The 56,266-nt window shown below is 35.8% G+C and overlaps 1 protein-coding gene, 1 long non-coding RNA gene and 2 pseudogenes across 3 annotated transcripts; 2 read left to right on the forward strand and 2 right to left on the reverse strand.

Annotated features, from left to right (window-relative positions):
- Window positions 1-18,466: 18,466 nt before the first annotated feature.
- Window positions 18,467-21,100, reverse strand: LOC122291443 (transcription initiation factor IIB-2-like). 2 transcript variants are annotated; one of them, XM_043099163.1, is made up of 2 exons: window positions 20,660-21,096; window positions 18,467-18,821 (listed from the first exon to the last, which is right to left on the reverse strand). In XM_043099163.1, the coding sequence occupies exons 1-2, from the start codon at window positions 21,010-21,012 to the stop codon at window positions 18,791-18,793; spliced, it is 384 nt and encodes a 127-aa protein (XP_042955097.1). In that variant the 5' UTR covers window positions 21,013-21,096; the 3' UTR covers window positions 18,467-18,790. The 2 variants fall into 2 exon arrangements, with proteins under 2 accessions (XP_042955097.1, XP_042955095.1); XM_043099161.1 differs by lacking the exon at window positions 18,467-18,821 and adding an exon at window positions 20,305-20,389 and having other exon boundaries at window positions 20,660-21,100.
- Window positions 21,101-30,999: 9,899 nt separating this feature from the next.
- On the forward strand, window positions 31,000-37,820 carry LOC122292277 (annotated as a pseudogene).
- A 1,047-nt stretch (window positions 37,821-38,867) lies between these two features.
- Window positions 38,868-39,787, forward strand: LOC122292712. The gene is made up of 2 exons (XR_006236995.1): window positions 38,868-39,226; window positions 39,325-39,787. It is a non-coding gene; the product is annotated as an uncharacterized LOC122292712 (long non-coding RNA).
- Window positions 39,788-49,404: 9,617 nt separating this feature from the next.
- LOC122291136 lies at window positions 49,405-53,067 on the reverse strand (annotated as a pseudogene).
- Between the last annotated feature and the right edge of the window lie 3,199 nt (window positions 53,068-56,266).

Below are 56,266 nucleotides of genomic sequence, written 5' to 3' on the forward strand. Positions count from 1 at the left end.
CGTTCCACCATACTTCGATGGGGAAAACTATGCTTTTGGAAAGTTCGTATGAGGACTTTTCTCAAGTCTTTGGATGAACGTGTATGGCATTTGGTTGAACGAGGATGGACTAAACCCGAGACATCTATAGATGTTTGGACAAAAGATGAAATCAGCAATTACAATTTGAATAGCAAAGGACTTAACGCTATTTTCATGGCGGTATTCTCTGAAGAATTTAAAAGAATCTCTATGTGTGAGATTGCTAAAGAAGCTTGGGATATTTTGGAGGTTACACATGAAGGCACAAGAATAGTAAAAAATTCGAAATTGCAAATGCTAACCTCAAAATTTGAAGAGATTAAAATGTTGGAAGACGAAAATTTTAATGATTTTTATGCTAAACTGAATGATATTGTGAATTCCAGATTTAATCTCGGCGAGAAGGTGGAGGATTCAAGGATCGTGAGGAAAATTCTAAGGTCTTTACTTGAAAGATTTCGACCCAAAATTACCGCTATTGAAGAAAGTAAAGATCTTGATGCAATAAGGGTAGAAGAACTGGTAGGTTCTTTACAAACGTATGAATCTTCACTTCCTCAAGCAAAAAAAGGTAAGTCTATTGCCTTAAAAACTATAGAAGAAAATCGAGATGATTTTTTTGATGAAGGAAATCTTAACAATGAGGATATAGATCTCATAGTAAGAAAGTTCAGAAAATTCATGTTTAATAAAAAATATAGTGAAAAGAAAAAAAGAGGTAAAAAATTTTCTGGAAAGAAAAATTATTTTGAAAAATGGAATAAAGAAAAATCTGATAAAATAAAATGTCATAAATGTTCTGGTTATGGTCATATAAGAATTGAATGTCCAAAGTTCAAGAAAAGTAAAGGAAAAGCATTGAATGTCACACTTAGTGATAGTTCAGAATCTGAAACTTCAAGTTCATCATCTGATTATGACAATACTTTTGTGGTTTTTTCTACTGTTGTTAATGATTTTTTTGATATTGAACTAACAAAATCTGAAAGTGATGATAACAATAGTGATTCAGAGGTTGCTCTAGTTGTGGATGATCATGAGTTGAGTTTACAAGAAGCTTACAATGATGTGTGTGAAGAAGTGATCAAATTAAAGAAACTCAACAAGAAGCTGTACAAGAAATTCACTAATATGGAGAGTGAGAAAAATAACTTGTCTGAGGCATTCAAAATTTCTGATATTGAAATAGCAAGATTAAGGGATCAAAATATTGCATTAGAAAAGGAATTGGAAAAGGTTCAAGAAAAAACAGCAACACAGAAACTAGAAGAGATGTTGAGTTTTCACAAATCTAGTTGTGATCGCACGGGTTTGGGGTATATGACTTCCCAAGGTATGGAACTTAGAGACCCATCATCCGCTGCCACCTCATCAAAAAATATCATTTTTGTTAAAGGAAGTCAAGATGAGGAAACTCCAAAGAAGGCCGTGTCTACAACTAATGTTCCAAGAGCCTCACATGATAGATCAATGACAAAGAAGTCCAACCAAGGTAAGTTTATTCCTACTTGTCATTATTGTGGTGTTATTGGTCATATAAGGCCAAATTGCTTTAACTTGAATAAAGTGAAGAAAAATAGATGTGAAAAAAATCCGAAAAGGAAAGGAAATAGTCTAGAGAATCAAGTTTGTGATATGAATTAACAGATAAACTTTTTAAGTCTCAAACTTGGTGAACTAGCAGATTTTTGCTTTCAAAATAAAAAAAAGATCATACAAAGTGGTGTTGATGAAAAGAATAGGCCAAAATTTAAAGTAAAATGGGTGGTTAAAAAAGATGTCATGTTACATTAATTAATAGGACTACTTGCATGTTCTTACTTTCTTTATATTATTGCATTAGTCTAGTACATGCATTTTATTTTTCTGTTTTGTTTTTATGTTTTTGTTTTTCAGTTTTAAATAAGAAAAATATAATATAAAAAAAAATTTGGTTTGGTTCAAAAAGTTTTTTTAAGGAAAGTGCATGCTTGATACGTCAAAGTTTGAGCATTTGTGTTCTAACTTAATAAATTCCTGAACCTATGCATCTCTCTACTTTGTGCAATTCACTTTGTGCATACTAACCCTATGGATTATCTTGGCAAAGTTCATTTTCAATGCACAGTGAGAAACTTATATGTTTGTTTTTTTATAATTAAAGTTCATATCATTTAATGAGATGCTCATCAAAGAGAGAGTCCATACATTGAATTGACTAATACTAATCGAACCTAGTACATAAATAAAAAGCTCTCCTCTTGCCAAATACAAAGAGTTGATCCATATAGAAAAGGTCGGTGTTAATTCATTGCGGAAAAAGACAAACACCCTACAGGATCTACCACCTTAAAGTTCTTATAGAAAAAATCGTTGCTCTAATTATTATGGAAAAAGATGAGCAACAAACATGAACACAAAAAGGGGGTGTACAAACTAGTGTTTAGAGGAGATGCTCATGTATCTAGGCCCTAGCATAAAGTTTGACTTTTAAGGTGAAGCAACAAACTCTTGTGAGCATCTATATGAAGCAATCATTCATGAATAAAGGTATCAAAAAAAAAAAAAGATATTGAAGAAAGGAGTTCATAAAAATGCTATGTTATAAGTATACTCACTCACACACTCGCATGAACTTTGACATTGATGATTTTATGAGAAGAGAACATCCATAGTGATTGTTGCAAATAAGAGGGTGTACTCTATTGAATTTGTTTTGTGAGTTACACTATGCTTGAATTAAGATACATCTAGGCATGTTACTTGCCCTTTTTTTTATATAAAAAAATTAAAAAATAAATTCAATTTTTTTTATTTCTTTCTAATCTCTATTTTTTTGGTTTATATAAAATAAATACAAAAATAAAAATATAAAGTTTTTTGTTATTTTTTTTTGGTCAAGATGGTGTATTGTGTTTTTTTTTTTTTTTTAAACAAAGTGTATAAGTCCCAGTGGGACTTTTTGGTCTAGCACGTGCACTGGAGAGTCAAGCCTTAAAGACTTAAAACCCATCTCTTGTCTCTTTCATTTGCTCCCAGCCCCTGTAACTAAGCACTTCTCTACACCCATTTTCACGGTCTCTTGGCTCCTTCATGCAAGACCCATTTCATGGTATCCATTTCATTTTCCTCTCTTCATTTTCCATCATCAAGGTAAGTATACTCGAATTCACTGATTTTTTTCTTGTTTCCAGTTTCATGTTCGGCATATGGATAGATGAAGTATGTGTGGATGGTTTTGATTTTAAGAAGCATTGGGCTGTTTTGTTGAGCGGAGTTGCCCGTAAATGGGTTATTTTTTGTTATATCTACTCTATGCATGTATTGAGAACGATTTTTGAGTGTGTTCTTGATCTTTGTCATTCGGTTTTCATGGTATGCCCACCAAGTGTTTGTTCTTTTTGTCTCAACCAAGTTGTCTCAATCACTTGTTCATTGTTTAACATACATTCATGCTCGCTCATACATCATGTGCATTTAATCTATAAAAAATTGAGACACATGGGAGTTGTTCATCATGTCTTTCTTAGTGTTTTCATCTTGGCACACATAAGTGATATTTATTCTATTTTGTGTCTTGTCAGATTAGTGACAAAAAGGGAGAGTATTGGAAGAGCAAATTGGAATATCTTGATATTGTGAAATTTATGAGGAGTTTCAGTAAGTGGGAGTTTAATGAATTTGCTGAAAATAAAAAAGGGGAGAACTATATACTTTAGGGGGAGCAGCAGAATATTGAGGGGGAGAACTAAGTATTGAACATGGTTATTGATGATGACTAGAACACTTTCGTTTTGTAGGTTTATATTACATCTAACCTTTGATTATTATTGAGACTAGTTTCAAGGAATGTTCTATGTCATTTCTTATCATTACAGTATTAAGATATTCTTCACGAGATCTTGGTTTGCTGGTTGTTTTTGTCTTAGGTACACACTACATTCATCAAGTTGGTTTTGTGACCGATCCGCCAAAGGGAAGATTGTATATGCAAGACATTCATCAAGTTGGTTTTGTCACCAATCCGCCAAAGGGGGAGATTGTAAAGGCAAAAATTGGCTAGGATTAGATGACTAAATGATAAGGTTTATCTTATCATTATTTGATTAAATTTGGATGAATGTAAAATAAGTTTTGATTTGTATCTAAACAATGTTGAGTCTATCTAGAAGTCTTAGGTGTTGTTTAGATAAGTCTTTGAGGTTAAAATCGAGTTCTGGAAGATTGGTATTTATCCAGAAGAAAGTTGAACAGAGTTTAGTCAAAAACAGAAGATGTTATCGCGAAATGTTAGCAGTCCATCGGAACACGTTTTCGTGACTGTTACTAACCGTCAGCAGAGTCCTACTCTGACTAGAACTCTTTCTAGACTTTCTATTTAAAGGGATTCGGTTTAATTTGTATCTTTTTAAGGACTTTGAGCCACGAATTTCAGAGAGGATATTCTTAGCATTTATGAGAGAAAATTCACTTGAGAATTTTCATGGAGTTTTTCATATCTTCTTGAGCGTGATCATGCTTTGAGTGTGAAGGAACATCGATTGGATTTCAGCCTCTGGAGTTCCAGAAAGGAAGTCAACATTTGAAGATCGCCAGAGATTCTGGCTGCTACTGCGGTAGAAGACAAACAGGTCGTTTGTCTAGGCAAGTAAGAGAGTCGAATTGCAAAGGTTTTGTAATTGATTATTACTTGTAATTGTTCTTCAAATAATAAGATTGACTTTCCTGAGTTTGGCTGCCCCGTAGGGTTTTACCTTTAAAGAGTTCTTTAAAGGGTTTCCCTTCGTAACCAATCGTTGTGTCTTGCAAGTTTGATTATTTATTTTAAAGTATTTGATTCGTTTCATAATCTTGATAATTGAGATCTAACTTATTTGTTCAAGGAAATTGGTAGACAATTTCGTGATTTTGCAGGGGTACGTTGGGAAATTCAAGAATAAACATCAGTTAGTTAGGCTTCACTCATGTTCTTGGCATTCAACTTCTATAAGTCTATGCAAAATCCACAACAGCTTTGGGAGAGGAAGTCAAGATAGATGAATTGTGCACAAAGGTCTTGGAGCACCTATGATAGGAGGCCGGCAAGAGAGTTCTTTATGCGAGGTTGCAACTGAGATTTGTATAACGGAATTCTTGATCTAGTGGATTGAGTCTCTTGATTGGCTAAAGGGGATGGTTTTACCTTTAAGAAATTCTTTAAAGCGTTTTCACCTCCTCCTCAAAATCTTGTGTTCAGTTACATGATGCTTAATTTGATTATTTTGGTCATTGTGTATGATTGCATTATTTTTTACTTAGGTTTTGCTTTTGCATAGGTGTGATATTACCACCTACCACATTCTATGTGTTATTTCTGAGATGCAATCTAGTTTTCTCATATCAATTCGGATGAGTCATCTTTTCTAATGACGTAGATCTTTTGTGGGCTGCTAATCAAGTGGATAGATAGTTACAAATTTTGAATTTGTTAGTGGGTTGGCGTTACGTTTGATATCTAGAGTGAGATCTTCGAGCATTTGACACTTTTCAACTTTTACGAATAAATCATATTTTTGGAGTTTTCTCTCTGTGTTGCATCTTTTCTCATTCTCAAATTTAAGTTTTTGTTGATTAACTAGATGCTAGAATAAATCTTATTCTGCACAGCGTCAAGTTCGCATAATTGTTTTATGCCTGCCATTAATTTCAATTTTTATAGGTTAAAGAATATGGCATAAAAAATCTAGGAAAACCACGCATGAAGGCTGTCATGATTTTTAAACAGAAGGGGGGTAGTGGTGGGCATTCATGATAATGTGTTTAGTTTTTGAATGTAAAGATTGGTGACAGATGTAATTAGAAGAGAGGTGTACAGTTTTTGTAGGGTTTTTTGGTAACTATATGTTTAGTTTTAAACATATAGTTCTCAAACAATAAAAACTTTTTAATATTAGAACTTATTACTTAAGTTATAAGCTACAAGTCCTAAAGCTATAAGCTATATTTCTCACCGCAATCTCAAACATGTGATTAGGAAAGAGGCTAACAGCAAGAAGTTCTAATACCCAGACTACTTGTTGCATGCAGTTGAATGGAGATGCTCCAGTTGTTTTGTGCGGTTGTGGTGATTAATGAATTACAGTTTTGTTGGCATTGATGCAGAGGACATGTGAGCAGAGTAATCAGGAGAGAGGGTTCCAAGCTGTGGAGTATAAACAGAAAACTGTTTAAATAACAACTTATAGTAATACTAACGCCGACGAAATTTCCGTAAGAGAAAAAAGATGAGGTACTGTCAAAATATTTATTTTCTCCCTATAACTACGGACTCATTTGAGAACTTTCGTGAAACATTTGTCTACCGACTGTCAACTGACTGATGGTTAGTACTCCGCTCACCATGCAACTTATTAAAAAAAATTAAAAATACATACATAGAAATATATAGTGAATCTAGAGTTTCAATTTTCTTTTTATATTTTCGAATTCCATTTTATTTTGAATATATTTTGATTTCTTTTTTAATAAGCCACATGATACTAATTAATGGTGCCACTAAGTCATATTTTCGGAACTGGGAAGGAGTGATGAATTTCTAGTGGGGTCGTGCGAGGGGTTCATCTCAGGCTGGCTGGATTTGAGGGGTCATTACAATTATTATTTCCTGGACTCTTTGGAGATTTCGATGTATAGCTAGGATGGAAAATATACACCATGACTGGAGGAGTATTATTTTGGTGGTGAAAGTAACGTTAATGGATATCACTAGTAGGTTGCGGCATTTCAGAAAAATGGAACCTCATGATTTACAAGTATGCAGGATTTAAATTGCTCCATTGTACCAGTTCGTGCGAAAGTGCTAAGGATGATAAAGTGGACGGTGCCAGATGTGGGTATGTTAAAGCTGAATGTGAATGGTTGGTCTTGTGGTAATCCAGGGATGTCGGGTGGTGGAGGTGTTATTCAAGATTCACAAGGAAAAGTCTTGGTTGGATTTGCTCATTTTTATGGCCAAGCAACAAATACAATTGTGGAGTGTCGTGCTTTACTGGATGGTTTACGACTTTCTTTCGCTTGGGTTGAGGGATTTATTGGTGGAGTATGATTCTACTGTAGTGGTTGGATGGATGGATGGATGGCTTAGGGTATTTGTAAATATTGGTTTTTATGGGATTTTTGGGAGGAAGTAAAGATGCTTGTCCATTTGCTTAAGGTTCGGGTTCGACATAATTTTAGAGAAGCTAATATAATTGCGGATTTTTTGGCTAAAGAAGGAGCGAAAAGGAGGATTGCGGATTTTATGGGAGAAGACTATGTGCAAGGAAAACTTTGAGGTTTAGTTCGCTTGGATAAATTGGAGATTCCTTATATTCGTTATTGTTGTAATTTTTTTCATGGTTGTTCATCCACCTTAGTGAGGGTATTTATAATAAGAGGATTAAACCTCACCTTTTTTGAAAAAAAAAAAAATGGTGCCACAGCAATGGAGCAAAATGATATTACTTTGATACTAATTGGGTTTTGTGTATCTTATAGATAATTAGTTTGATGATCAAGAAGTTGTTCAAAAGTTAAAATTTATCAAAGTCTGTGCCATAGAAATCATATCTTATAATCTCTATACATGATCTAGGCTAGCCACTGTCACGCCTCACTGGACTAAATCTCATCCTAGCTGCAGCTCTACCTTCATAAATATTCTGACCTGTGGTTGTTTAAAAATATAAAACAAACTAAAATGAGTCGATGACTCAGTAATAAACCCATCATAATGTAAACACACTTAATATAAGGTTTTTCAAAAATATTTCATGCTTAGAACTTAAAATTATGACTGTTCATACGTATGCTACGACATGCATGATTTATCTTGGCTTATCTAACTTATTTTATCATACTGTTAAATAAGTAACTTCCTCAAAGTCATATTCAATGGCCAGAAGATCCAAAAATATTTTCATATAAAAATTTGGATCTGATAGATAATTACTTTGATGTTCAAGAAGTTATTCAAATAGTTAGAGAATCTGTAACAATCCAGAAATAAAAGATTGCTGCAATGGGGAGGCATTGGCCGATCGTATTTGGTAAGAAATAGAAGGAAACAAGTACTTGATTTTGTTTGACAAACCTGGGATCAACAGTTATAGTTTCAATCTATCAAGTTTTTTTTTTTTAATTCCTTCTAACAAAATGTCAACATTATTTTTTAATTCTTTTACCATTTTATTATTTTAATTTATTTACCCATCTGCAATATCAAGAGATCACTAATTGCCAAAATATCATGGATTTCTTTTTTCGAAGTTGTCCAGAAGTTTCGGAAGAGGAAGCCAAGATAGATGAAATGGTCAAAGGTTTTGGAGCCTTATAACAATTAACAAGAGGCAAGTATGTTATTGTCTGATGTAGAAGAGAGTTCTTTATAGGAGGCTGGAAGTGGAATTTGTATAACTGAATTCTTCTAGTGGATTGTGTCTCTTGATTGGTTAAAGACGAATGGTTTTACCATTGATAAGTTCTTTAGAGGGTCACCAAAATCTAGTGTTCAATTATATACTTCTTTGATTATTTTTATCATTGTGTGTAGTTGCATTATTTTTTTATTCCGCATAGTTCCGATATTATCAACTATCATGTTCTGTGTTATTTTTTAGATGCAATGTAGTTTTCTCTTATCAGTTCAAACGATTAATTTTTTCTAATGACAGTAAATCTTTTGTAGCTTCGGCGCTTATGCACTCCACGACTGCAAACATCATTTCTCATTTCTATTACTATAAAATTCATAAATCAAGTAGTTTTTTTTTCTAATTTTTTACACTGCTTAAACATTTCGTGCAAGGGTACCTTTTGCGGCAACAACAAGTCACGATTTCAAAATTCCGCCTTCTATTTACTTTTATATTTATGAGATGCTGCATTGGGTATACCGTAGTTCTTCATTCTTTCGTTCTTAATTTCCTCTTTGTTGTATTCATTAGATGGAGATAATTAATTATATAAAAATCACAGCGGTGACAGTCCAAACTTCATTTGAAAATAAGTCTCTTCCATATTTCAGTTTTTTCCAAAGCTCGAAAAATTGGAATCAGGTTATTTAAACGAATTTATAAAAGAAAAATTATTAGCAGCATTTTTTTTTGGAAAATTGTTACTGGAGAATATATTTATCCCCTAACTTCGTATAATTTTAGCTTCTTGTCCTCTGATCCTTTTGATGATCTTGTACAACCAGTTATTGCTCTTTTTCATTCTTTCCTTTAAATCTTGCATTTGGTTTTAGCTTTATGTATTGTGGGTTTATTTTAGAAAAATACTGTGATAACAAACTATTCTGAAGCTAATTTTATTTGCTTAGGAATTATTACATATGTTAGCGATTTTTAACTTTGCTGTTCTTTAGCAAAATATTGGCTGTTGCTTTTTCATTTTATATGTTTGGATATTGAGAATTTAGTAATTCTTTTATAAAAGAATTGATGTTGAACTATCATTTCTAATGCTTCTTTTTCGCTTATTTTATTTTATTTTTTATTTATTTTTTATGTCCCGCTGGCTTAGGGCAATCATGGGAAGAATGGCTTTAGGGAAGGCCATCTTGCAGATTGTTAGAATTCTTTCATTTTGACGTTGATCACTTATTGGTGGCTGGTTCTTTATAAGATTTTCTTGCAGTCTATTACATATGATTGTTATTAATTTTCAGGTTTTGTAGTTTGAGAAGATTTCTCATAGGTGACATGCTTGTCGAGCTTAAGGAGATTGCGGGAAATAGGTAATTAATTACGAGGCAAATGGAAGAATAGCACTTCTAGTCTTGAGGAAGTTGCTTTGTTTATTGTGGTGACTAATGTCAGTTTGTGAAGTTCCTTTTGAATTGGAAGTAGCCTCTCAATATTGTTGGTTGACATTGTTTACTTTAAAAAATAATTTGATTCAAGTAGTATTCTTAATTTTGGTTGATGTGGATTTATTTTTGTGCATTCTTAACTGGTTGTAGGGGAGGAAAGTAGAAGACAATTTGGAGGTTTCCCCTAATCAAAAGATCTTTGGTGAGGGGTGTCTTGGTGGAATTATGAATGAGGTAGCACAAAATAATTTTTCACACTCTACTTCTTTCAACTAACTCAGTTATGTGCGGTGTTATGGTAGATAAAATGTTTTGCGAAGACTCTTCCTCCTTGTCTCTGACCTCTTCTGCTTATATATCTTTGATATAATAATATACCTGTATGCGATTGCTCATTTATCTTCTCTGAAGGCGGTGAGCACAGATGATTCATGATTTCATATCGGGAAATGGTTGGTTTAAGAAGTGTTATATATATATAAGCTTATAATTAAAATAGATATGATGTAATATTGTTAAGTCTGTCAGTATGTAAACTTCATTTTATAAAGACCTATATGTAAACTACTACTGATTTATATTGAGAGTCCTACATCCACCAACTAAATCTACCAAGGTTGGATCCCGACTGATGGCTTGCCACGTGGATTTATTTAAAAAAAAATCTAAATCGGAATGAGCTGAAGCATACCCAAAGCCATACCAATGCAGTAACCCCGATTTTCATTCCTGTTGCAGTGTATTGCCAGCAATCTTGCTGTAAAAATCAAACATCACAGAGAGATGGTTATGAGAGATTTTCCAGAAATGCTCGTTTACCCTGCCCAGTGCACTACTTTCACCACCAACAAATTTCATTCCTCGGTTAACCTGTATTACTAGAAGTCATGAATTGTTAGATTATGATGGAAGTATGTATCTCAAATTTCTTATCACATCTGATTTCAATTTGACCTTTCCAAAGTAACACCTTTTCTCTTCTTTTTAGCACCCTCTGTGGATTTCTCTGACTTTGCCGGCGGACTTGTTCTACATCACTCTTCATTCCTCTCTCTCTCTCTCTCTCTCTCTCTCTCTCTCTCTCTCTCTCTCTCTCTCTCTCTCTCTCTCTCTCTCTCTCTCTCTGTATTTCTCTTACCCCTTCCTAGCTAGTGTAAACCCTAAGAAATTTTATTTTAGGAATAATTCACCACACAGATGCTGGAACCTTTTAGAGATTGACTAATATCATCATCAATTATGTTCCTAACATTGACAAATGACTGAAAGTTCTTAAAATTAAAATCATCATATTTTCCCCTAGACTAGGAATCTTGATGTTTCCATTTCTTTCTTGTGATGATGGGTGATGCTTGAGATTTTCAAGATTGAAGAACTGCCTAACTTTCTTCTGTTCTGGTGCTTCGAATGCAGTTGTATCACTAGAATATGATGCTTTATTATTTTGCCTATGTGGCGTATGGAGTTCTTGAATTGATTTAGATCTCCTCTTCCTTTCATGTAGATTCTGCACTGTCACCTACCACCAGCAAACTTGGTGGCTTGAAAACATATATTCTGTTTTGATTGTGTACGTGCAACCTTATGTTTTGGCTTGATGTTAACTTGCATAAGTCATATTTTTAGTAGAGAACTTGAGATTAGGACTGTGTATAACGTGGCGGAAACGTACAAATATAGGAAAATTCAAGAAGAGCTGTGTCTTCTCAAACAATGATTCATAAGTTTATTGATAAAATCTGTAATGCTTATAATAATTCAGATCATCCCCCATTACATTATTCGGTTCCTTAATAAAGGAAACTTAGGCAACTTAGGAAATTAATTCAAAATGGAAAGTAGACTACTATAATGGTAACAACTAAGGTCACTTTGATAAGGTCACTTTTATTGGAATGGACTTAAAATCTACAAGAGTTTTTTTAGGAAAGAATAAAATTGCAATCATCCTTGATTTGTGCTTGAATCTTCTTATGGTCCCTCCATTCTTGGTGTCACGTCTGCTGCATCAGATTCTGCCCCACTTGGAAGGAAGCTCGACCTCGAGCTAATGTCAGGGTATAATGCTTCATCTGGAGGATGGTACTCAAATATGTCCTCAACATTGAAACTAGGGGAAACTAACATACGTTACATACCATCGGGAAGGTCAACCACATAGGCATTGTCATTGATTTTTTTCACAACTCGACTTGGTCCGAACTTCTTGTGCTTGAGCTTGTTGTATGTCCCTGTAGGAAAACGTTGCTTACGGAGGTGAACCATCACCAAGTCTCCCTCTTGAAAAATTTTTACTTGCCTATGCTTATTAGCTGCCTGCTTGTATCGCAAGTTGGAATTCTCCAAATTGAGACGGACATCGGAATGAACTTGCTAAATTTTTTCAGGCATATTTTCTGCTGCCGTGCTGAGTCCTGGAAGCCTTGGAAAAGGAATTAAGTCTAGAGTGTGTTTTGGGGGTCGAGTGTACACAATTTCGAAAGGAGTCTTCCCAGTTGATCGATTGATCATATTGTTGAAAGTGAACTCTGCTTGAGGAAGACATACATCCCATTGTTTCGGCTTGTCTCCTGAGATGCATCGAATCATATTGCCTAGTGTGCGGTTAGTCACTTCAGTTTGCCCATCCGTTTGCAGATGGCAAGTGCTGCTGTAGTTAAGGCCTGTATCAAATTTCTTCCAAAGAGTGATCCAAAAGTGGCTAAGAAATTTGACGTCCCTATCAGAAGTGATTGATTTTGGGATTCCATGAAGTTGCACGACTTCCTTTAAAAAGAGGTGAGCAATGTTCGAGGCATCGACTGTCTTTCGGCACGGAATGAAGTGGACCATCTTCGGGAATCAATCGATGACCACAAAGACGGAGTCCACTCCATGCTAAGTTCATGGGAGGCCAAGCACGAAGTCCATACTCACATCTTCCCAAATGTTCTCAAGCATGGGTAGAGGTGTGTGCAACCCGGTATTTTGCGAGTGACCCTTGCCCATTTGGCAAATTGGGCATTTATGGACAAACCTTCCCACGTCTCATCTTAGCTAAGTAGTAACATTTAGATACTTGGGCTATTGTCTTGTCATGCCCCAGATGTCCTCCCAGGCCACCCCCATTCAATTCACGTATTAGGTGTTCGTGCAGTGATGTCCGTGGTATGCACAATTGGTTGTCGTGAAATAAGTACCCATCTTGGACATGAAAATCAGCCACAGGTTGCCTAAGTTTGCAGTTCTTCCATGCCTCTCAGAAATCATCATCTTCCACGTAAAGATCCTTGAGTTGCTCAAACCCTGTGATCTCGGTTTGTAAGATCACCAAGAGCTCTCCTCTGCGGCTAAGGGCATCGGCCACCTTATTGTGCTTCCCTGACTTATGCTTAATGTGACGCCCCCAAATTCCGTTTGGGATCGGACGGATATTTGAAGTGTCGAGACATGCAACACAAGGTTACCTGCCCCCGTTCATGACATATAAGATGCAATGTTCCTAACATGCATCTAACATTATGCAATATTCGCAGCGGATAATTTTTTTTTTCTTTAGCAATACTATGCACCAAATTGAAAATATCCCAAATGCTTAAAACATACTTCATACATAAAGATCCATTGAATAACTAAGATCACAGCACTAGTCCAAAATAATTATGATCCAAAAGTGCTGGAGATGCAACTCCATCGTACAAGTAGTAATTTAACTACTTTATTAACATTAACGGCGCACCGTCGTTCAGTCGACTGTGTCTAGTTGGTCAGCTCCTGATCCTCCTTCAGGTCCTGTATCAAGATCTACCATTCGGGGGGAATGGTAGTTGGGACTACCACAGTGAGATTTGATTACAAATCTCAGCAAGTTAACAAAAAACTTCCACACAGACTAATGATGCATGGATGACAGTAAAAGCATAAATGCATAATCAAATTCATAAGTAGTTAAAACATAACTTAGCGTACAACATAGCATAATTGACATAACTTAAATTGAAACATGAACTGAGCTTGACTTGACATAAACTTGATCTGAAACTTGAATTAACATGAAAAATACATACTCCACAGTTGTTGTGGCCCCATGTATTCTATACAAACTTGACTTAACATGAAAAATACATACTCCACAGTTGTTGTGGCCCCATGTATTCTATGTGTAAATACATACTCCACAGTTGTTGTGGCCCCATGTATTCTACACATCACAATGCAGTTAAATACATACTCCACAGTTGTTGTGGCCCCATGTATTCTACATAAACTTGACTTAACATGAAAAATACATACTCCATAGTTGTTGTGGCCCCATGTATTCGACGCATCATAATGTAGTTAAATACATACTCCACAGTTGTTGTGGCCCCATGTATTCTACATAAACTGAATGTACTCAAGATGAAACGTGATTGGAATACAAAAGGATTGAAGCCCTAACGTAACATAACGTGACTTGAACATAATTTGAAATACATGACCAACTTGAGATAGAAACATTTCGTAACATGGCATAACATATAACAGACAACATATTTAACATGACATACTCGTAATGTACAGTAATACATGACAGAATATATTATGTAACAGATAAAAATTGATGACAAAATAATTTTTGTATAATAGACAATTACAGATAACTTGGCATGGCATGACATATATGATAACATACATACATACACTGTAGTTCTTTTACTTAGCACACATACACAGTAGACTGCTAGTAAGTTAAAAGCTAACTTACCTCGATCTCCGTGTTTCTTATAAAACCTCAAGCGCGATCACAAGGAACTGTAATTAGTGATTCTAAAAGTTAACACTAAATCACTAATAAATTGAAATATGGAAAATACTAACTTAAAGAGTAAAATTTCTATTTTACTCTCTGCATGTAGGAAAATGACCGTTTTATCCATAACTTAAGGATTTTGCATACTAACTCCAAAAGTCACCAAAATTTACATGCATCATGTAAATTTTATCCTCAATTCAAATATCGATTTAGAAAAATTTAAAACTAATCACAACTATTAAAACTCCATAGGGCCGAAATTCTCATATGCTATTTCTATTGATTTTTGTTTCCAACTTGTTTTGATCAACCTTTTGATCTATGACTTATAAATATGTGATCTTCAAACCAAGCCATCACATGGTTTAAAAAGATGTCTTAAAACATATATAAGCTTCTAATTCAAGATCACATGGTTAAAAATTAACCAAAACATAAATTTAGCCAAGAACATCCACACTTTGGCTTATCTGAATATCTCTTTACATAAAATTTCATATATTTGAAACTAACATCAAATATCTTCAAAATAATAATATAACATGTATATAAGATGCTTAGGATCCTCCAATAAAATTATCAAAGTCATTAGAATAGGTTTAGACCACCAAAGAGTTAAACTTTCTCAAAACAGAAACTGTTTTTCCTCTTCCAGTTTCTAAGTTTCTAAATCTAAGAAAATCTTTCATCAAAACCTTTAATCATGCAAAAATACTCAACCAATAGTCATATATACATGTTAACAATACTCCATAAAAATTTCAGACCAATATCTATCCATTAGCTTGGTCAAAAACTCCAAACTATAACATATTCTCCAGTTTATCTCCCAGAATGACCTTTCTATAGTTTACACAATATTTGACTGACCAAATGATCTTCAAATGGGGCAAATAAGATATCCATGTAAACTAGACTCAAAAAGGAACAACTTATATGAATGAGACTTTATGATAAAACACTTATAAAAGCTTCGAAATGGGCGTGCAAAAGAACTCATAAAAACTGTCCGAGAGAGAGTGTTTGATAATCTTTTATTGGAAGGTGTAATTGAAGATAAGTTCGTGGGTGCTGGCTGGAGACACTTATGGATGAGATAAGGGAGATGATAAGGCTGGAGTTGAGAGTTGAGTGTGGTTTTCTCCTACCCAAAATATCTATAAAAGATTATCTCAAAATATTCTATCCAATAATATCTATAAAAATCAGCTCAAGATATTTTTCAAATGTGGAGTAGACTTGGAAGAGTAAGGTTGCTAAAATATTTCCATGTGTCCAAATAAAATTTCACTAACCTAATTTGGACATTACACACTATGATTTTGAAAACACTGCGCTTAGTACGTTTACCGAGGTTACTATTCACTCCAAAAATAAACGTAATAAACTTAGTACTGAAAAATCTTAAATATTTAATTAAGCCTAGTGGTGTAGACTATAATGTATTCTGACACTTCTAACTATCTCAAATAATTAAAATCGCATTTCTGGCACCATAGTGAGTGATAACACTAACTATGTTGACAGGTTAAAACCTATGCGATTAGTCGATTCGTGTAAACTTACGGAGTTTTCACGAGATTCCTAAAATCAATAGAAATTCCTTAATTGAATTTCTAGCGGGCTGTTACACTTAAGGACCATAGTAAACTTTTGTATGAAAGCTACCCACTATGCATGCATCCAATTCATGTGGGTTTGCGTGTTTATGAACTTGAGAGCATGGTGATCACTGTAAAGCACGAATTCCCGTTGAACCAAATAGTGCTCCCAATGTTTCAAGGCCTTGACTATAGCATAGAATTCCAGCTCATAAACAGTCCACTTGCACCGTGCTTCATTTAATTTTTCACTAAAAAATTCAATGGGTCTGCCTTCTTGTAAAAGAACGGCTCCAATGCCAACGATGGATGCATTGTGCTCTACCTCAAACAATTTCTCGAAACTAGGCAAAGCGAGAACAGGGGCAGTAGACAATTTTTCTTTGATGATGGCAATGCATCTTGGTCATCACCCCCATGAAACCTCCCCTTCTTCATACACTCTGTAGTTGGTACAGCAAGTGTGCTGAAATTCTAGATGAACCTCCAGTAAAAGGTTGCTAACCCATGGAAGCTACAGACTTGAGTAATGGAGGATGGGCGGGGCCACTCTCAGATTGCTCGAACCTTTGCTTCATCAACCTGGACCCCTTCTGAGCCAATGACAAAGTTGAGGAAGAGCAAGCTGCTAGTGAGAAAAATTGCATTTATGCAAGTTGAGATAAAGCTTGTTCTCCCTTAAGACCGACAACACTTCCTTCAAGTGCGAGAGGTGCTGCTGCTCATCTTGACTGTATAGGAGAATATCGTCGAAATATACAACCATGAACTTGCCAATAAAAGGTTTGAGAGTTTGGTGCATCACTCTCATAAAAGTGCTAGGTGCGTTTGACAAGGCGAATGTCATGACCAGCCACTCGTAGAGTCCTTCCTTTGTTTTAAAAGCTGTTTTCCATTCATCGCCGGGCTGAACTCTTATTTGATGGTAGCCACTCCTCAAGTCAAGCTTGGAAAAAAATTTTAAGCCTGCAAGCATATCTAGCATGTCATTTAGTCGTGATATGGGAAATTTATATTTTATCGTGATTTTGTTGATGGCGTGACTTTCCACGCACATTTGCCAACTTCCATCCTTCTTGGGGGTGAGTAAGGCCGGAACAGCGCAATGACTCATGCTTTCTCGAATCAGCCCCTTGTAGATGAGGTCTTCAACTTTGTCTTGTAAGACTTTGTGTTCGTTGGGGCTCATTCAGTAATGCGGCAAATTGGGGAGACTAGCACTCGGCACCAAGTCAATGCAATGTTGTATATGGGAGGGAGTCCAGTTGGTAGCTCTTGTGGGGTGATGTTCGAAAATTCTTTAAGCAAGAGCTGCACGGTTGGTGGCAATTCAGTTATGGCCTCCTCTGTCCTTCCTTTCACGACTAGTGTCACAATCTCACCACATTCCTTTGCATCAATTAGGAATTGGTCTTCGCTCATAGTATATCATGTCTGGATATGGAGGAATTGCAGGATATACGGAGACCAACCTAGTCACAAACAAAACATCTTGAAAATCATCTCATAGGATCTAAACAATTTGGTAGCCTTTAAAAATGGTTTTAAGAGGTGAGTAAGGGGTGCTTCTTAGCGCCCCAGGAACTGAGATTCCGACCAACACTCTCTGTAGCAAAAGAGTCTTTGCAGATTTGTAGTTTATGTTAGGAGTGTTTGTTAAACTCTCTGCTATGTTGTTTTTTACCTTGTATTGCTAAAGATGCTATGTACTGAACTGTATTGCTATTGATGGAATGACTCGTTCACCCAAAAAATATGGAAGGTGAATCATTTGCAACTTGTAAGTTGCAGATTACACTTATGTTACATTCTCTCTCTTATGCAATCACACTGATGCCATACAAGTTCCCAATACTATCCTATACAACTGCACATCTGCAACAGAATTACAGCGCTAATTTTCAGGTCAAAAACTGTGACTGCCAACTGTACAAACATCTGTTTTCCAATAACTGCCTTTGCTGTGATTTAAAAATAAAAAGATGGATAGAATCGGATTACAAACAAAACCACATAAACAGGATAGTGTCCTTAACGAGAAACAAATTTACAATTTAATTTTTGCCGACATACCATTTAAGCAAGTATTATTTGATTCTGTTAACAATGAAATCTGAAAGTTTGAACATTTATGAATATTCAGGTTTCTGACCTTCATCAATAAGACAGTTTAGAACTCAAATCCTACTAGGAATTCAGATTCCATCTTAATCACTCTTGGTTGGCTGTGACTGAAATCAGAATATGTACAACACCATATAACGTACATGCTTTCTCCTGAAAGACACTCTTTCAACCATTCAACAGCTAGTGAAACGATTGTCTTTCAATAGCCCCATAACAACTGGGTCCTTACATCTCTAAATACACTCAAATGGATCATATGAACATTATACGTCTGAAGCAGCTGAGCACAATACAAGATATATCAAGTTTTTGACATAACCACTCATGATAAACCCAAACAAAGTAACATGGATATTAAGCCATCCTAAACACTAGGTAACAACAATGAAAAAGAATGATATGTAGATCACTTTTCAGCATATTGAATTAAGTTAAAACAGTCCTCCTTTGTAACCATCATACCTTTATGGTTGCAACAAGTCCCAACCTGAAATAAAGAATTATTATATCAGCCTTTCTTGGGTGAAGACTTGCATCAGTCAGATATAAACCTTAGATTTTCAACAATCTCATAGCAATCACCTACTATTGGTATCTCAATTATAGAGATGAGAAAAGTACATTTGATTTGTTCCTTTTCTTTTATCTGATTATGTCATTCTTAAAAATCAAACATCACTCCGTAATCCAGACAAAACATTGCCATAAAACACTAAAAATGACACTTGAACTCCAAAGTTTTTAGACCATCATTGTGATGGATTGGTGTTATTTGTGTAAAAAGCATGGAAAATCTGTAGATCACTTACTATTGCACTATGAGGTTACAAGGGGGCTTTGGAATGAGATCTTAGAAGAATGGATATTGCTTGGGTAATGCCTTCGAAGGTGGTGGATTTATTGGCCTGTAGGAAGGAACTTCAAGGCTCCCCTCAAGTGGTGGCAGTGTGGAAGATGATCCCGTTGTGTATCATGTGGTGTACATGGTTAGAAAGAAATGAGAGATGCTTCGAGGATAGGGGGCGCACGATGGCAGAGCTTCGGAATTTTTTTATGTGCACATTGATGCTTTGGTTTTCAGCTATTGTACTTGATGTAAACAATGTTCATGACTTTCTTTCCTTACTATAGAATGTATTTAGGTGTTCTTTTGTATACTTTTTGTGCACACAGGCTATACCTATTTCATTCGTATGAATAAAATTTACTTCTTACTTAAAAAAAAAAAAAAAGAGTTTTTAGACCATTCAGAAAAAATGAACGGGTTGCCTGAAAAAGAAACCAGCTATTTATGCTCTATAGAAACTTAATTCACTTCACTCCTGGCCACGCCACATATTTCCTTTGCACAAGTTTTTTCTTCTCTCTCTCAGTCTACGTACAAGTCTTTTCATTAACAATCTATTTTATTGACAAAAATTGGCAATGAAAATAGTAGTTTCAACTATATTGCAGTCTGCAAATATTCTCAACAGAAAGCAGGAATCTATTATCTGCTGAAATGATGGGAATATTAAGGTTACAAAGACAGAAAAAGTATACCACGGTTGAATAGCAGAATAGGAATAATTATCAAAATCATGAATATCGAATTATGTTTTCCTACCCATATATAGTAAACTCCCACTCAATCAGCCCAAACAGATAAAGGTCCCTACTTGAATAGCATAATGCTTCCTTCTTAAAAATAAACAAGACAAAAACACAAAGGACCCACCAAATTTTCTATTCTCTTCCACCACTTTCTCACCTAGCAGACACACACAGGCTTAACTAAATCAAATAAAAAAGTCGTCTATACTTATCCTCACAGATGTGTCCACCTCATACTTAATCTAACTAATCAATATCAACTTTGTTTCTTAGGAGCTTTAAAAAACTTGTTTATTGGCAAAACCCATACAATCTCAAACAACACCCTTCCAGTTTGCGCCTCCACCTCTCTCACCAGCCAAACGGAAAATTAAGAGGCCTCGGTCGAATTTTCATTTGTACTCAGCAAATCTCGTCGCTCCTTTTCCTTTAAAAATGCATCTCTTTCTTCCCAAAGCATGGCTGGATTCGAAAGTGAAGACAATCACAGAAAAATAAGGGTTTTTTTTCACTCATTCACCCTCATTTTCTCCAGTAACAAGGCGAAAAAAAAAAACATCAGAGAGAGAGAGAGAGAGAGAGAGAGAGACTATGATTATATAAAAGTTGCATGAAAAGTTTCAAATTCAAGAAACCAACGTTAATTCTAAAACTTCCTCTCATTTTCCGACTAAACATAAAAAGAACCACCGTAACCACAGAAAGAGAGAGAGAGAGAGGGAGAGAAGAAACCTGTCGGACATGGTGGCAATGGCCTTGAAAGCCTGAATAAGCGAACGATCCGGATTGGACCCGCGGTTGTGCCAGCGGCCGAGCGAGGAGGACAAGAAGTCTCCTGAAGCCCCATTGGGCCTGGAAATGACGGTGGAGAGGCCACCGTCTGCAAGCAAGGGGTTGGAGGGGCCACCGACTCGGACGGGATCGTTGTCACCGGACTCATTGGCGAAAGTACGCCACTCGGAGGTCTCGTCGATGGAATGGGCCTCAAGAACAAGGCCGCACTCGTAGCAGACGGTGTCTCCGGCGGAGTGGTCGAACACCACCTCCGTCGCCCGCTTGCAGTCGGGACAGAACAAGTCGGTCATGGTTTGGTGTTTGGGGGAGGGGTGGTGTTTCCCAGAAGGAAGGAAGTGGAATGTTATCTTCTTTCTTCCACAGAGAATGATGTCGTTTTGCTCAAAGACAAACATGCTTTGTGGGTCCCGCAACAGATGGCTCTTCAGTTTGTAACTGTCAGTTTGGGCTTTTTCTAGTGCATGTTTAGTGCATGTTTGGGGTTGTGGTAGAAAATATTTGGAGTTGGATAGAAAATATTATTTTTAACTTAAAGTTTATAACTTAAATTTAACGCAATAAGCTCTATTATTAAAAAGTTATTTATTGTTTGGAATTTGTATGTCTATAACACTTTTAAACATACTAATTTGTTTGGAAATAAATTTAAAAAACACTTTTTGACATAAAAATGACATAACATGGCATATACTTGATAAAAATAAAATATTATAATAAAATAATAATAAAAATAGTCTAATAAATTTTTCAATAATTATAATAAAAAAGAAAATTTCTTCAACGATGCATAAGTGATAAAAGAAGAATGAAAAATATTAATAGGCAAAGTCTTGAGTAGATTATACGAGAATAATAAAAAATATAGATTGGCAAAATTGTCATTGTGCTAAAATGATGAGGGTCATTTCGTAATATATATAGCACGGTAAAATATGGATTACTTTTTTTAAAGTGCTTATGACAAAAAGCATCACTTTGTTGCTTTTGTTGAAACGTAGTTTTTTGCTTTTTCTTAGTTTAGAAGTACTTTAATGTAAAACTACCAAACGAATAAATTTTGTTATATAAGTACTTTATACTGTTCTACCGCACTTTTTAGACCTCCCACCGCAATCCCAAACAGGCCTTTTAATTTGGATGTAAATCCGCTTTCCAACTCATCATCTCCCCTCAGTATATTATCATATTTAAATAAAAAAAATTAAATATAATATGTAATGTAGAAATAATAAATAGATTTTTTTTATAAAATATAAATTTATTTTTAATGAAATGGGTCAATACTTGTATAGATTGAATATTAAAGAGAAATAATTTATACAAATTAAAAATAACCAAGTCCTTATAAAAATATGAACTACATCTTAAAAAACTCTTAAAAAACTAATTTTAATTAATGGAACTTACTTTTTTTATAAAAGACTTTAGAGATGGCTCGATATCCTTTGAGGCCCATTGGACTAATCAATGGACTTGAGTCAACAATCGTACTGCTAACTCAACTCCCTGAGAGCTCGGTCTACCTTCAAGGCCCAATCCATCTTAACTACCAAGAAAATAACTGCCCGAAAATCTATTGGAGAATGGAAGCTACTGGTTGAGTATAGATATCGTTCGAATGTGGATAAATCCTTCGTCTCAACATTTGAATTTTGAATAACAGATAAATCTGTTATCACATAATAACAGATGTCTCATAGACTCTGTATATACAAATAACCCAGGTATGTGAAAGATTATCTGATTTATTAGTACTAAAAAAGATTCTCACTGTGATTATTGACTTGGGCATCGGAGGCGTAATTCCCACGAACCCCTAAGTCACTTTTACTCTTTAATTGCAAGTGATCGTATGTGAATGATGGTGAAACATATTTACAACAAATTTATATGAGACTTATCTATTTAGAACTTATATATAGTATTCCTTAATATAAAATAAGCATTACTTAATATAAAATAGTTGTAAGAGATATAAATTTATCGTTTTTTCTTAATTCATAGAATCGCTGTTGGTGGCCGGCCACCACAGCTTGAGCTAGCCCACCCTCTAGGGAGTGAAAACGCATTACTTATATCTGTGGTTCCTCTGGCCAATATTCCAGTTTTTGAGTTTTTGTTTGGGAATTGAAGAAAGAAACGGGTATCCTACGTTACTACTGATGAAGTAGTAATTGAATAAAATCTTCAAGATGCTGCATGCATGGCTTTGTGGATATATATTATGGTACAGATCATGATAGAAATTAAGGAATATATATGAACGTTCATCAATTGCTCAATCTATTGACCTAAATTAAAGATATGATGGTAGACGTAGAAGAATATGCATGCATGCCCAAAAGAACGTACAGTCTGGGGAAAACAACAGAATTATAAGATGATAAATTAAGGCCTTGATCTCCAACTACTTTTATATATACTAAATTAATGTAAATGCGACAATGTTCATAGAAGAATTACATAAATTTAACATCACATCTTATGATAAGATGTATTGAGTATTATCTTGCTTCCAAAAACTACTTGATAATTAATAATTACTCTAAATTTGAAGTGGCGGGAGTTATCTTACTGAGATGGAATTAGAGGTTTTAATTTTTTAATGGTAACATATATGCAAATGATTTGAATTTCAAATTGAGTTTTGCTACTCATCATACACCACACACCACACACCACACACTACACACCATACTTATTTTATTTTATTTTTTATTTTATTTTTTATTTTATTTTTTATTTTATTCCTGCTAAACTAATTGATCAGTTCTTTTACTCAGCATCCATACATCACCTTCTTGCTAAGAGAAAAAATAAAACGATAAAAAATTATGTGTAGTATAGAGATGACAGGTAGAATTTTACTTCGAAAATATGCAAGAGAAGGTAGAGGATATGGAAGCTTTGGCAGTCTTGATGAGAGAGCTACAACTAATATGTCAAATGGAGATCATACCTGACATTATTATAGAAATTAAGTGACTAGTCCATAACGACAATTGAGGTGCTTAAAAGTTCTACAGATCTATAAGTGCAGAGATCGAGCAATATTGTTGGTGGAGGCGAATGAGATGTCTATCTAAATCAATCCATCTGTATGAAATCAGCCATGCATGCATGAAAGGAGGGAGCCAAATGCATGTAATTGCTCACTCACTTGCATGTGTAAGTTCATTTGCAATTGCAAAGAAGTTTGAGGATGTTTTAAATATTTGTGTACGTATTGTGTTTTGGTACGTACTATATATAATTGATTACGAAAGTAGTTGGTCTGACTCAATTTGAACCTATGATGTAATGTTCTTCTAATTAGGGTTTTCTATAAACCAAAAAGAGAGAGACATTTATATTAACTTTAGGTTAATGGTATAAAGTTATCAAAAATACTAATTAACATAACTTTAATTGGCAATCCTAGCTAATTTGACCAAATTGAGTCAAATTTATTTAATTCCACATTTTTAATTTCTATATTTTCTTAAATAAAAAATGACATATCAACTATTAATTTTTCTTTAAAAAAATAAAATTTAAAAACTAATTAAAAAATAATCATTTTTATTATCTCAATCAAAGTGGATTAATGTCAAATAGCATGCCCTTGTCTAGAATGATCCTAAAGTTATTGTCTTATAAGAATAAAAATCATGATCAAGATAAGATAACACTCAACAGCTTAATTAACATCTAATTTAGCCTATGGTTGGGAGGTTAAAAAAACAAGCCTTTTTGGGTATTAAAAAGAGATTGTGGCAGAAATTACAAATGTGGAAAGGAAATTTGTTATTACAAGGGAGTAGGGAGGTTTTTATTAAGGCAGTAATAATGTCCATTCCGACATATGCTATTAGTTGTTTTTTGTTTCTAAAGTCTTTGTGCTATGAGTTAGAGATGATGATGGTTAAATTTTGATGGGTAAATCAGGAGAATAAAATACATTGGGTTAGTTGAGAGAAGCTTTGCTCTTCAAAATTTAGAGGAGGTAGGAGTTTTAAAGATTTACGTCTTTTTAATTTAACTTTCTTAGCTAAATAAGGATGGAGACTTCTAGGAAATGAGGGTTCTCTGTTATACAGAATTTATAAAGCCAGATATTTCCTACTACAAGCTTGTTTGAAGCCAAAGTTTGCTTTAATTCATCTTATGTTTGGAAGGGAATTTGGGAAGTGATTAACTATTTGAAAAGAGGTTGTACATGACGTGTGGGGAATGGAAAATCTATAAGAGTGTTTAAAGACCCATGGATTCCAAATTTTACTATGCCTCTAGCTCCTTTTGAGATTGAGGAAGATTTAAGAGTCCAGTCATTAATAGATGAGGATACGGGTTGGTGGAATATTCAGGTTTTGAGAGCTCTATTCAATCCAAATATGGTTCAACAGATTCTAAAGATGCATGTCTCTATAAGTTCAGATGACTTTTTTTGTTTTGGGTTCATGAGAAGAATCAGTTAAGAGTATTACAACAGAGTCAATCTCAAGTAATGGGGCAACATTCAAGGGAAAGAACTGATTTAGTTTTTTGGAAGTGTTTGTGGCAGCTAAAACTCCCGAAAAAAATAAAGATTTTTGCATGGAAGGCTTGTCAAGAAAAGCTTCCAACATTTCTGAATTTGAAGAGGAAACATGTGTTGGAGGATGACCAATGTGTGTTGTGCAACCAAGTTGGTGAAAATGCTGCTCATGCCTTGTTTTATTGTTCAGACATATGAGAAATGTATAGGTGGAATATTGTTCTCAACTGGGTAATGTGAATTATGATATTTCCTTTTGGGATTTGGCAAACTTGGCTCGAGATAGAGGTTAGATGACTTGCTGTCCAGATTTATAGCAATTGCTTGGGGGCTTTGGTATAGAAGAAATACATTTATTATGCAAACTAATGTAATCGTAAATAATGTCTTTCTATACAGCTAGAGTATAAACAGTTGTATGTTTTTATGTGTCTAATAAGAAGATAAATAAAGTTGTGTGTTGGAATCCTCCTTTTCTAGGATCCTTGAAATTGAATGTTGATGGGGCTACTTTTTGTGAACATAATTTTGCTAGGGTAGGGGTGATTTTGAGAGATCATAATGGTGATATTGTAGTGGCTTGAAGCAAAGCTGAAAGGGAAGTCTCTTCTGCTGAATTTATTGAGGCTACTGATTTGTTAAGGGGATTACAGTTGTGTACTCAATGGGGTGTTCCAAAAGTGTTGTTAAAAACTGATTGTTTGATACTTGTTCAGGCTTTAAATGATAATTCTGAATTTCTAATAGACTTTGATTTTATTCTACATTTGATTTTAAAGATATTCACAGGCTCATGAGGGGTTTTCAAGAAGCAAGAGTTGTGCATGTTAATCAGCTGCGTAATTTGACTGCTCATCAATTGGCTAGACATGCATGGGAAGTTGATGACATTATGATATGGTGGGATTATTGTCCTTCATTTATAAGTCAAGTTATTTGGCTTGATAAAAACTCTATTTGTAAGGATTCTGTTTGATGTGAATGAATGAATTTCTGGTTATAAAAAAAAAAAAAAAAATCTAATTTAGCCGATAATTATGCCTACTGATTAATTATTTTTCTTAATAAAGAAAAAAAAAGCATCGTAGTATTGATAGAATTGACTGATCAATTCTCAGCCACCCGATCCATCGCCATCGATGGGTTTTTGGTTGGAAGTTGGAAGCATCGTACGTAGTCTGTTGCATATGGAGACTTGACCGGAACTCGTTGAAACTAATGAATTCCATGGCCACATGATTTAATTAGATCTTTTAATTAAAGTAAAGTAGGAAAATGATAGAATGAAATATCTCAAATGTACGTGCCTATTAATAATTAAATGCCTTTTTTATTTTTTTTTTTAATGATGAAGGAAGTGACTATATATTAATGAATTTTTTTATTTTTCCTTAATAGTTTAAGACATTTAAAAAATATTTAAAAGAGAAAGAGAAAAAAATCGATTAGCTCTAATATTGTGTATATTGCATCAAAAGTGTAAAAGCTCTATCAATTTGATCATAAATCTGCTTCTAAATTAAATTATGTCATAGCAGTTGTGTGGATGTATGCATGAGATCTCCGTGTTCGTTCTCGATCTAGAGAACGATAAAAGAAAAAATAATAAATTATAAGATGATTTTGAATTTTTTGAAGTACTTTTGATTTAAGAAAATTAAAAAATTAGAAAACTTAAAAAAGAAGAAGAAGATATTAATGATTGTCAAATTGGGTGTTATATATAAATATTATCAATTTCATTGATTAATGTACATGTGGTCATTGATTTATGGCATGGTAGTAGTAGTAGTATATAGGCCGGAGTACCGGACTTTAATATTCCTTGCATATTTCAGAATATCACATCATTAATTAATCACGCTAATTGAGACTTTCAAACACAGTTAGATGCAGCTTTCGTAACCTAAATACCATTAATCATGACGATAGACGTTGCATATGTATCACTATCAAATTAGATGACGGGCTGTAATGAGATGTTGTTGGGTAGTTTAGCATATTATATATAATTAAATTATGGATGTCGAGGTTGATAAGGGGCCTCAATAAATTTAGTTAGAAAATTTATTTTTATAAATTTTAGCGAGCCATTTTTTACAATATTAAATAACAGACTCAACAAATTTTTTATTATTTTATTAAAATATTAATTTTTTTATTTTTTATTTATTTTAATTCTAATTGTAAAATGACACAATCCGTCAAGACAGATCAGTTCAAGTCCAACCACCTGTTCTCGCTTCAATTATTTTGACGTGAAAATCAAACCACTCAAATGTTCGCAACAAAAAGACAAATTTAAACAACACCTCATGATGTGCTGGAAATGTCGATCACTTTGAGGCCGGGAAAAAGAAAAGAACCCAAGTTCAAGGAAGCACAAGTCATGTTCTCCACAGGTTATACAAAATCTAGAATCCCACTTCGTTACTCTGCTTGAAACGTTACAAGAATTTCAAGGAGGGGCAATCAAATTCATCCTCAACTTCGTTACTCTGCAATTTTTTTTTTTAATAGGCACTTCATTACTCTGCTTTGAATACGACTAACATGCCTAAAATCACAGCCCGTGAATCAAGAAAATGGCAGCCCACGAGTCAAGCAAAATGGCACCGAAGCAGAACAATAAAATCGCATCCAGAAATTAAAAAATGAAGAATCCAGGAAATCGCGTCATCCAAGCATAGAAGAATCAAAAAGAAGAAAAAAATCGCATAAAAAAAAAGAAAAGAAAAAGAAAAGGCAGGCAAAGTTTCGTTCGGTTCTTTGGTTATTTCTTCTTGTGCGGGAGAGAAAGCAGCGGGAACATCATTTTTTTATCTAAAAATAATATTTGATCAGCTCCTTCAGCTTAATAAATTTGGCCAGTCATATGATTTGAAGTTTAAAATGCTATTCATTTGTTGAGTCTACTAGTACACTTTATTTGACATTTTTGTTATTCTTTGGCTAAAATTTAGCTTTAACTAGCGCACTACCAATGCTCTAATAAGGGTTTTGAAGAGTAATATTAGATATAGTTATAAATTGAGTATACAATTTTCATCTCATGATGTACTATCTTTTTAAAGAAAAGGGTCTATCATTCAAAAATAAAATTTCATATGAGTTTCAAATTTTTCAATTTTTTTTTAAAAGGAATACACAAAATTTGCACTATCTAGGACTGTACATATTATTTTCCTATATAATATATATATATATATTTATATGCATGGTGTGGTCGTTAATTTGCAAGAGGCTGGCTTATTAATTTTCTTATAGTAATCCATTTGAAAATTAATTAGAAAGATTGTGTTGAATTGTGACTCAAAATTAGGAGAAAAGTGTTGGGTTTGTAGAGCCTGGTTTGTTAGTGAGTTGGCTCTATTTGATGACTTGACTTGATAAGAATGAGCAGATTTGATGCCTATCGGCCCAAGCCTGCGCTCCATGGCCCAGGTTCGTGGGGTCGCGGGGCCAACTCCTACGGCCTAATTTTGGCACTATTTGCAATCAGAGAAAGCGTCAGACAGAAAGTTTACTCAATGTTCGTGTGACAGGTAGTTTGAGTTCACTTAGATAGAGAATTCGCTCAAGTTCAGGAGCAACGCCTGGGCCTAATTTTTGGCACTATTTGAGATTAGAGGAAGCGCCTGGCAAAAAGTTTGCTCAATGTTTGTGCACCAGGTAGCTCAAGCAAAGCTCGGGTAGAGATTATTCGCTCAAGTCTCGCTCGACAGGTTGTTCGAATGATGGTTGAACAGAGAGTTTGCTCGAGATGTGCTGGATACTTCGCTCGAGTGAATAAAGAAAAAAAGTAAAAATTAAGGCTACCGTTGCATAACACTATAAATATGTATTTAATCAATAAATATAGGCAGTTCTGAGGTTTTTGAGTAGTAAATTTTTGCCCTAAAGTGTATTTTGTGATTTCTCAGTATAATAAAATTTTCTACAACTCTATAGATGTAGACACATTATCAAACTACATTAATTTTATATCATATGATTGATTTTCTTGTATTTGCTTGTATTTTTTCTGTCATCATTTTCACAACAAAAGGAAGCATGAATTAAGTTTCAGTACGTACACGGTACACATCTGCATGCTAAGTCCTTACAAATTTCAGTACTTGATCTTATAGGGTTTGATTGTATCATAATGTTTGGCGTATAAATACGCTACTTAATTTTAAATCCATTAAGATACAAATTAAACCATCAAAACATAAATATTTTTTTTTTCATGCTAGTTAACATAGTACTAGATTTTCACATGACCAGCATTAATAGTGTCGATATTGTTGAGTCAATATAAATTTAATCACCATGAGAAAGGTGTATATATGCATGTTTATCTTCTTTCTTTCTTTCTTTTTTTCTTTATTATTATTATTATTAATTTCCTACCTTGCTCACTTCAGGGGGACCATGTTTAACATTCAATGCATGCAAAACCTTTTCATCCAAATTCCCTTATAAATATATATATTATATATATTAATTATATATGCATGTGTATGCAAATTCATGAATTAAGGAGTCGCACAAGTGAGTACAAATAGTTTGTACGTAGCACACGCTACAAGAAAAATGACCGTTTGCGACTAAAGTAGACTTATTTTAATAGAAAATAGTCATTTTTATAGAAAATAATTGGTCATAACTGAGCAGTTTTCTTATAATAACATGATCAGTGTGCTACACAAATTTAGACTTTCATATAAATAAATATATATAATTTGTATGGCTTATTTTCTTCGATTGCTAGGCAGCTTATAATATATATATGTATATATAATATGGTTGTACCATTATGTCCACATGCCTAATAGTTTGGCACTCAACCTTTTGAGAATGTACCATTTGGAATTGATATATCGACCTTGATTCCTAATAAGGAAAGATTTAAAATTCATCAACTCCTATATATACAAAATCATAGCTATCTCGTGCAGACCACTTTCTTGGCAAAAACATTTGAATTTTTATCTAATTAACATATATGCGCGCGCATGTACTACTGTTACATGATGTGGATTATTAATTGCATATATGTCAACATTAGCTAGTTAATTACTGGCGGTATGGCCGTACGTATATCTCCCTATAATATTATAATATATTTTTTTTTTTTCTAAATTTTTAATCTATTTTATGTTTTATTTTTAAATTTTGATTGTCATGCTTTAATTGAGTTTTTGTTATTTTTTTACCTTATATATATATATATGGCATTTGGAGACGTGATCAACTTAATTACCAACTCAGTTTAGCGATTTACGTGCATGGTGTGTGTACTGTGTGTGTGTGTGAGTTTAGGATTAGATCTTGGCCGGTGATTTTGTCAATATTAGATCAGAGTCATTAATTATACATATAGCAAGATAAACAGTCAATGCATGCTAATATATATTTGTGATATCGATATGATCATATAAAAGCAGATTAATAATATTCTTGAAACTGATCATGAAATATCAGAATGCATGCATGCGTATAAGTATTCCAGATTAATTAAGACGTTCATCGAGTGGTCACATAATATATATATATATATATATATATATATATATATATATATATATATATAGTCGTTATAAGCAGCTGTCGACTTTAAAAGCAAACCTAATTGCAAAACTGAAAGCAACGTCGTACCTACATGAGTAGTACGATCGATCATGTATTAGTACTACTGCCCATTGAAATTGAGAGGCGGCATATGCTACTTTTGCCCAGGCCATATGCAACACGGCCCGCACATTAATTTCCTTCACTTCCCACCCATCTGATATGGCTCTAACCTGCACCATTTAAACTCTCACACATGCACATACATGCACCAACATACACGCAATCTCTCTCTCTCTCTCTCTCTTCATTATTTTGGTATGCACATCGATCATTCATGGCAGCACTTCTAGCTAGGTAGTTGTCTGGTGAGTGTTGCTAGTTGCTGTATGATCTATCGCACGCACCTTTTATATTGACACGATGCTCTTCCAGCTCTCTTATTACTACTTATATTTAATTTGTGCGTGCATGTTCTCCTTGATCATGATCTAGATAAGCTAATAATCAAGATAACTTTATAAAGCTATAGCTAGCAGCTGGTGCGCGCCATGGAGATAGAGGCCGGGGCTAGTAGTAGTACTACTGGTGGTGGTGATGAGAAGGTAATATGGAATGGATCACCAGGACATGAGAAGATTAGGGGGACATACTTGGTTTGGGAGGATCTGACGGTGGTGCTCCCTAACTTCGGGAAGAATAAACCCACTAAGAGGCTGCTTCATGGCCTTAGTGGCTATGCTGAGCCTGGTAGAATTATGGCTATCATGGGTCCCTCTGGCTCTGGAAAATCCACTCTCCTTGATGCTTTAGCAGGTCTCTCTCTCTCTCTCTCTCTCTCTCTCTCTCTCTCTCTCTCTGTGTTTATATATGTATATATGCACACTGTACTGACACAAACATTTCGCTAGAAATCATGTAGAGTGATATAGTCATGCTGTCAATTTTAAGTGAGGCGAGGAGACATCTGAGCACCCTTAATTTCCTGATTTAGGAATTGGTTGGTATATATATATAATTTCCTGGTTTTGTTCCTACTTTGTGGGAAAAGTTCGACTTTCTCTGTCTTTTGGGGTGATTCAGGAAAACAAGGTTTTTGTTTTTTAGCTCATTATATATGTATATGGTGAATCCAGCTTTAAATTTGTTTAGTTTTGGGAGTTATATAATATTGGAGTTTCTTTTTTTGTTGGGTTTCCTAAGTTTCCTTATTGGGATAGATAGCCATGCCTCTGAATCAGAAACACCTAAAATTTGACGAGCAGTAAAGCAGGCGTACGACACCAACTCAATTGTTGGGAAAATATATAGAAAAATATTTAAAAATGTAGGTAATTTCCCAGAAGGGATATAGGCTAATCCCATCAAGTAATGAGACAGTTGGAACACAGTTCTTTTGTGAAGGAGCAGCTCCTCCTGTTTTGAATCCTAGCTCTGCATGAGATCATATATACTCGCTGCAATCCTTACGATATTATATCATGTATAATTCCCGAAATCTGAATTTTCAATTTCCAATATTTTATGATGTTTTGCCTCGTGTAAATAGTGATCAATTATGCGGTAAAACTTCATTCAATTTACTTTTGAAAAAAGTAATTGAGATTAATGAAATGTAAATATATATTAATGATCAAATACTAGAAATCGTTTAGGATTTTTATCACGAGGTTATGACCAAATTAGCATGAAATAAGGATTAAGCTTAAGAATATTGTTCATGAACCACCCCCCCCCCCCCCCCCCCCCCCCTCCCCCAAAACCAAAAAAAAAAAAAAAAAAAGGTTCTATAGTCAAATTAAAATGAAAGAAAAATTGTCTAATTATATATTTACTGGAGATGTGGAGAAAATGGGAAACAGACTATAAAGTTTTAGGGGAAAAAATAAATTTTTATTGGAAAAAAACCCATGTGAATAAATTTTAAGAATTTGTGGAGGGATTATTGATTTTCATAGTTTTTCTTTTTCTTTTTTCTTTTTTTAAAGAAAAAAAGGTTAGGTGGGTTATCTCAAATCAATAGGGCCTAAGAGTTTTTTTTAAGAGTTTTTTGGGGAGCAGGGGAGGAAGTTCTTTCTGGAGGCCGTTTTATATGTAAGAAGGTTTTTGGAGGGATCGAAAAGATATATAATTTTTTAGAATTTTTTGGTGTAAAACTGTCATTTTCAATGCTTAATATGAGCCAAATATGGTATGATGGCACGTCTTTTATACATATAATGTTTGTTCTCGTTGTTTGGTGAAAAGGACAAATGGATAAAAAGTAAATTTATTTAAGATCTTTCCATATATATTTACACTCAAAGAATCATTAATCTTGAAACAGGTAGACTCTCAAGAAATGTTGTCATGACTGGAAATATTCTTTTCGACGGGAAGAAGAGGAGACTAGACTATGGTGCTGTTGTAAGTATGATCATGTGAAACATAAAGTTTACATTTTTTTTTAAATTCCATGTTTTTTTTAACCTCAACATCTAAATGATAAATAAAAGCCATAAATATATATGCACAAATTAAATTTCTGCAAAATGAATGTAATAGCCAACTGGATGATTGTTTTTGTCTTCTGTACACTGCAAATTTACAGGCTTATGTGACTCAAGAGGATGTGATGTTAGGAACTCTCACTGTCAAGGAAACCATAACTTACTCAGCACATTTGAGGCTTCCAACTAAATTGACAAAAGAAGAAGTGAATAGCATTGTGGAAGGAACAATAATGGAAATGGGTCTCCAAGATTGTGCAGATAGGATGATTGGAAATTGGCATTTGAGAGGTATAAGTGGTGGGGAGAAGAAAAGACTGAGCATTGCACTTGAAATCCTCACACGACCTCGTTTATTGTTTCTTGATGAACCCACTAGCGGCCTTGACAGTGCCTCAGCTTTCTTTGTGGTTCAAACTCTCAGAACAATTGCTCGTGATGGAAGGACAGTTATCTCTTCCATTCAGCAGCCAAGCAGTGAAGTCTTTGCACTCTTTGATGACCTTTTCTTGCTGTCAACTGGTGAAACTGTGTATTTTGGGGAAGCAAAGATGGCAGTTAAGGTATCATAGTACTAAATATATCTATAATGTAATTATTCATAAGCATGACTCTGCTATTCAAGACTTTGATGTTAGGATTAAACCAAAAGAGATATACCAATGGAGTTCTTCTTCAATTTCTTGACCAAATTGGATCGTCCATCCAATTTAGAGAAAGATAGACAGCATTAAATTCACATATGTGTAGTCCACTCCGTCAGAAAATTCAATACAGGTATCAATAAATATTGTAAGACCCCATGATGTGTGTACCTTTCTCCAGAATTGGACCATCGAATTCGGTCTGGTTGACATTTATAACTTAATTGCAGTTGTTATATTCTGATCTAAATATAGGTTTCTTGATTTATTTTTTGCAGTTCTTTGCTGAGGCGGGGTTTCCATGTCCGAGTAAAAGGAATCCTTCAGATCACTTCCTACGTTGTGTCAATTCAGATTTTGACGTTGTAACTGCCACATTGAAAGGATCTCAAAGATTTCGTTCACTTACCAGTTTCAACCAAACGCATAATGTGGTATTTTAATCTTCTTTGTCTATTGCTGGGGCTGATTTTAATGAGATGATGCAGTAGCAATTGCCTTACAAAGTCAAGCCTTGCCAACCTTTAACTGCCAAATTCTCACCTCACTAGTGGTGCCTTGAAATATAAACCTCTCTAAACTGGAACAGCAGCAAACATCCTTCTTCTTGGATATAAGATTGTGCTCAAAATAACACAGTCACATTCTGGAACGAAGATTTTTGTTGGAGGATTGAATTTCTAGATATAAACTATAAAAACCCCTGCAGAACCTCCAGTCTCCAAATTCTTTTTCTGTTTTCCATTTTTTGTGTTTCTATTGCAACCTTCATGTTTGTCCTTGTAACTTTTGTACTCATGGTTTCTATTAATAACTTTTATTGTAGGATGCACCGACTTCATCAGATCCCTTCATGAATTTGGCTACGTCAGAGATCAAAGCAATGCTTATTGAGAAATACAGGAAATCACAGTATGCAAAAAGGGCAAGAACTAGGATTCAAGAAATATCAGCAACTGTAAGCATTTACACTTGATTGGTTATAACTTCAACTCCTAAGTTGAGGTCTGCATGCTGCATATTTAGATCCGTAGGACAAAATCTTCACTAGTGTTAAATCACCACTTGTCCCAAAAACCAAATTCATAGGAAAAGGTAGATTTAATTATTTATATTATATAATCAACAAACAGGAACATGCTAAAAAGAACTCTTAATAATAAGTTTGATATATAACTTTCTTTTTCTAATGGAAAACAGCTATTATTGAGTGATGTCAAATATGTATCTCAACAATGTGCTCATAGCAAATATGATGTTTGCAGGAAGGACTTGCGCTTGAAACAAAAATGGCAAGTCAAACAAGTTGGTGGAAGCAACTTTTAACATTGACACAGAGATGAAGTGTTAACATGTCCAGAGATGTGGGATATTACTGGTTGAGGATAATAATATATATAGTTGTATCTATTTGTGTTGGTACTGTCTACTATGATATTGGCAATAGCTACACCTCAATCTTGGCCAGAGGAGCCTGTGGTGGATTTGTGACAGGGTTTATGACATTTATGTCAATCGGAGGCTTTCCATCCTTCATCGAAGAGATGAAGGTAAATAATCATTTCATAAACTGATATAGAGAAAGTTTCTTCTGAGGGCTTAGTTTTCACCCTCTCATTTTAGCCTCATTCCTTTTCTTTTTAACTGAAACAGGTCTTTTACCGTGAAAGGCTTAACGGGTATTATGGAGTAGCAGTGTTTATTCTATCCAACTTCCTTTCTTCATTCCCTTTCTTGGTTGCGATTGCGGTTTCTACTGGGACTATTACTTACTACATGGTGAAGTTTCGACCAGGATTTTCTCATTACGTCTTCTACTCTCTTAATCTCTTTCTCTGCATTTCTGTTATAGAGAGCCTCATGATGGTCGTAGCTTCTTTGGTTCCGAATTTCCTCATGGGAATTATTACAGGAGCAGGAGTTATTGTAAGAACACACACTTACGCCTTTGAAAAGCTGCTATTTTTTTTTTTTTTTTGCCTCTTCTCATTTCGATCAACATGTTAAAGTTCAAGCATGCCATTGTTTTTACTGTCATCATTGGTTATTTATGCAGGGAATCTTCATGATGACATCCGGTTTCTTCCGCTTACTGTCTGATCTTCCCAAGCCATTTTGGCGCTATCCAGTTTCCTATCTCAGTTATGGCTCATGGGGTCTACAGGTAACCACTCTATGAAACAGAGTTTGCATATGTTGCTCATGGCTAATGCTTGGGGGGTTTGAGAGAAATATTGGGTTCAATTATGACTCATTAGTCATAATTATGACTTAGTCATGGCCTAAAAAACATATATAATGCAGAAATATTTCGAGGGAAATTATTTTGATAAAATAAGGAGAAATGAAGAGAAACCAAACGCAAAACGGAAAAGCTGTAATTTTTTAAAGAAGTTTGTTTCCCGATACCTCCCATATAGATGAGTTATATGGTTTTTCCAGCTAGAAACGTGTTGTGGGTCCAGACTTTCAAATGAGAAGATCATTGTTTCTTATAAGTTCAGAAAAGCTTCTCAGAAAGGTTTCTGAGAAGCTTTTCTGAGTTTTCTTAGATGAAATCCTTCCCAAACAAGCAAGTGATCAAAGGAAAATTTTTAGAATTCCCTAGATTTTCCTGAGACATACAACTGTCTGTCAGTCTGAGTACTCTAGGCTAACCAAAGCAACGATTGACTGCATCCCACTTTATATGGCATTAAACTAACTTCTAAAAGGCTAATAAGTAACCTTGAGTCTTCCATGACCATTACGTGCTTATCAATTTCAAACCTTAACCTTCGAGTTGGGTGTTTATGACTTTCACACGCCAACTCAAGGGGTTAGTATAAGAGACTTGGTTACGCTACCAATTCAGAAACTGATATGCTTTATCTCAGGGAATTGATATACCCTGTGCCCCCGAATAGGCATGTCTCACCACTATCTTCTCTCTATTTCCTTTTTTTGTATATGTTTATAGATTTACGATTCAGCTTGTGTGTGTATGCTAGAGAGCTACAAAATCATATACAGCTGCTTTTTCTCAAGAATTCTGCTACTTACAAGCTGGTGTTACACACTTCTTACTGTGAGACGCTTTGCGGCTATAAAAAAAATCAATACAACAATAATTTTTATGTTAGCTGATGTTGTAGGCTTTCACATCAGTGGTAATGTAGTAGGCTTTCGCATCAATGGTGTGTTTACTGTATCATAAACAGGTTTGTAAATAAATTTTTTCTGCCCTCGATATTGATGTATTTTGCACAGGGCTCCTACAAGAACGACTTGCTTGGGCTTGAATTCGATCCTATGATACCCGGTGACCCAAAACTGAAGGGCAAGGATGTTATCACACAAATGTATCGTATGCCCATAGACCATTCCAAGTGGTGGGACTTAGCTGCTCTGGTGCTGCTTCTTGTATTTTACAGGGTACTTTTCTTCACGATTCTCAAGTTCAAGGAGGGAGCTTCACCGTTATTTCATGGGCTTTATTCCAAGAGAGCCCTCCATCATCTTGATAAGAGGCCTTCTTTCAGGGAAATACCAAATTTCCCTTCCAAGAGGCACCAACCTCTCCATTCACTGTCTTCTCAAGAGGGTCTCAATTCTCCTCTTCAGCAAATTAAGTAAACTTTCAAGTTTCAAGCTACAGATGTTATAGTGAAAATCTGTCTTTTCAAGTGTCCATTGTAGTTATAAATATATGAAGAAAACAATACAGTTTCTATTGAGTTTTATGCATAGAGTTTGTTTGGTATTCTCTCTGTTTCAGTCTTGAAATAAGAAATATCAGCATAAACATTGGGAGGCTGCATAGCAGCTTATTGTGTTGCTTTATGTTCCCAACTTGTATTTATTTTGACGTCTGAATAAACATAAAAAGGCTATATATACTTGCTGTTTCTGTCTTTATGGTACGAAATGTTTGAATTATAATTGGGAAAATTTCCTGAATGAAAACATATATAGTGCCTATAAAAAGTTATTAGAAGCTCAAACAAGAAGCTCAAACAAAGTAGGGGGAAAAAAATTACTTCGCATTGATGCTGTCGACATCTAACAGCCAAGGCCTCTGCCAACAATTGTCCCAAAAACATCAACTGTATCATTTTTATGTTCCTCTCATGCATAAATTCACACCATGCCAAGACTATGTGTAATTGAGTAAAATTATGTAAATGACTAAACTACTATTTTTTAACAATTTAAATTTTTGGGACATTTGTTAATTCATTATTGGATAGTTTTTTACCAATATCAATCCATTTGATCAAACGAACTGTCTTTTGTTTCTTCTTCTTTTTCACTTTATAGCATGTGCTCAGGGGCTTGCTTTCATCAAATCCTTGTCTTATGTCTTTTATCTGAATGTCCAGTGTCATTTTCGGCAAGTAATACACGCTACACGAAATATAGGCAGTGATCACAAGTTGAAAGCGCCAGTGCCTTTAACATGACAGCAAAACCACTCAAAAAATGTGCACTAATTCCCATGGATATTCGTGGTATGTTTATGGGTTGGAGTCTGCATCCACCATGACAGCAAAACCACTCAAAAAATGTGCACTAATTCCCATGGATATTCGTGGTATGTTTAGGGGTTGGAGTCTGCATCCACCATGGGCTAATGCTAACAGTACTGATCAGCTTTTATGGATCCTGCTACTGCCACAGACAAAAGCCACCGAGGGTGGCCACCGAATAGGCTAAAGTTTTTTTTAGCTTTTTTTCACACTTTTTTTATATCTTTAAATATATTTTTTTTAAATTCACAACATCACTTGAAAACACTTCCATAATCACTAAGTATAAAAAATAAATAAAATAAAATAAAATAAAAAATTCGGTGGCCACCATGGCTTTTGTCTGTGGGATAAACAACATCCAGCTTTTAAATCACCATAGCCTATATAGGGTGCCAAAACGTACATAGAAAGTGAAGGATTCTGACCAAATGTTTTTCTATTGTTCCCTCTGTTGAGTGTTTGGCCCAAGATATTGCATACAGCGCCAGATTTAAGAACTGTTAAGAAAAAAAGAAGAAGAGGAAATTAACCTTTCAAGCACCAAAAGGAATGAATGTGTTTCATTAAAGCATTCATTTTTTGTTTGGTGAGCTCATGAGTTACTGCAACTATAACTAGCAACTTCGAGAGCAACCAAATTTTTATTTTTAATTTTTACTTTTCACTGAAGAAACAGATTTGATCTCCATGATTTCCTCCTCATATCTCTCCATCCATGACTGCTACAATTTCTCTTCATGATGCCAGCTCGTGTAAATTATTTATCCGTTACTCTTATAGCACCAATTGTATGTTTCCTTTTTACTTTTCTGTGTACAGCTGTAAAGCTTTCTTTTCCTCTTTGTAAAATGTTATAAATGAAAACTCATGGCCATGCATCAAGCAGGCTATTCTTCTTACAAGATATCAAGAGCCAACAGAGGTTCTACCAATGGCTTGATCAACATTTGCAACCTCAACGATCCCAACTGTGGCTGATCTTGCTGCTTTTGGTTTAGTTTCCTCCAAAACTATTAGAGCAAATAATACCTCTGCTTCCTCTGCTCCATCTCAGCACTCCCAAGTGCCATTCGACTCCAGCAAGGAAGAGCAAAGCAGTGCCTAATGCCAGCATGGTCTCCTATTCAGCATTTACTTTTTCCTCTTAATTTGCTTGTCAGTCTATTTCTGATTGGTTGTATAAAAGGGAAGGCTGTTATAACGGCATTGTACTCTGCTGCTTCCAGAAATTCTGTGCACGCCATCTGGTTGTTGTAATGCCAGAATATTCTGGAACAAACTTGCCCTTAAATACCACACTGTGTAAACGTCCTTCTCAAGAAATGAAACACTTCATTTTACACTTTTAACATGGTATCAGAGCCTTTTTTTAAGGACTAACGTCCATGGCTGAAAATCCTCCTCCTCCCCCTCCTCCTCCACACATATTTTCAAACAACTGGAATCTCTCATCGCTTAACTTGCCCCCACACACAACAACAAAATGGGGCCGTGGAACAAAAGCATCGACACATTGTCAAAACTGGTCTTGCTCTCCTTGCGCATGCTTCCCTCCCTTAGTCCTTTTGGGCTGATGCTTTTCATACTGCTGTTTTTTTGATAAATCGACTTCCAACTCCAGTTTTATTTCACAAAACACCCTATGAAAAACTATTCTTAAAATCTCCAGATTACAATTTTCTTAGGACTTTCGGCACTGCATGCTGGCCTCATCTCTGGCCATATAATAAACATAAGCTTGATCTTCGTTCCACCCAATGTCTTTTTATTGGCTACAGTTCCACTCACAAAGGGTATCGCTGTCTTCATATCCCTACAAATCGATTGTACATCTCTCGTGATGTTGTTTTTGATGAAAATATTTTTCCTACTGCTAACTTTACCTCCATGAGCTCATTACCGTCCCCTTCTCAGTCCACTACTTCTTTCCTCGGCCCACTATCTTTAGCTCAACCCACCACTTCTTCATATCCCACTCGATCAGACCCACTGGCCTTTACCCAGCCCATTACCCAAACCACCACCCAATCCATCTCTAATAATATCTCGTCCAGTCCTTCCCCGTCTACTGAGTCCAGTTCCTCTTCTATTTTCTCCTCAGCATCGTCTTCTTCTCATCCTTCCGAAAATGTTTCTTCCTCTATCCCTAACACCTCTGCTTCATCTCAGATTCTTACTCGATCGAAAACCAACTCTCTTCGTCCCAAACAATTCACTGATGGCACGGTGCTCTGGCCTTCACCTCGCGGGTACCTCACCCATACCTCTCCCATTCCCGAAGAGCCCAGATCCTACACAGAAGCCTCCAAGTACCAAGAATGGCGTTCGGCCATGTCCACCGAATTTCAAGCTCTCCTTCAAACCAACACCTGGTCTCTAGTCCCCTCTACTGGTATTTCTAATATTGTTGGTTGTTGTTGGGTGTACAGGACTAAGCGACTCTCAGACGGCACGATTGACAGACGGAAGGCTCGTTTGGTGGCAAAGGGGTATCATCAACAGGAAGGGATTGACTATTTTGAGACTTTCAGTCCCGTAGTTAAACCCACAACGATCAGAACCATCCTCTCCCTTGCTGTTTCCGAAGGCTGGGCTATACGACAGTTGGATATCAGCAATGCGTTCCTACACGGAGAGCTTCAAGAACAGGTTTACATGTCCCAACCTCCTGGCTTTATCAATCTCAATTTTTCCAATCATGTTTGTAGACTCAACAAGGCCATTTATGGCCTTAAACAAGCCCCACGGGATTGGTTTTTCAAACTCAGCATTCGACTACAAGAGCTGGGTTTTATCCCCTCGGTTTCAGATTCTTCCCTCTTTATTTACAAACATGCGTCAGTCACACTTTTGTTTCTTGTTTATGTGGATGATATCATCCTCACTGGCTCAGATTCTAATGCCATCTCTTCGGTCCTTACCTCTCTCGGTGTCTCCTTCCCTGTTAAAGATCTCGGCACTCTTAGTTTTTTTTTGGGAGTCGAAATTACTCCTCTACCTACTGGCTTGCATCTCTCTCAAACCAAATACATATGTGATCTGTTAAACAAAACGAAAATGGAACTTGCAAAGCCCATTACTTCTCCTATGGCTGCATCTACCCGACTGACACTATCTGATGGACCTGACTTTGAGGATCCACCCCTCTATCGAAGCACTGTTGGGAGTCTACAATACCTGTCTCTAACACGTCCTGATGTTGCATTTGTTGTCAATAAAGTCTACCAGTTTATGCATGCTCCTAAAGTCCCTCACTGGCAGGCTGTGAAACGTATCCTCCGATATTTAAAGCACACTGCCTCTTTTGGTTTGCACATCAAACCCTCTGCTGATCACTCTCTCAGTGCTTTTTCTGACGTCGATTGGGCTGGATGCCCTGACGATAGGCGATCCACAGGTGGCTTCTGCGTGTTTCTTGGAACCAACATCATTTCCTGGAGCTCAAAAAAACAAACCACCATTGCCTGGTCAAGTACAGAGGCCGAGTACAAGTCCCTCGCTAACACCACTGCTGAACTATCCTGGCTTCAAAGTCTACTGAAAGAGCTTGGCATCTTCCTCTCTAAACCTCCTACTTTGTGGTGTGACAATATCGGCGCCACTTATCTTTCTGCCAATTCGGTTATGCACTCCAGAACTAAGCATGTGGAAATTGACTTCCACTTTGTCCATGACCGTGTTGCCTCTAAAGCTCTCAATGTTGCCTTTATTTCCTCCAAAGATCAAGTCGCAGACATTTTTACCAAGCCGTTAGTCTCCACCAGATTTCACTTACTGCGTACGAGTCTCAACATGGTCCCCTTGTTGGACTCGCGGGGGCCTATTAGAGCAAATAATACCTCTGCTTCCTCTGCTCCATCTCATCACTCCCAAGTGCCATTCGACTCCAGCAAGGAAGAGCAAAGCAGTGCCTAATGCCAGCATGGTCTCCTATTTAGCATTTGCTTTTTCCTCTTAATTTGCTTGTCTGTCTATTTCTGATTGGTTGTATAAAAGGGAAGGCTGTTATAACGGCATTGTACTCTGCTGCTTCCAGAAATTCTGTGCACGCCATTTGGTTGTTGTAATGCCAGAATATTATGGAACAAACTTGCCCTTAAATACCACACTGTGTAAACGTCCTTCTCAAGAAATGAAACACTTCATTTTACACTTTTAACAAAAACAAATCTACTAGAGATTTCTAAAGATCATATCACCAAGCCCTCAAAGACCCGAAATGGGAGGAGGCCATGCAATCTGAAATACAAGCTCTTCATGCCAATCAAACATGGACACTGGTTCCTAAAACAATGGACATGAACTTGGTGAGTAGTAAATAATGGGTCTTCAAAATTAAAACTCGGGCTGATGGGACTATTGAAAGGTACAAAACCCATATTGTTGCACGTGGCTTCAATTAACTTCATGGTCTGGACTACGATGAAAAATTCAGCCCATTGTCAAACCTGGCACCATTTGACTTGTTCTCACAATGGTGCTCTCTCTAGTCTGGCCATTAAACCAATTGGATGTGGATAATCCCTTCTTACATGGTGATTTACAAGAAAAAGTATTCCTCACACAACCACTTGGCTTCGAGGATCCCTTGCATCCAGATTATGTTTGTTGTCTTCACAAAGCTCTCTACGGCCTAAAGCAAGCTCCTCAGGCATGGTGCATGAAGTTTAGTTCTTCTATTCAACATATAAGTTTTCAAAGGTGCCCTTATGACCCATCCTTGTTTTTTCGTCGCCAAGGTCCTAATGTTATTGTCCTTTTGATTTATGTGGACAACATAATTATAACTAGTTCCTCTGTTTCCTCCATTAACACATTTTTGTCTCATATGCCCAAAGTTTTTCGCATGAAGGATCTAGGAGCTTTGCACTATTTTCTTGGTATTCAAGTTACAAAGGGCAGGGATACTCTTCCTCTCAGCCAGACCAACTATGTATTATCCTTTCTACAGAAGTTTCGCCATGATGGAGTCAAGCCTATCTCTACTCCACTTGCACTGGCACTCAACCCTCTGCTTTTGATGGCGCAACTCTTCCAATTGCCACCTTGTATCGGCAAATGGCGGTGTCTCTCCAGTACCTCACGCTGACTCGACCAGATATATTCTATGCTGTGCAATTTGTTTGTCAGTTCATGCAATCACCTTGTGAACCACATCTTGTTGCAGTAAAATGAATTTTTCAGTATCTCAAAGGGACACTCAATCTAGGTATCCATTTTGTAAGTCCAATCTTAGCTCCTCATGGTTATTGTGCTGCGGATTGGGCGGATTCAAGGGATGACCGCGAATCAACTACAGGTTTTGCAATTTTTATGGGTCCTAATATCTTGTCTTGGGGCGCAAAGAAGTAAGTTGCGATATCTCAATTCACGACAGAAGCAAAATATAGAGCTCTAGCCTCAACTACTGCAGAACTTATGTGGTATATACATCTTCTCAAGAACATCGGATATCAACTGCCCTCTCCTACACTACATTGTGATAATAAAAGTGCATTGAGCATTGCTAAGAATCTTTTGTTCCATCATTGAATCAAACACATTGAGATAGATGTGCATTTTGTACGGGAACAAGTCGCAAGGGGACTCATACATTTAGCTTATGTTCCTGCACAAGAACAAGTGGCAAACATTTTTACAAAGTCTTTGTGCAGCCCCAAGTTCATGCCGAACAGATGCAACCTTTGTGTTGGGCCAATCCCACCTTGAGCTTGAGGGGGAATGAAGAAATAGATTTGATCTCCATGATTTCCTCCTCATATCTCTCCATCCATGGCTGCTACAATTTCTCTCCACGATTCCAACTCTTGTGTAAATTATTTATCCGTTACTCTTATAGCACTAATTGTATGTTTCCTTTTTAATTTTCTGTATAGCTGTAAAGCTTTCTTTTCATCTTTGTAAAATGTTATACATGAAAAGCCATGGCGATGCATCAAGCAGGCTATTCTTCTCACATTCACCCATTTACCAGCCATGCTAGAATTGACTAAGTTGTTATTCTGTTCTTTAATCCACAAATAAATTATGCAATGAAATGAGAAGAGGTGGATTTCATATTTTAACTTGTACTCAACTCTTCTGCTTCTGCTTCTGCTCCTTTTTTTTCTCTTTTTTTTTTTCTTTTTTTTTTAACTTGGTTTTTGTGGAAAGTTAGTGTTCTAATAACTCATTCAGTTGCTCTAAATTATAATTTGTGATTTTTCACTATTTGATCAACCATATATATATATATATATAGTAGTAGACCACCTTGTTCTTTATATTGGATGCCCTGTTCTAGTCTTACATCCACCGCAAGCTAAAGAATTTTCATATACATTGCCTGCTCTATTCTAGTCTTATCTATATCAACGGGAAGCTAAAGAAGAAGAGTTGCCAAAGTAGTATGGAAGTGAAGGAGGTCAATATTGTACTTGGTGGTGGTGGTGCTCATGAGACTGGTACATTGAGACGAGGCAGAAGAGTAACGAGATGAGGGGAATGTACTTGGCATGGAAGGATCTTACTGATGTGGTTCCAAACTTCGGAAATGCACACAGCAGGAGACTTCTTGATGGCCTCTTGTGGGTATATGATAAGCCTAGGAGAATCGTGGTTGTTATGGGTCCTTCTGGTTCTCGCAACAACCCATTGTGTTGGATGTGAGTGTGTACTTTTTTTTTTTTTTTTTCCTTTGCCCAACAGGTTTTAGAGAAGAGGATGCTATACAGTAGCCTCTACACCGCACTCTGTCAGTTTTTTTTTTTCTTCTCTCATCTCCCATCCTCCCGTAATCCCATTTACCCATCATGCTCTCTCTCTCTCTCTCTCTCTCTCTCTCTCTCTCTCTCTCTCTCTCTCTCTCTCTCTCCTTGAAAGCTAGCTTTTTTAATATATATATATATATATATATGAAGAATGCTACACATCATCCCACACCACACATTTTATATATTAAAATATTATTTTTTATATTTTTTATTTCATTTTATTCTTATTAAAATAATTGAATTATTCTATTTATCATCAACACATTACATATTTATTATAGAAAAAATGAAAAAAAAAAAAAATAAGTGTGGTGTGTGAAGTGTGAGGATGACAAGAAGAATTTTCCTATATATATATATATATATATCTCTCTCTCTCTCTCCCCCCTTGAGATCTGTCTCTCTCACTCGAATCGGCTTCATCTGCCTAACAAAGCTCAAGATCCTGTTGGCGAGATAGTCTACAGCCACGTTGGTTCTGCCGAGATCCTCGAACTCGGGGAGGGAGGGAGAGAGGGAGGGAGTAAAATTAAACCGTAAGCCAGCAATGATGGACCGGCTTGTTTTGGGTGTGCTTCTGGTAAATCGGCTGCTGAGAAGATTTTCTCTCTAGAGAAATGATCAATGGGCACTATGGGATGGCAATGTACATTCTGTCCAATTTTTTGCTCTACTTTCCCATTTCTAACTGTGATGTGGATTACTTCCAGATCCATAACTTTCCCATTTTTATAAAATGCTTATGCACAGCTTATCCATTTTGGACTTGTCCCTAGTATTACTTAGCCAGAAAACCCTTGGAAGACTAGTGATTGGTTGGAAGAACCTAGCGGTCATCATCATGATCCCCTACATACATGCTTTTATCAATGATTGGCAATTTAGCTGAAGGAGAACAAATAATAATATATACAAGTTTCGTATGGACAAATCTCGCATAAGTTTTTTATATAAAGAAAGGACCCACCGTAAAAAAGTCAAACAACTCACTTTTTCATAGTATATCCATTTTTTTTTTTTATAAAAAGCTTGTACAGTTAAGGTTGAGAATAACTTATAACCGGTATCTCCTACATGTGCTTTTTATCGGAGACAATGAGAACATGCCACGTAAGGGTAGATAAAAAAAAATCCCAAGTCTCCACGTTGCAGGGCATAACCCCCCTCTCGACCCCCCTCTCATTGCTCTCTCTCTCTCCTTCCCTCTCTCCCCTTCCGTCCCTTTCCTGTACAAAACTCCTAATCCGAAATCACCTCTCTCCTTCACTCTCTCTCCATTGAGGACTTTTTGTACTTGGGTAGTTTCACATCGAGGGGGGGGGGGTTCACATGGGACTAACATTCAACTTAAAATTTGAGTGGTAGTTTCACTTCGTCAATTGTAAGATTTTCATCTTTTATATTTTGATTTTCATCTTTTCTTTTCCTGACTATTAGGATTTTAATTTTTCTAATCCCCATGAATGATCTCTTGGCTTCGGGTGCCAAACAAGGAGGGCTTAACGGCATGATTATGACTAGACATTGTGAACTTGAATGTTCGATTGGGTTTGGATTTTTGCTTTCTGGGTGAGCGTTTGATTCTGGAAAGAATTAATGGGTTTATATCAACAAATTAATCAAGTCGGTGAAGGCATGCAATAAAGAAGACGGACATGAGAAAGGAGCAAAGAATGGCTTTGTTGGATTGGAGAAAGCAATTATTTATGTGTAAGGATTTGGAGTATTTGCAATGGCGTGCTGTTTCGTTCTACAGAAGGAATGGATGAGTGAGATTTGATACAAATTAAAGATTATTGGGGTGAGGCCCAGAAGTTGAAGGGGAGAGAGAGGTGATTTCGGATTAAGGATTTCATGAAGGAGAGTGAAGGAGAGGGACGAAAGGAGGGGGATCTCCTGCAGCGCAGACACTTGGATTTTTTATCAACTCCTTACGTGTCATGTTCCCATTTGACTTCGATAAAAAATAATTATAAGAGACACCGGCCCAAAGCGCTTCTCTTTAAGGTTTATTCCTAACATTACCCTTTCTAGTTACACCCGATTTCATACATCAATTGTGGTGCTTGGGCCGGACAGGTAATTAACTAGAAATTGTATGTTTCAAACTTATCTTACACAAACTGTCTTGATAGTGATAGAATGCAAGTGACAAAATGAAAATATTATACTAAAGTAGACAATATCCAATTATCCAGCAAATAAATAGTAAAGTAGGAAAGAACTCTTTTTTTTAAAAAAAAAATCAGTTCGTGGAAAAAAAAAAATCAGTAATTTTTTTATTTTTCCTATTGGCAGTACATCATAATTCAAAACATGAACGACCTTTTTTCACCCAACATCATTTTTAGATTCTGATATGCTGCATAAATTCCATATATATGCACCATACATCGATGGCAAAGAACATAATAACAATATAACCATTTATTAAAAATAGTAGGCATTGAATCCCGCAATGTTCAACTGAAAAATGTAGGGAGCATACAAGAAGGATCTGATATGCCTTGAGTTTCATTCTCTTACACCTGGAAGCCCAAAACTAAAAGGCGAGATCGTCCTCACTAGCATACTTGGTGTTCAACTGAATCAGTCAAAGTGATGGGACTTAGAGCTGTTGTAGTCATTCTCATATTTTGTAGATTCCTTTTCTTTACCAGCCTAAAGTTCAAGGAGAAAGCTTCACCCTGCCTTCCATCACTTTACACGAAGTGAACTCTACAACATCTCAATCGTTCAGGAAAACACGACCTTTTTCCTTCCAAGAGGCACCAACCTCTCCATTCATTGTCTTCACAACTCCCTGATGTATTATTAGAGTCAGCATCTGACACTGTTCTGATTATAAGCTTTTATGTCAAAAAGTAAATAAGATGATGAAATAGGGATTAAGTTCACATACCAGCAGTCAAGCATGGGCATAAACCATGTATCTTGAATTTGAGCTCTTACATCAATTTCTTTCAGCCATGATGAGTGACTTGAGCTCTTGCACTGAGACTGATGTTGCATGTGTTTTTAATGCAGTCAATTAAATTATTATGTGGTCCAAGCTGAACTTCGTGGCATCACTTCCCTCAATAGCAAATTGTTCCACACACATGTCATTAACTGCCAAAACTTCACCACCCACAACCTCAGTATAATCGCTCCATCTAGTAGTTCCAACACGGATGGCATGCATATCAGAACATACAGTCTTGTCACTGACTCACTGTATCCAACATCAATTTTTTTTTACAAGTAATAAAAGAATTTTATTATCAAGTAAATAGGCATAACCCAAGTACACAAGAAGTATATAAGAAAAAATACATAAATAGAAACTAGAAACTAGAAAAGGCTAAAAGCAAAATTTGAACCAGAGATGATTGTATTTCCATTGGACAAGGGACAATCCATATCACCATCTCTAATGTCACTTGTGGCCCCGAACATGGCCTAAGGTATATAATACATATGGATATGTGTGTGTGTGTGTATATATATATATATATATCTATGATGCATTTGGAGAAACACGTAGTTCACAAAGAGATTTCAATAAAAGTAACATTTACAAACTGATGTGATTTGTAGTAATACATTAAATTGTAAAACTCTTCTTACTAAAAGTAGATCTAACTTATCACATCTAAACACATCAATTTATAAATTTTACTTTTATGGAATCCTTTTGTGAATCAGCACTTCTTATAATATCCGGATATCCCCACATGCATGTAGTAATGTCAATTCCCTGTAGCAATGTTGGCAGCAAGTAGAAGAACAAGAAGGATGAGAGTGGGATCTCTGTGATTGTCTATTTTGAAGCAAGATGCCCATTATGTCACCACCACAGCACACCAAAAAAGATTATAACTCCTGAGAAGAAAAGGGAAATATTTTAAATAAGTAAAAGGAACATTTGAACGTTAATACGGCATAATTTGTGAAACAGATGGATTGCCATCACTTAGAACTCTGAGCAATCAACCAAATCTGTCCTTAAGGAACTACAACAATAATATTAATTATAACATGCTTTTATAGAGCGACATCACAACAATGAAAAACCAGAATTTCCCACTAGAGCTACAAGAAAACTATCAAAATGTCATTGGGCTCAAGCAATATCATTAATATATTTCACAAAATAAATTACAACAAAATGTTAAACTTAGATCCAACTCCGAGCTCTGCAAGTGTTAAGGTTGAAACGTGCCGCTTGCTAGCTAATGATTCTTCTCAGTTGACACTCCATTTTCAACTCGGTTCTCAAACCCATGATAAGGAACTTCAACCATGGGCCTAGGCACAGGACGTTCATTAAAGTCCATCGGAAAGCATTCAAAATCAGGGCCAAAGTTGAACTTGACTACACAATTTGGCTGATTTGGAAGAGTGTACATTCAAGCAGCAGGGTAGTAGTAACCGCCACATAGATCTTTGAAAGCAACTCCTTGCCAGATCCCATTCTTGAAGAAAGATATCTCACTTCCTGCATAGAAGAGACAATGTTTTCATGCAAAGTGAATACAGGCTGTTCCAATGATAAAATATAGTTAAAATATTAACATCCTCAGTTTAACAAAGAAAAAAAAAATCAAACCTGCTTATTGTGTCACAAATTTAAAACAATGCTGAAAAAATGTGAAACAATATTTAATGTAATAGTCAGTCAAGGAGGCATCAATTTTACATCTGAAAAAGTCTCGTAGCCAGATGTGCTCACACTCAATTAAGTTGGGTTTTTCAATTGCCACTGACCAAGGCCAGTTTCTTGGATCAGATTCGAGCATCTTGGCCACCAAACTCCCAACAATAACGCAAAGCTCTAGTTTCCTCTGATGCCAAAAGTTTAGGTACTATTTATTTCAAACAACTTAATCAGATTAAAACCAAACTTGAATTTTGAAAGTTTGTAGCATGTTTGGGCTCTTGTAGTGCACAGAGGGCTCTCTCAATTACTGAGAGAGGCTCGTGTTGAAAACCACAATTCTTTTCTCCACTCATTCTTACTACAAGCCTTATGGTTCCAATTTTGCAAGAAAAAGGGAACAGGAAATATGCCTAGGCTTGAATGAACCGTATGGGCAATCAACATGTAGATTTTGTTTAGTACAACAAAATAACAAGTGCAAACCAACAAGTAGGTGCAGTCAACCTGTGGATTATTTCCAGCCATAATCAGTCCACCACAAAAGCAGCCATTAAAGCAATTTCCAGTCAACCGCTTAGCTGACCCTGTGTTCCCAGTATGAGCGGAACATATATGTTCCAGAATATGTGAAAACCATCTATGAATCAAGCTGACATGCTTCTCTCTAAAAAATTAATCACACAACTAAATATTTAAATCAATGAGGATGAAGCCATATTACAAAGCTCTAGTAAATCTTCACCATGTAAAAGTAAAATAAATAAAGTTCCATAATAAACACCATATATTCAAGCACTCATTTTGAGAACATGTAGAAGGTACGCATACAAAACTAAGAGGAACAAGGAAAGGAAGTGGAAGGCAGCACTTAAAATATGTAGGAAACAAGCGGAACTTAAGGACAGAAGCAACAAAAAATAAACTCTCTCTACAAAGAATATGTATGTGCTTGTCCACATGGCTAAATCATGGTTTCATGCAATCCATTGCTATAATAATTTTTACATTTGTTGTCAAACAAAGTATACATTCCATCCTCAGACTTCAAATTTGCTGCAGAAATACTTTTTTGTATTTTCTTTGATTTTATATATGATAAAAGGTCAATTTGGTTCTGAATTATGCTATTCCAACCCCAAGGAGTTGGCTCAAGTGGTAAAAGCCTTGGCCTTGGTGGTATGCTCCCTCTAGGTCTAAAGTTCAAATCATCTTGGGTGCAAACAATTCCTAGGAGCCATCGGACTTTGAATTACCCAACGTGCACTAGCAGGAAACTCCTTGCCGAGTGCCAATGCAATCCTGGGTTTCGTCGAGACTTTGTTCTTAGACACCCAATGCCAATAACAAGAAATTATGTTATTCCAAAACCATTAGATTGGTTCAATCTCAAAAATTCCAAGTTTATGTCCTACCTTTTCCTTCTAGTTTATATTTACTGTCACAATTCCTTAAAATTAGTGCAAAATGCTTTAGATGAAAGCAATATTCAATAACTTGGAAGATATATGGCCAGAATACATGCCTAGAAAGAACTAGAAGATATACACTGATGTAGCCAATTCCAATTGATTGGCATTTAAGGCTTCATTTAATAAAGTACTCAATGAAATTCCAACATCAAACAACCAAGTGCCAAAACTACCATATACGCCTAATGACCACCCTTTTCCCATGCCACATGAACAGGCTCTTCATGCCCAACTTTAACATGATTAAAATTATGCCACGTTCTATTTGCTGCCTAGCTATTTGCTTGATCTCAAGCTCGATTCAGTTCTTAGCATGATGCAATACATTCGAATACAAGATTTTGGCAATCAATGACAAAACTATAGCCTTGATCTCCGAGATATGGCCAATCAACACTAATTGACAACAACATAACCAAGAAACAGCCAACAAATATTATCAAAATGAAGTAGAAATCTTTTTGAATGCACATAAATGCTCACCAACAATAGCTAGAAACAGGGATTTATTGTGAATCAAATATCTTCATGTCAGCTGTGGAGAGCAAGGCCACCTCATCGGCTTACAACTTACAAGTATAGATTTTCTAGAAATTTATATAGTACATGTTACAGGACGAAGAACCGCTTACCAGGCACCACTTTTGGGGCCTCCTCCTTGGCATCCGCGCGCATGCATACCTTTGCCCCTTATACAAAACCAAATGCGGGGGCTTTGGTGCGCACAAACCTCCCTCCGGCAAACTAATGTAGAACCCAATAACATCACCTTCCTTATACCCCTCTTCCCCATACTTCTTCCTCAACGCCTTGTGCACCTTGCTCCCATCAATGTCTCTGTACCCGAAATTGTTCCCGTCGTATCCAACAGGTGCCTAGAGGTCCACTTTCTCCGTGGACCAAGGTGTGTGGCCCAACTCTCCCAAACTCATAACTTTAATCTTGAAGTACCACACGCCCTCCACGACCCCTCTGGTCGCTCTAACCATCCTGTACCCTTTGGTGCTCCCGGCACTCAATCTGTTGTCGCTCAATCTGTAATGAGAACGGTTACAGATGGTCGGGGCGTTGTGGTGGCTATTCGACTTATTCTTCTTCTTGCCTTTGTGGGTCGACTTTGTAACCCACACGTTATTGTTCTTCTTCTTAGATTTCTTCACGGCGGTCCCAGTTGTTGGTAGTGTCGTCGTTGTAGCAGGGTTTGGGACAGCCTCCACTAGGGCAGCTTTACCTGGGATTAGAGGCTAGGTAGTGAGAGATGAGAGAGGTTTCTGCTTCTTGGGAGGAGGGTCTTCCTCGTCATCTTCTTCGTCATTGTTGTTGTTTGTAGTGTTAGTAGTGGTGGTATCGTTGTCGTTGTCGTTGGTGTTGGTGGTACCGTTGGGGATGGATGTGGGGGATTTGTTGGTGTCAGAGAAAGGTGGGTTGTCGGAGTCGGAGCTCATGGGCTCTGGTTTCGCGTTGTTTAGGGGTTCAGCGGCAGTATTATCGCCAGGTGGCGGTTCGCTGGTGGTGGGATTTACGAACTCGTCCACTTAGTCATCTTCCTCTCTGTAGGTGGCTTGAAGGGAGTCCATGGTAGATGGGTTTAAACTTTGGAGTGAGTAGGGGTATTCCCCTCCGTCTCTCTCGGACTTTCGTTGGAGGCTTGCTTCTGAGGATAGAGTCGGAGATCAACGGCGGCGGAGAAAGTGAGAACGCAGTCCGAGTACTCTTAGTTGGGCTTTCGATTTTGTGTAGCTTTGGTCTTTGTGGGTCGTTTAGCAGTTGGGCCGAGAGGCCTATTGGGCTTTTTTAACTCTATTTAGTTTTTTTTAGTTATTTCTTATAGGAATTGTTGCAAGCTTTTTTCCTTTAATTATAATTTTTATTCATACTCTGCTGTCTTTTCTTTACTTTCCATAATAAGGTACTAAAAATTTCAATTATTTTTCATGTATTTGTTTTTTAATTTTCAAAATTGGTATAAATTGAGAAATATAGTTATCTATGTTCTAAATTGAAAAAGTTTATAACTTGAGTTACAAATTGAAAAGAGAAATACTATAACTATAAAAAGATTTCACAAAATGAACTCACAAACTGATGTATCTAGATATCTTAATATGATATGTGTTAATGTCGTGTTTTGCACATCTTTGGGCCAGGCACTAGTGATGAGAGTCTTCGACTTTGGGTTTGCACACACAGAAAAAATACAAAGAGTCGGGGGCCTTAGTAGAAGCCAGGGAGTATTCGATTCCTAAATCAGTATCCTCTTAGTAATTTGTGTGAGAGAGTAAAGGAATTAGAGAGATTTCTTCATACTTAGGAATTAGCTTTTATACTAGGATTCTAGGGATCAACTGCCCATATCTCGTGTCAATGGATATGTCCCCTCAACAGTTATTTAAGTAAAAAAATTTTAATACAGCGTGGCTCCCTGTCATTTTTATCATGCAGGTGCGCGCCATTAGGTTTCTCCTCTTTTACCTTTCAGAAGATCAATGGCTCACCGCGTTTCTCGCCCACTTGCCTGCACAGTACTATCTAAGGCTAGGCATCGTAGGGGAATGTCGAGGTAATGTGTCTCCACCTTCTTTACATTTTGGGGGTCTTTCCGCATGATTATGGTTATAAGCTGGCCTATAATGGGCCTAGGAGTTGCCCAATCGGGCTGAGCTCTCCATTTTTAGGCTTTTCTTTTGGGTCTTCGGCCCGAGAGGAAAAATTCATTTACAATATGTTTTATTATAAAATTATTTTTATTATAAAGTATATCTAATATATTATATTAAATCAAGGTTTTTTTGTTTTTTGGTTGAATGTCTTTATAATGGTAGAAAATATACTTGATACTTCACTAACGAAAAATATCATTTCTCCCGAAAGACATTACACTCTACTCTCCTAAAGTAGTACTCATTCAATAATATGACCTTTAAACTATTAAATTATCCCTTTATGCCTCAAACTACAACTTCTTTTATAATCTGTCTCTTCATTTGAGATATAGTTCATAAAATTATGTCATTTTACTTATTTTTTAAATCTATTTTAATTATTAGATCTAAAAGGCTGAAATAAATTGTGAATTATTTCACTTTTTTTTTAATTTTTTATTTGGGGCATTTAAAGTTAATCAAGAAGGAAAAAGGTTTGTACTGCCTAAAGACTATTTACCCCTTCAACTAAACTCTTTTTTTTTTTTTTTTTTTTTTTCTTTTAATTTTTTGATATTGGGGGATTTGGGGAGGGGGATCGCACCCAGAACCTCTCTAATAGATGCTAGGTCTTATGCCATCTGAGCCACATGCTCTTGGCCCCTTCAACTAAACTCATGATCACCTATATTTCAAATAATAAAATCTTATCAAATACATGAAATTATACCTTTAGGAAAATTTTGATAATTTGAAAATCGATGGAATATAATTTAAAGAGAATAAATTGAAATTTTCCTTTTGGTTTTTGCAAAAAACATATTCTATTTTTTTTTTTTATACAACGGACCAAAGTTTTCTATTTGAAGAATTGGACCGTATATCATCGGGTCATCAGACTCTTTAACTTTTGCAAAATATTCTAATGTGGGTGGACTTGTCTTCTTTATTTTATCACTTTCAATGTTGTCTTAATGCATTAGAACATAAACACAATTATATTTCTTCTTTGTGTCCAAACAACCTTTTTCTTCATCTGAATCAAGCAAACTCCATGCTGATCTGCTTGGAAAGCTCTAGTATCCAGGGGGAGATGGTGAAAAACTTGATAGTTTCTTTAGATTGAATGTTGTCTCCACCCAATACTTGGTGCTTAGCATAAAAATTCAAAATGCTACTTAATATATTTTCATATAATTTTTATGTCAATATATTGATATGTATTGCACGTCAATCTTTGAATTTATCATTTTGAAAATAAAAAATTATTTCATGATTGACAAACAATGTCACATCAATATATCGTGATAGGAATAGAAAAATAATGCTCTTGTAATGTATGAAAGGATGATGAAATATGAATTAAGACTTGGCATGCATGCAAGATCTTATATTGTTGAAGTAGAGAGAAATTCTTATAAATAATTTCACTGATAATCATGACCAATCTTTTCCTAAAATAATTATAAATGATATTGCAATTAATAGCCTTTATATTAATTCTAACAACTTCAGTTATAACATTTATTTATTTCTAAACAAGCTTGCATATAATGAGTGTTACAAACATCTAAGGACGGTCTTTCTTATTGTCAATATACAAAATACTAGTAGGAATAATATCTAGTAGAATATTACAAAACAAAGAGTTTGGAGCTGCACATTACGCAATTGAATGCCCAAATCGATTTTAGGATTGATCTATCTTGTTAAAACTCCAGCCATTGTGAGATTTCAACGAGTTTGTAATATCGTCTGAGATTGGAGATATTTGCCAGATCACTTCCTCTTTATAAATAGAAGAAATCACTGAGAGTCTCCACTAAAGAGATGAAGGGATAGTTGAGATGTTCTGCTATTTTGAAAGCTAATTTTGCTGCCAGTGGCTCTGTAGTTATTGGAATTGTAGTGAAATTTTTCTCAGTCTAAAGTAGAAAAAGAATGGTAAAAACCTCTCACAAATTAAATTTGTGTATGTTTTGATGCAACAGTCAGAAACTCTTTCTCATTGGCCTGATCAACAGTTAATGTGAAGTCATCGAAATTTGGACTTAAAAGCTTTTATTGAGTTGTTACACAATCATTTTCCCTTGTTGAACTATTTTAGAGGTTGTTATAATTGTGATTCTTTCCTAATATAAACACATATGTAGTTGTCCTAAAGCAATTATTTAAATAAATAATTTTTAATATTATTTAAATTGTAAAATGACAAATCTTTTATAGTTTTATTTACAAGTCGTGTGGAAAGTATATAATGCATATTATTAATGTGATAAAATATAAATTGATCTCGTAAACTGATTTAAGATATAACTTTTTA

The sequence above is a fragment of the Carya illinoinensis genome, chromosome 13, assembly GCF_018687715.1.
Source record: "Carya illinoinensis cultivar Pawnee chromosome 13, C.illinoinensisPawnee_v1, whole genome shotgun sequence".
In the NCBI taxonomy this organism is placed as follows: Eukaryota; Viridiplantae; Streptophyta; class Magnoliopsida; order Fagales; family Juglandaceae; genus Carya; species Carya illinoinensis.

Coding starts and splice junctions, on each gene's coding strand:
- LOC122291443 (XM_043099161.1), bottom strand. CDS start 21,012: ATGACCGACTTGTTCTGTCCCGACTGCAAGCGGGCGACGGAGGTGGTG. Junction 20,390..20,659: donor ATTGCCACCATGTCCGACAG/GTTTCTTCTCTC, acceptor TTTCGAATCCAG/CCATGCTTTGGGAAGAAAGA.